Source organism: Uranotaenia lowii, chromosome 3 (assembly GCF_029784155.1).
Source record: "Uranotaenia lowii strain MFRU-FL chromosome 3, ASM2978415v1, whole genome shotgun sequence".
In the NCBI taxonomy this organism is placed as follows: Eukaryota; Metazoa; Arthropoda; class Insecta; order Diptera; family Culicidae; genus Uranotaenia; species Uranotaenia lowii.
Window position 1 is genome coordinate 355120484 of NC_073693.1, and position 60016 is coordinate 355180499.

The following is a 60016-nucleotide window of genomic DNA, read 5'->3' on the forward strand; positions in this document are numbered from 1 at the left end:
TAGGAAATAGAAGCCGACAGCTTTGTGATAGATTACTCTGAAAGCCATTAAATTAGCACATGAGTATTCAAATAAAATGTTTCAGGAGTTATGATTTGAGCTATGGATTGTAAAAAAAGTACCAAAAAAGAAAATATCTATGACCATAAGTATTATATTATCAATGCAGTTGAAATCTGATTACACTGTGATTGTGCAAATGTTCGATGAACACATAAAATGAAATCTGTTATCGAATAAATACACATATTTACTGTACTAAGGACTTATCAAAACGTGGTTGCGTGATTGGCATGTTTTAGTAAAGTTTCAGTATCAATGAGTAACTGACTGAGTTGAGTCTCATTTATGGCGATGTAAGTCACACTAGACGTGTGCTTCATCCTGAATAACTGATCTTATTTACTTTCCATTGAAAACTTGCAGACATGACATAGGCTGCGAAGCAAAGCGAATAACTTTGTTGGTTGTATTAACCTTTTGAGAAAAAGGCTCCCGAATGAAAGGGAAAATCACAAGCAATAGCATGTTAGAAAAGTTAAATTATGAAGCAGAATCATGTCATCAACCTTAGTCGTGTTAGAGCCATGGAAAAGTTCAAAAGAAAGTCACCACAACTAAATTCGCCTCCGATTTTACAGGTTTACGATTTTACAAGAAGATGGAACATTACGAATACATTGACTGATGATAAATGTTTAAAGCAGCCAAATATCTCATGCAGAATATACATATCATTCAGATCTGGTAATAATTGTACGAGCGACAGATAAGAAGAATTTAGCACAACATACAAGATAGTCTATTGAATAAGTTATATGGAATATGAATGCAGGATTGTTCATCCCCACCATAAATTGGTGAGTTGTTCCAAGGAAAGTACGTAAGCATTCTTTCTTGTAACTATTGAATATTTAAGAATGAAGGGAAATGAGCGGAACTATGGAAATGCTTGTTATCGCGATAGATCTGAAATAAATAGTAATTTGCCCCATTGACGGTTGGTTTTATTTTGGATTAAAAAGTGGTCGTATTGTGTGGTCAACTTAGAGGTTATAAGTAATTGAACCGCCTCGAACCCAACATGAATTATGATAGCGGAGGAATTTTTTTTTTTTTTCTTCGTTTTCTTTAGAGAAGAAGGAAGATGTGTGGTACACAAGTATGCTGTCAGATGCGTACTGTATGGATGCTCCCTTATGTAAAGCGCCACGCACACTAACTGGACTAGGTGCTATCCTTCACATATGCGAGCATCGTTCCTGTCATTCGTGCGTCGGCATTCGACTGACAAAGTCGTGCGAACTGGTGGTGTGCGCTCCTCATGCCAAGGGTGATTTCCTGGTAGCGAAATAGACATTGCACAGTATCAAATCGGTTTGTGCTGCTTTCACCCACGTTTCTCCCAAAACTATAACATCTAGATCCATAGAAATACGTTCAATGGCAAGTTTGATATCATCCATCTTATCTGCGTTATTTATTCCTCTTGCATTTAACTGCAACATTTTGAGATTAAAACAGTTTTCTTTTGTTTGTTTTATACTTTTATTAAATTCTTCAACACTATTGTAGAAATTATTATTATCAAAATCCATATTAAAATACATAAATCAACAGTTTGATCTTAGTTTACTTAGTTGTTTTGCTGCTCATCGAAAAAATCTTTTTCATCTGTACCGAAAACTCAAAAATCTGTACCAAAATCTTTACAGAAGAAAACAAAGTTCTGCATTCAATGTATTGATATGTGAAGATTTTTTTCCCTTTTTTTAATCTTAAAAAAAAACAGATACTTTATTGCACATAGTACAGTTTTTTTGTTCCTAATGTTCTTGATTTTTATACCTAGTTTTATTAAAACGATTTTTGAGCGTCATATTTAATACGACATTTTTCGAGCCGCCGTTTAATCTTCAATATTAAGTTTTCGTTCAAAGGATAGCGTGTCAACACTCAGACGATTACGAATTTTGGTTTTATTGTCATTTACTTATGAGAAAATGCGCTCAACCACGGCTGACGAGTGGGGGATTGTAATCAGATATTTAATTCTATCTTGAAGAATAATTGAGTTGATGCACATTTCCGTACTGTTTTCGTAGAGTGTCAGCGTTACAGTTTGATTTTGAACATCCTTTATAAGAGCGTTTACTTTCCAGTATGGATCTCCTATCGTCAGAATAATAAAAGCTAACTTTTGACATATTTTCTATAAAGTTTTCAATAAACTGGATGAATGCAAAGTGTAGACACTTTTTTCAATTTTTAAAAGTCAAAAATCTGTACAAATCTGTACCAAATTTTGAAAATCTGTCATCTATACGTACAGATTCTGTACCAAAAATGAGCTCAAAAATCTGTACCTGTCTAGATAAATCTGTACATGTGGCAACCATGGATTGATGTGTTCGGCTGCCGAACGAAAACGATTTGAATTTTGAATTCGCAGAACTGTACGTTCGCTTCGCTGATGTTTCCCCCGATTGCTGTTTACTCCTGCCGAGTTTACCCCAAGCTTACTTCCTGATGCTTTCCGAGTTGAACTGTAGATAGCATCATTGCAGTTTGAGTTTAACGAAATAAAATCGTTCTGCAAAGAAGGGCAAAGTGCGAGTATGTAGACTCGCGATTTTAACATCTCTGCTCTGAAGGCTGCACTTTTAGACAGCTTGCAGATGACGACGTAGTATCTGTAACAGGTGATACTTAGTCACATCTGTACAGGCCTTTACAAGATGCTTTAGACAGATTGTCTTCCTGGGCTTTGGGGCTTGGGATTGAGCTCTCTCCACAGAAAAAAGAGAAAGTTGTTTTCTCTAAAAAACATAGACCTGCTCAACCTAAGCTTCAATTCCTAAGCAAAGCGATCACTCAATCGAGGCGTTTTAAGTATCTTGAGGTTTGGTTTGATTCCAAGTGTACCTGGAGGGCCCATATTGAGTATCTGAAAGGAAAATGTCAGAAAAGGATAAATTTTCTTCGATCAATTACCGGCACCTGGTGGGATAGGCACACCTTGGTTGTCGGGTTTAAGGATGGCGGAGCTTCGACGAGGGCGACGCTGCTGCTGCTGACCAACTGTTCTGTCGGTCAATCACAACCGGAAACCGGGATGTTCTTTCTGGAAATCGGCTACAAGGACGGAGGAACTGGTTGGAGAGCTTGATTGGTCGATCCGAAGGTTCGTAGTTTAGAATCGATCACAATCTTCAATTAATAATCACCCGGATGGTAATGGCTATCCGTGGCGATTGGGGACAAACCAAGATCGATTCAGGACCAGGGTTCAGGGAACAGGTTGAATTCTGTCCCGCCAAATGATTGCTTTTGGCCAAAGACTAAGGAGTCCTGGTGTCTGGCTTTTATCACTTAGATGGATTTTGTGTGCTGAGCTGGGTGTCGTGCACTTCATACTCCACAGTGTCGTGGTATTATTGGAAGTGAGGCAGTACCAGGAAGCCGCATTTGACCGGCCTTGAACCGTGAGTACAGGTCGTTGCTCCCATTATGGCGGGTAAATGTCCTGTAACAAAAAGGAGCAGGACATTTGCCGTAATTTTACAGGTCCAAAACATGATTACGTGACATTTAATTTTTAGTGTACAAAACTTTTACAGGACATTTGCTGTAAAAATAAATGAATCTTCGATAACTTTCAAGGAAAACAATCTAAAACTACAGGTTTTTTTAATTACAGGTCATTTATTTTAAAGGTTGCAGTTTTCAGTGACACGTAATTACTACTAATTACTAATCGTACTTCCACAGCCAGAACTTATGTCTGAGTCCCAAAGAACAATAAAAGTGAATTATTATTCTTCTTGTCTTTGTTCATGCTTTTTATCATTTTAACATAAAAACATTAAAATGATATAAAACATAAAATGGTTGGGCCTACCATGGAGCAGAGAACGCAGAGACATCTGGAACACTGGAACAGAAGAAACGTGGACCACCAGTACCATACGTTTCAAAGGGGCAGTATCGTTGGAAGCATGCTAAGAAAAATGCTCCTTGATGGAAAACTATGCGTTATTTGAAGTAACTCCACAATTCACTAGGACTATTCTTCAGTGGTTGGAAATGATTTATTTTGTACACAGAATTCACAAAACCTAAGAATAAATGCATTTTGCAGAATGGTATGTAGTAAACATAATGATTTTAAAATTCTAAGACCTCTTTTTATTCAATTGTTTTGGATTTCGATGTACAATCATTTCTGGTCATCGACCAAGGATAAAGCGCCTTTACTCGCTCTTGAAAATAAAAAAGAGAATAAGAAAATATTAGTAAAACATAAAACCCTTCGAGGTCTGTTAATAACTCGAAAGGTTTTTGAAATGAACCCTTATAATAGAATTAAATAAATAATAATAATCTCCAAATTCAAAACTTTCAAATGGTTCAGTTTTGTCCTGGTCACCAAAACTAAAAGTTGAACTACTTAAAAGAATCGGTAAAAATGAAACGTAATAATATAACACTCTCAACTTCAACCATGAATGAACAAAATTCTTGAAATTGCTAATCCAGAAATTTCAGAAATCAATTCCCTGCAGTTGATTACCCTTAAATTAAGCCTCAATCCGAAAAATAAAGGGTGGAAACACCCAGAATCTATTTAACCCTTATTCTAAATTCATGTAAGTAAAATAATCATCATGGAACGAACTCACCAAATAAAAGTAAAACATCTGGCCTGGGTTGATTGGTGAATTTTTCTTTCCAGTCTGCTCTCCATGATTTCTAGTCCAGTTTCCACCTTTGACCACCCTTGACAATCACACTCAACTATTGATGATTCATCCTTAAAGTTCAAAACATGTTACAGTTTTATACCATTTTCAGCACTTGGATATTAAATGATTGATTAAAGTGCATTTATCGAAGGAGAGAAAAAAACGCGCCCGCTGACCTTCTACAAAAACTGCACACACAAGAATGAACGGCCAAAAGAAAAAATAATTGGTCGCAGCAAGCTGAACAAATGCATCGTGGCCAAGTCACTGATTTAGTCACCGTTATCATTAATTTTCAATTCTCATTTGTTACCGTTGAGAATATTTACAAATAATATTCACAATATTGCAATGATTCACACATTCAACACTGGAAAATTTTCTTCGGCATTTTCTCCAGCGACACCCATTATCAAACCACGCGGAAAACCAAATCGAAGGGCAAAGACGACGACACAAAAAATAACCCTTCATTTTTCGATCACCGTTGGTTTTTCCATTTTCATCCAGCGTATCCCCTCAAAATTCGATTTGTGCACTTAAAGGCATCTTCTATTAGCACTCCCAAAGCATTATATTGTGATTTCTCAACACAATTTCACAAAAAACACTATATTTTCATAAAAATTCGACGGACGAGATAAAAAACGCGTGTATTGCGATCAAGCCAAGGCCTACTCCCCGCAGTTTTCAGTGACACGTAATAGTCAAAAAAAGTTTTCTGTGTAACCTTAGCTACATTTAATTTAAGTTTCACTTTATTACATTATTTTATACATGCACGACTAATGCCGACCGTTCGCACTATTTTTTTGTCAATAGACTGCTTTCAAATATCTTTTTCTTATACGACACCGAACAGAAATTCAAATCATTCTCTCTCTTTTTCTTACTGCAAAATCACTCAGAAAGGGAGAATATTTTCATTTTCTCTTCTATTCTCTTACGTTTTCCCGCAAGGGATGCTTTCACAATATACACCGAGATAAAAACCGATTTCCTATTATCGATTGTGTATGTATAAATTTACAAATTAAATTATTTCATTTCATTATACCAATATTCTCTACAGCACGCAACGTCCATCACCTTTTCCCACCGGAACTAGTAATAACGTCCTGTCATTTTTCTCCTCCACGCTGTCTCCAACTTTTCCGGACCAAAATATCAAAACAATGCCCAGTCGGGATTCTTTTCGAAGATGGGTTAATGTTTTACTGATTTTCACTGATAGTGCGATGCACGCTAGCAAAATTTTGCTGATGGATGGGTTCTATTGAAAAAAATGTTCCCAGATCGCTAGTATCGTCTATGATTAACAGATTTATCATTACAGAAAAGTTCAATGCCATTGTTGTAGATGATGAAGTTTTGGGAATGAGTGGCCCGCAGGTCAAAGTTTAGCAGCAAATACAGTGATAACACTGAGACATAGAAGGTCCTTCTAGGAAGCCTTCGGATTTCTAAGGAAGCGATCATCGTAATGATCGAAAAATTGCGATGGATAAAAGGAGATCCCGAGCTGAGAGATCCGATAGAAAACTTCCAGGAAATTCGAAGGACTCGTGTCATTTCCTACGGAAGATAATGCGAGATACACATAAAACTCGAGCTTCCCAATATTTACCCTTTGAGAATAGCAGATGGCAATTTGGTTGGTGGATTTAGATTGTTCGAAATTAACTGGATTTGGTTATTTTAGTGCCACAAATCTGACCAAAACATTACAGGATCATCATAAAAATCAAATGAACGTTAAATCGGTTAGTTGGGACCGTAGAAAGCGAAGTAAACAAACGAGAATATTCTTTTTAGACTATCGAAGTCAGCCAAACATGAGTTTTTGTCACGAAGACTCTGGTTTTCTCACCATAGAAGCAGATTCTTGCCAAATATGATACTTATTACAAAACTACGATTATACTTATTTATATTTTTTAAACACCATCCCATTAATGTCAGCCATAATTTTCTTTTTGAGGAAAAGCAACTCCAACTACGTTATTGACCAGTTCAAAACCCGACACATCAGCAAAAAGTACCAATGACTGGCTGTCGTCGGTCGATCGTCGATCGATCGTAAGCATGACTAAATTCGATTCTTACGTTAACATTTCGCATATACAACCTAAACAACAAAAGCGGTTCACACGGACACATTCCCGAATCAGCTGATTGGCGCACTTCCGGTCCGGGTTCCTACCTGGCCTAGTACATGATGGCGCTTTTTTTCTTTTCGTTTCTGCACCTGTTTCTAGTAGAAGAGGAAACTTACCTGCACAAAATGGACTGCTTTGTTGTTTCTGTCTGAATGAGCGACGTCGGTCGGTCGATGGAGACGCCTGATAGTTTGCCGGCAATTTGTTATTTTCTTTGTTGCGGCTTGCAATTCTTTTTGCGAAAACCCGTCCAAGCACGTTCACCAATAATTGTTAACTTTTATATTCTTTCTATTAGCCGACGACAAATACGACAATCACCACTACCCGGCTCAATTTGTTTCGTTGTCCGTAATATCGATGTTAACGTCGATTGAACCCCGATGAAGGGAGTATGAAATGTGGAGGGTGTTGTGGTTTACACTATTTTTACACGACTTTACACACTGTTATACATGCTCTTTCTCCGAACGCGTTAGACCGAACACATTTCTTTGCTCTAATCGCTTGGGCCTTGGGCTTGGCTTTCCTCGCGGTTTGATATCGCAGCTCACTGCTCTTTACACTTAGTTTTAAAAAAATAAAAGGAAACACACAGCACTTACGCTTGGTGGTTACACGACGCTATTTTCACTTTCAAATACACACCACCATCGACCTTGAGATCACACGTGATGATCTCTTCTCGATCGCTGGGGCAGGATAGAAAATATTTTAATTAACTAGCTAGCCAAACAGAGCAGCGAGTTGCTCACTGCCAATCGCTTCCCCTTCTCGAGTGAAGTAACACTGACCTTTACCTGGTCTGGACAGCACTTCCGGTTTTCCCGGTACCTTTTTTGACAGGCTACAACACCGGTCGAACTTAATTAAGGGTTTGGCCGCAAAATAACCTAAAATTAGCGATCGTGTAGATCTAACGGGAATCTAACTGCACAATATGTAGGTTAACTTCCGGTGGAAACAGACACTCGCGACGCCACTGATTAACACCAAACAGAAACGACCCTACCTCAATAGCACGGACTTCAAAACAAAGCAGGCGATGCCTTGAGATCTTCTCAGTGCAAAAGCCCTTCACCAGGTATAACAACAACAAATCCTCGCTGCGAATCCTTCGAATGCCCCAACAAAACACTTGACGACAGATCTCTCTGAACACAATTCGCTACGTTCTAACCCACAGAATCTTCACACCGAATAACTCAACGCAACACAACACCTAATAAGAGCAATCAAGCAAAACGACCTGTCTACGATCGCGACGTTTTATCGACTAAGAACCCGGTGGCAGTTGGCTTTAGGCAGGAGCAGCAGTTGTTGTTGGCTTTCGTCCGTCCATTTGATTCCGACGTTGAACTAGACCGACTACTGACAACTGGCTGCTGAACCTGCTGTTAGCTACGCGAAAATAACTGAAACGAAGGCACGCCGCCGATGACAAACACGGATCACACCGATACGCGGATATCAACCGAGCAAACTTCAAACGCTTCTGTCAGAGATCCCTCAGAATGGGTTCTGTTCTGTGCAGTCCAGTTTCAATATTATTACCCTAACAACGACGTCTCCACTTCACCACCCCGACTAAATTTGCCCGCTAATGACGATGATTATTGCACACTTGATTTTCGTGCATGTGCAAAGTACAAGTACCAGCCAGCCAGCCAGCCAAGCAGACCGGGGGCATACCGGCTGATCATCGAAAATTACGATGACGCACACCTCTGCTCCCAGAGGCTCGATGGCGGCGGTTTTAATTATTTTCTATTCATCGGTTTCTACTGGAGTTCGAGTGGAGTAACTCAAAGTTAGAACTCAGTAGCACTACTAGGGCTACTACAAACGTCCAACTCCTGAGAAACACAAGGGATCTTAGTAAGCGAAATCGAACAAAACGGCGCCAATAGTTCTATAATCATCTTACCATGCAAGGGCCCGTTGGCGGGCAAGGAAAACTCGAACCGGCCACATCGGCCACATGGTTGCTTCAGTTGCTTGCTTGTTTGCTTTGATTGTTGATTGGCTTTTACGAGAGTGAGTTCCCCTTTGCCGGCATCCGCGAGAGTGTCTGCTTTCACGAGTTTTCAACCACGTTTGCACAGTGGGATCAAATTTATGTTACAGAGGTTTAAACTGAAATAGTTTTTTCAATTTTTTTTTTCCAAAAAGGAGACAAAATTTATAACAACATGCAGAATTGAAACAACAGACGAAAATGAAGTAGGTGTATGCGATTTCATCAAGCGATATTTTCGGCTTTTCAAATTATATACCTTTTTCATGAAAATAACTATTTTTTAATAGCCACTGAATTGGAAAAAACTGGAAAAGGAGTTTTGTGAAGGCAATTGTGAATTGGAATCGGTGGTTAAATTAAATGAGGCTGGGTCACTCGGCCAAAGGCCATTTGACCGATGGACGTTAGGCCGAATCCGGCCGAATAGGCCACTAGGCCGAATGATTTATTCGGCCGACGGTTATCCAGCCGAAGGCTTTTAGGCCGAAAGGACGCAAGGCCGAAAGGATGTTCGGCCGAATGGTCACTAAGCCGAATGGTCACTAAGCCGAATGGTCACTAGGTCGAATGGTCATAAGGCCGAATGTTTATTAGGCCGAATGGTCATTTGGCCGAATGGTCATTAGGCCGAATGGTAATTAGGCCGAATGGTCATAATGCTGAATGGTCGTAAGGCCGAATGGATGCTAGAAGGTCGTTAGGCCAAATGGTCGGAAGGCCGAATATCCGTAAGGCCCAATGAATGTTAGGCCGAAAGATTATTAGGCCGAATGGTCGTAAGGGTAAATGGATGCTAGGCCGAAAGGTCGTTAGGCCAAATGGTCGTTAGGCCGAATGATCATAAGGCTGAATAATCTTCATGAATGGTTGCTAGAGAAGAAACCTTTTACACTTGTCTGCATGCTAGGCCGAATGGTCATGAGGCCGAATGGTCGTTAGGCCGAATGGCTGTTAGGCCGAATGGCTGTTAGGCCGAATGGCTGTTTGGCCGAATGGCCACTATGCCGAATGGTAGCAAATCCGAATGGTCGAATCCTGCCGCGCATCCATTCGGCCTGATGACTTTTCGGCCTAAGGATCATTCGGCCTAACATGCAAAAAAGCGATAAAATATCTTATAGGCCTAGCATAAATCCGGCCCAACGACTATTCAGCCAAACAACCATTCGGCCTAGTGGCCATTCGGCCTAACGACCTTCTAGTATCCATTCAGCATTATGACCATTCGGCCTAACGACGATTCGGCCAAGCATCCATTCGCCCTTACCACCATTTGACCCGACGAACATTCGGCCTTACAACCTTTCAGTCTAATGACCATTCGGCCTAATGACCATTCGGCCAGATGACCATTCGGCCTAATGACCATTCGACCTAATGACCATTCGGCCTAGTGACCATTCGACCTAACGACCATTCGACCTAATGACCGTTCGGCCTAATGACCATTCGGCCTAATGACCATTCGGCCTGATGGCCATTCGGCCAAATGACCATTCGGCCTATCGTCCATTCGGCCTGATGACCATTCGGCCTGATGACCATTCGGCCAAATAATATTCGGCCGAATAACCTTTGGCCTAATGTCCCATTCGGAATATTGTCCTATTCGGCCGAACATCCGTCGGCCTTTTAACCCATTCGGCCTAGCGACCTTCGGCCTAACATGTTTCGGCCTATCGGCCTTCGGCCGAATGTCCGGCCCCCAAATTAAATTAATATCACCACGGAGAACCAAATTCTGAAGTTTGCTGAAGTCATCGTAAGGAAATGTCATCGTAGCTAGAAAAGGGCAAAAAGCATCAATTAAACATCATATTTGTTTCTGCGTCAAGATTCAGTTGTTTTTTTTCTGTATGAGCAAATCCACTGCCACCCATTTATTTGATTTATTGTGGATAAAGAAGTTTTTGGTGAGATCCATCCATTATTTTTGTACTTTCATAAATTTTTAAGTTATTTAGAAGGCTTTTATTCTATATCATCACAAATAGATTGAAAAAAATCCTATGAATCGTTTGGCAGTAAACTCAGCGCTTCATTCCTCCCTTTGATGCTGAATTTTTCGCGTTTTTCATCACATGGTTGGCCTGGCCGTAGTTGTATCTGCAACGCATTCAAAGTACACGACAAAACTAAAAGGAAAAAAACTAAATAATACTAGGAACAACTAAGTAAAATAAGAAACATCACTTTAAACAAATAATTCGTGTCACAACAAGACGAAACTAGCTAAAAAAATACCACTGTAGAATCTAAATGTGTAAAACAAGGTAAATTAAAGTAATAAAAGATGAGACATGATAAAGCAAGGTAAAACAAGATAACACAATACATAACAAGATGAATTATGACAATCACAACAAAAAATGATTAAAGGTTAAACAAGATTAAATAAGTTAAATTAATATAACACAAGACAAAACAAGAAACTTAACATACAACGTGTTTAAAGAAGATAAAACATGAAATTATCAAATCAATCACTGTGACACTAAGTGTCCAAAAATGACAAAATCTGTCCATGGGACATAATCCAAACATGTTACATTGTTTTACCATATGACATAATTCAACCATGCAACATAATCTTGGCATGCACCATAATCCGACCATGCGACATAATCTGATTATGCGACTTAATAGGACCATGCAACACAATCCGACTATGAAACAAAATCTTACCGTGCTCCATAATCTGACATTATTGGATCACGCAACATAATCTGTCCATGCGGCTAGCGAACGGTAGACAATGTGCAACTTGAGACCCCATACACCCAACCTTCGGGTAGTGGTCATATCACCTCTTGTCTGCAACTCCGATTCTCTACCTCCCCGTGGTGCTAGCTGGGGTGCGCGCAATCGGTCGAAGCAGCGCTGCCGGCAGAGGGCGAGCTTGACGAAGCCCCTCTCGAGGACTGTTGGGATACCATCAAGACAGCCATCAACAGTGCTGCGGAGAACGTCATCGGTTATGTGGAGCGAACTCGACGGAACGACTGGTTCGACGAGGAGTGTAGGAGGGTGATGGACGAAGAGAATGCCGCGCGGGCGGCAGTAGTGCAAAGAGGCATCCGTCGAAATATGGAAAATCACCGACAGCGGAAGAGGCAGCGAGTCCGAATTTTCCAGGAGAAGAAGCGCTGCCTGGAGGAGGAGGAGCTCGAGGAGCTGGAGCAGCTGCATCGTTCCCAAGAAACACGAAAGTTTTATCAGAAACTCAACGCATCCCGCAAAGGCTTCGTGCCGCAAGCCGAAATGTGCCAGGATAAGGACGGCGGCATCCTGACGGACAATCGTGAGGTGATCAAAAAGTGGAAGCAGCACTTCGATGAACACCTGAACGGCGCACATGCAGGAGATCAAGACGGTGGGGGAAGGTACATCGCCGGCGTAGCCAACGGCGTAGAGGAGCCACTCCCAACGATGAGTGAAATTAAGGAAGCCATTCGCCTGCTGAATAGAAACAAGTCGGCTGGGAAGGATGACATCCCAGCTGAACTCATCAAAATGGGCCCGGACAAGTTGGCCGATTGCCTACACTGGTTGATAGTCCGGATCTGGGACATAGAACAGCTACCGGAGGAGTGGAAGGAGGGGGTAATATGCCCCATCTACAAGAAGGGCGACAAATTGGACTGTGAGAACTACCAAGCGATCACTGTCCTCAATGCCGCCTACAAAGTGTTGTCCCGAATCCTACTCCGCCGCCTTACGCCACAAGCAAACAGATTCGTGGGAAGTCATCAGGCCTTCATGGAGGGACGGTCAACGACGGACCAGATATTCACATTACGGCAAATCCAAAATGCCGGGAACACCAAGTCCCTACGCATCATCTATTCATCGACTTCAAAGCCGCATACGACACGATCGACCGTAACGAGCTATGGAAAATCATGGACGAGAACGGCTTTTCCGGGAAGCTGATCAGACTGATCAAGGCGACGATGGATGGAACGCAGTGCTGTGTGCGGATCTCGGGTGAATTGTCGAGTTCATTCGAATCGCGCAGGGGGCTTCGACAAGGTCTATCCTGCATGATGTTCAACGTGGCGCTAGAAGGTGTTATTCGACGAGCGGTGGGCGAAATGCGGAGCATGATTTTCAACAGATCTAGTCAACTTATCTGCTTTGCCGATGACATTGATATAGTCGGCAGATCATCTGTGGCGGTGGAAGAGATCTACCGCAAACTGAAACGCGAAGCAGGAAGGATTGGGTTGATGATTAATACGTACAAGACGAAGTACATGCTGGCCTGCGGATCCGAGACCGACCGAACCCGCTTGTAATAACAAGGTCACGATCGACGGCGACGAGCTGGAGATAGTCGAAGACTTTGTCTATCTCGGCTCACTGGTGACCGCAGACAATGACACCAGCCGTGAGATCCGGAGGCGAATTATCAGCGGAAGTCGTGCCTACTATGGACTCCACAAGCAACTGCGGTCGAGAAGACTTAGCCATCGCAGGAAGTGTAACCTGTATATGACGCTCATTAGACCGGTTGTTCTCTACGGGCACGAGACATGGATATTGCTCGACGAGGACCTGCGTACACTCGGGGTATTCGAGCGACGAGTGTTAAGAACCATCTTTGGCGGCGTACAGGAGAACGGAGTGTGGAGGCGAAGGATGAACCACGAGCTCGCGCGACTGACTCTACGGCGAACCCAGTATCCAGAAGGTGGTGAAAGCTGGCCGGATACGCTGGGCGGGACATGTTGCGAGAATGCCGGACGACTGTCCTGCAAAACAGGTGTTCGCGACGATTCCGGTAGGAACAAGACGAGCAGGGGCCCAACGAGCGAGGTGGTTAAACCAAGTGGAGCGTGATCTGGCGAACGTGGGGTGCCCCAGGAATTAGAGAACGGTTGCCATGGACCGAGTGAATTTTAGGAATTATGTTCGTCAAGTTATGTCGTGAGACGGAATAGTATGTAAATAAAAAATAAATAAGAATCTGTCCATGCAGCATAACTAAACCATGGAACAAAATCCGTTCATACAACGTCCAAGCTACTTGCGATCACATGTTATTTGTAATAATATCGTGCCATAGAGTCTCCGCAACTGGCGCCCACCGCCACTGCAGCCTTTCGCCGCTGGTCATCTTCGCTGCTTGCTGCCTCTGGCTAGTCCATGCTGCTGCACTTGATGCTGAACAAAACTGGTAGTCGATATCGGTGTGAGATTACTACACCCAAAGAATTACTACACCCAAAGAAGAGGTTACAAAATTCAAATGCCGCTCGGTGCTAACTCTATGCCAAATATGATAGGAAAAGCACTACTGGCATAAGGGCTAGAGTTCCCAAGCAGAATGATGCATGACTACTACATTCAGGCGAAACAAGAAATAACATTTTATGGGAATTTCATCCCATTGGATAATTTATCCCAAAATAAAAAAATAAAAAAAGTGAGAATCGAACCCAACGCAACATCCTTATTTAGACTTGCAAACCCGAGAACTTAACCAGTCTACCAACTGAATCAGTTAGCAAACGAAGGTTTATTGTCATAGTCTTTCTGCCACACCCGAACTCACAGTGCGTTGGCCGTCTGCGGCTTAGCCGGTTTGTTTTTTTATCCTTCTTCGTCTTTTCCGGTGGTTGTTTGCCGGGGGTTGAATCAAAGAAATGTTTGTTTTTCCAATACCGGTTTACATACTCACACAGCGCTCGGTACTTCATTCGTCAATATCCTTGCTGGCCGATTGTTTATATTCTGCTTCGTCTGTGATGGAATATGCCCGTAGAGCTGAACAGACTTCGCTGCTCTTCGATCGGCGTTCGGAACCCACCAGTACACCCGCAAATCAGACTCTACTGCAATTATCGGCATAAGATTCTACGCCGGACTGGCATTAACAAGCTTTCTCATCGCGGGCATTGTCCTCCAAGCGCAACCGCATTGATAAGGTCTTAAAGACATGCAGTTTTGCGGTTATTTGATTTCTTTCAGACATAAATATGCAATGCGGTTGGTTGTGGGGAAAACAAAATCATCGATAATCCTTCAGATATGATTTCCTTTAATGAAGTTATTTCCGTGACGTGAGATTCGTTCGAAAATTGCAATTTTGCAGTTGGGAATTTGAGAATTAAGGGTGTCTTTGACAGTGCTTTATAAGAAATCGAGAATTTTGATTAACCATCAGAAATCATCTAAGGAACAAACCTGATCAGAGTTTTGGGACGCTACTTGTGTGGCTGTCTATATTGGCTTCGATAGATACGGTGATTTTAGCTAAAAATCTGACGAGTTAGGGTCAGTTGTTGAGTCAATTTTCGATAAAAGCAACAAGAAGAAATAAAATAGAAATGCTCATCCCATTGCGTTACCGAAATCTGGAGATTCTCCTCGAAGGAGTCAGGGTACTACTAAGGAATGGAGTTTCAAGATCTTAGAAAAGATTGGTGGTTCAGTGTGTCCATGAGATGAAACTCAAAATAGCGTAGGCGCAATTATACCCATGAAGGGTAGAGGGGTGCTGTAGGAATAGACGATGTGGAGCTACTGGGAACCAATTTTTTTTAAACGGGTACCTACATATTTTTTTACAATTCGTAGCCGGAGATTTGCAAAAAAAAAACTGTAAGGCGGAAATTGAGGAAAAAGAAACTGGACAAAGATAATGAAAGAAAAAGATGCATTGTAGTGTTTGAACCCGCAATCTCCGGTAGCAAATATCGAACATTTTGAAATGAATCCTCACAAATAAAACACCGAAAAAATTAAATAGTAATTTCATCGTTTTATTTCTTTCTGAATTTACCTTAAACGCTAAACAAATGGCTATACACTATACAATCATTCCCTAGATGCTAACAGACTAAATCTGTACGTTTTTTTTTGTGTATCCTCTCCTTTGTCGGTCGCATCAATCGCTATAAACTCACAACAAATTTGCTGCAGCAGAAATATATATATCTATTATTATATTAATTCGCGCTTTCGCATCAACAAAGATCGATCATTGCGGGTTTTCAGTATCTTTCTATACAGATTTGTTTTCAATTTTCCTTGATTTTTTGTTTGCCATAAACTTCTTTGCTTATGCTTTGCCTAAGATCACTTGAGTGGTTTCACTAATTGTATTCAATCTTGTTTGCTCATTTTGTTTTCGTGTTATCCAATACTTTTCCAACCCCATTTGCGGTTGCTAAATTTCAAAACAGGTAACGCAACATTGCCACTCAAAAAAAGAGACCTTCAAATATATATAGACCGTCGCCCTTCGTCGTCTCCTTTCTGAATACTGTATCAGCGCTGATCGAATCGAATTTGTATTCGAAAAACAATATTTTCAAAACCACACTACACAATTATGCGTTTCCATTTACCGATGCTGGATAGCAAAAAAAATTTGCATTTTAATAGGCATTTTTTACAATAAACGTTTGTAACAATGGTTGTGGAAAGGTTTCTTGCTTTCTTTGTTTTTTTTTTCTTCTTTATTAGCAAAAAATGTTAGCTCTAATTGTTGAGATGAGTTCCGTGTTCTGTCCATTTCCATCAGTGTAACAAATACGATTAACAAAAGTCTACGCGAACAATGGCTATGACAAAATTAGTTGCTAGGCTCAAAAAACCTGGCCCCGATAACACGCGTGTTTGCTTTTCTTCGCAGTTAAAACCGTACTTGAGAAAAACATTTACAATTGAGTACCTACGCGCATAGTACAATTTACGTGCTAGTTTCCATTAGTACCAATAAAAATAGAAGTCTGAGACCACTGGCGGGAGCCTCTTCTGATCCGGAATCTGATCCGGAATGACGCCCAGTCCGGACAATCAATAGCGGTACGAAATCAAGGAAAAATCTAAAGTTAATATTAGTTAGTGTTGATGGTGGTTTCCTCCCACGAAGGAAAAACTTAATCCGGCCGATAGATCGGAGTTTTCGGTATAAACTCTATCAGCAGTACGTATTCCATCATTGAGTTTGAATCGCACTGTTGCTTGCTAAGCCGCCAGTGCAGTCCGAGCTTGTGGTACAGATGACTATTTTCCCACTCCAACAGTTTGTTCATCGTGTGCTGGGTCTGAAAGTGGAAACAAAAGACGGTTATTAAAATTCGATATTACAGATGATGCTTGAACAAAATTCTGAGAATTAGAGAACTAAGAAAAACGTCTTTTGGAAATGTAAATGGTTCAGTTTAGAAAAACATTCAATAAGGCTCATTTAAATGATCTCATCACCCGATACAAATTTTTGACCTTCGAGTAGTTTGGGACAAGCTTGGAAACGACAAACCACCCAGAGTAAATTTTCAAGCGATACTTCTGTGTACAATAGACTGAGTCGATTTGGGGTCATATTTGAATTTTTCAAACCATGACATTTTAAAAGTTTCGTTTTGGTTTAAAACTCATCCATGTTTTTTGCAGATTTTTTAAGTTACTTTTACATGAGTAAATTTGGACTTCTAGGCTTGTATGGGAAAATTAAATATTTTGAACTGAAAAATAAACCATATTTTTGTTTCGCCTGTGGAACTGAGCCTGCTGATGGATTTTATGCCAATTTATAGATTCTCCCTAGGAAATTTTCCGCTGAACAACTTTGTTGAAGATCGCAACTTCGTATCTTATAACACAAAAAATGTATAAAATTTATAAATTGGCACAAAAACCATCAGCAGGCTCGGATCCACAGAAGAAACAAAATGATACTGAATTTTCAGTACAAAATATCCCATTTTTCCATACAAACATAAAAGTTCAAATTTACTCATGTAAACGTTACATGCATTTATCTGTTCATCCATATTTATTGTTTAATTAAAGATGATGGTTTCTCAAAATGATGTCCAAAAATTATCCGTACTCAACATGATTAAATTTTTGTTTCGCCACTTTTCCTCATAACCCATAACCTACTTTACTTATTAAATTCAAGGTTGATCTCAAGGTTTTTGTTTTTGTACTTTGTGTTTTTTCAACATGTTCTAGAGTTATTTATTACAAATAATGTGTTCTGGCAAATCGTTGATACAAAAAAATCTTCAGATTAACTTTTAAATGCCAACTTGTTGATAAAATGACGGTTGAAGTTACTAGTTTTTTTATTAGAGCTTGTTAATTTTGATTTAGCATTTTCAATATTCCAAAGTCCAGCATTCAGATAAACAATGTAATTCATAAATCCGAAACAAATTGGAAATCATTCACCCTTCCAATGCTATTTGGGTCATTATGACAGGTAGATAGCAAGAGAAAAAATCCCTAGTATTTCTTAGGGCAATGTTGAAAATTTCACAATCACTCCACAATTTGCAACAATTTGCCCAATTTATCTCTCTGAGCTAAGATTCTTCTCATTCTAACACGAATTTACTCATTTTCGCGAACGAATGTACACAATTAAACCAGTTAAACACAATTTAAATCACTGGCTACACAAATGCATTCATTTCTCCGCAATTTCATTGATCATTGGTGTATCTTCTCTCTTCATCACTTTCCCTCGATTATGACCCGAAGCGCACATTCATAGCATCATAATAATGTCCCGAAAAAACTGAGATTTTTTGGATATCAAACATGTTTAATGAAAATTTAAGTTTAGAAAATCGGTTAATTAAAAAATGAGATACAGCGAAGCATAGCCCAAATTGGATGTCATTTTCAAAGTAAAATTTTTTCTAGCAGAAGTTCCGATGACCACTATATCAAAACTGTTATTGGACCCCCACATATCCTTAAAAAAGATGGATTCAGTTAAATGGTCCTTGAATCGGTCCTTCTAAAATAAGGTGCCAGATTTTTCCCGCACGTATCCTGGCCGGAAAAATCCAGGCTATTTCAATAAAAAATCTGGCCAAATCCGGGCAGTTGATTTAAAAATTATCAAATCAAGAAACTGGTCAATATCCCGGCGACCGGGCTGGGTCAGGCCATTCTTTAATCTTGTACTAAATCTATCCGGGAAAACCCGGATAAACCGGGCGCAACACTAAATGGTTTCCGATTTTTTTAAAAAAGGGGTTCTAACGCTTCAGTATATGCAATAGTAGAGATTGACAACATTGATTTTTCGAAACACATTATCCTAATAATGTTTTAACACCATGGGAGTGAAGTAAATAGCAGCCGGATATGGTGTTTGCGTCCAATCTGAAAAGGGTGAACTAATAATAGGCATCAAAAGCTTTTGCCTAGTAGTACGGAGAGGATCGCCTAAACTTTGCATTTTTATTGTGCTCAGTTTTTTCGGCTTGTAAAATTTGAATTGCACATAAACGTCTTCGTTGATTATCTTTCGACTACATTAGATATAAGACAGCAAATCGTTAGTTCAAACGAAATATTAGGAAAATTCGAAAAAAATGCGATTTGTTTATGAGTCAAGGAAATATTCAAAACTTAACATGATTTTAACTTGAAACTTTCAATTTTTCATCTCTATACTGCCAATCCTGGAAAAAAGAAAACAACAACAATACTGCCGTTCCAAGCAAAATTGTGACATGTGAAAAAACGTGCAAACGATAAAAACTCGATTGAAATTTCAGCTACACTTTCACATTCTCTCAAACTAAAAATTCGCCGACAATGTTTTCGTAGTAAATAGTTCAAGTTTATCAATGTTTTCCGCAAAAATTCTACAACAAATGGAAAATAAGAGCTAAAAATTTTTTGTGTGACACTTTAGCGTAGAATCAGAACGCATACCGATGCTGTTCTATGAAAAACTGTTACACGGCTACATTTTTTCTATCATTTTAAAAGCTCGCGTAATTTTTATTTTTCCCAAACAATCAAGTTGAACCGTAATTAAGATAAAATGTTCAATTTTTTTTTTTTATAAAAAATGTATAGACGAGTATCGATCTTGTAAAAAGTGCTTACCGAAAAGTGTTGGTGAAATTTTTTCTATGTAAATCACTAAAGGATTCTCGACTAGACCCTCGCCACTCCCCCCCCCCACCCCCCCCCCCCCCTTTCCACTATATTAGTATTATTTTAGATGAATAACATTATGTATATTCAACAGTATAAATTCATTTTAAGAGAATTTTTTGTTAAAACTAGCATGTTTCATAGAATTCTCTCTAGTGTGACATTCTTGCGTAGAAACATCAACATAGAGAAAACCATCTTGACGAAAATTTCGTATAAGTTCAGAATAAAGTATACTTATTTGTGTTTTTATTCGAAAGTAAACACTAAAAAAGAGTGTTTGCAGTAAAAAATTGAAAATGACCCAAAAGTCAGATGGGAATAGTTTTGCTTGGAACGGCAGTATAGCACCCTCTAATTCAAAACCGAAAATATTTTAGACCTCTAGAGAAACTTTGAATTTGGCTGTCCGGTGATAAGACATTTTTTGTCTAATGTTTACAACCAAGCTTGCAAAAAATCAACTCAACGAGTAAAAATCGGCTCATACGAACGGGAGTGTGAGGCGGAACACAAAAAAAAATCCACCCAAGGCTAAGCGAGAGTAAAAAAAAATCAAGATTACTTTTTGAACCATACTCACCAAGCGGCGCTTACTCGCTCGAAAAAAAAATCGCTCTAGTGGTGAGTAGAGTCAAATTCGGTGGCTAGAAAATCTGCTCAAGCACAGCAGGTATGATTTTTTCTTCGGTGGTGAGTTGAGTCAAATCTCCAGGAGCTTGAGTCTGATGGGAAAAAAATCCGTAGAGTAAAAAAAAAAATCCGCTCACAGGTAGGCTGATTTTAAATCCTTGAGTCGGGAAGAGTCCTTTGGTTTTGACTCGCTTGAGTATTTTTTTTTGACTCGCTTGAGTATTTTTGTTCTGACTCCGATTTTTTTCGGGCAGCTTGATTTTTTTTAAATTTTGACTCAAGGTTTTTCTGGCTTGCTTGAGTCGTTTCATTTTGACCGGCCTGCGTCGTTATTTCTACTCGCTTGAGGCGTATGGAATTTGGATTCGAGAGAAGAATAATTCCTTTACCTGTATCATACAGGCTGTATATACTAGGGCAGGCGTTTGGGTTTGGTTTAAATTAAAATTGTTCTATTCGCGCTGTTTGCTTGCGTCGCTGATTCTAGTGCGTTATAAAAATTACAAGAGAGTCATAAATTTCTGTCTGTAAACTGTTATAGAAAATGAAGCCAATTATGTTTATGATCAAACGTTAATGCAATTATTTATTATGGTCCATATTCAAATTATCAAAACTGATAAAAACTTTGAACTTTGATTGCAAAATTGAATTTTGATATTTTGGAAACTGTAATTCAAGATTCAGAAGTCACTTTGAAAATTTCTAAATTTTACATTTTTAATACAAATTATATGATTTGCAATTATTGTAACTCAAGGTTAAAATTCAGCATTCAAAATTCAACCCACAAATTTCTTAACCTACAAATTTCAAATTACAGAATTGAAATTCAAAAATATAAATTCGTAATCCCAGATAAAAATTTCAAAATTAAATTTACAAAAAGCAAAATTTGAAATTTTAATTTCCAAACTCAAAATTTAACCTACAAAATTTATGATTATTAATGGTTTTCAATTTTTTATTCAAAACTTGAAATTTTTAATTCTTAATTAATAATACTGAATTGAAATACAGACCCCGTTCGTTTTTGGCAACATTCGATTTTGGCACATGTGGCAAAATTGAACGGTTTTTAGATGCGACATTTCCTTTTAGTTTTCTCTATAACAGGACCAAGTTAATTTAGACAAACACCAAAAATACGTTTTTACGTTCAGAAATGGTGATAAAATACAACAACAAAAACAAACGTTTTTTGAAAAAATTATAAAAAACTCAAAAATTAAAAAAAGATTAAAATTAAAAAAAAAATCGAAAACAAATACAAACAAAAGCCTAAAAACGACAAAACCAACTTTAAAATGATGAAGAATTACAAAAATAGCAAAAATACCAAAAAATAACAAAGATTATAAACAAAACAAAAAAAAAGCGCAAAATGCTTCAAAAACATGAAAAATAAACCAATAAAAATCCTAAAAATGGTCGGAAATTGGATTAAAATAACGTTAATGATAATAAAAATAGTTAGTTTGTAAAAATAAGAGAAAAAATTTGAGATAAAAAAAACCGTTCAATTTTGGCAACATTCGATTTTGGCAACACAAAATGTTCGGGCATGTTGCCAAAAACGAACGGGGTCTGTATCTTAATAAAAAAAATCTAGATTTAAACCTTTATTTCATGATTTTTTATTTTCCCTCAGTTGGAAATTATGTGTACAATAAAAAAAAATTAAAATAAAATAGGGTAACGGACCTATTTTGGACCGCTTTGGGAAGTACCTATGCTATTTTCTGAAATAAAAATGTACATGCTACAATTTTTGACTGCTGTATCCATTCATTACGAAGATCGAGACTTTTTCTATCGAAACATATCGTCGTTTGTTGCAAAATAACACGATTCAAGCCTAAAAACTCGTTTCTTCGATCATAACTCTGGTCGGTATTTTGGACCACCAGGTTTCTATTTTGGACCACCCTTTGGACCTATTTTGGACCACCCTTATACTAAATAAGTGTTTATTCTAAATTTTGCTTTATTTATGACAATGATTGAGGCGCAATTATGAGAATAATTCAGTTAATCTTTTCCTTTCTTAAACTTGTAGACAAGTTTTGGTTGTTCACATTAATCAACTCTTGGACTAACTTTCTTTATTTTCCCCCAATCTCTATTTAGGTACCTTTGTTTATTAAATATTCTCTACTTCAACCATCTGTTTTTCTACTACTTCTTGTCCTTTAAAACAGTAATTTTCGATAAGAATATAGTAAGAACAGAAAAACTCCTCCGTTTTATAATGTGATTAAAATGTTTTGAAAATTCCGACAGCACACTGCATTCTCGACGAAATTCGTTTTTTGTATCTTTAGGACCAATTTTTGGAACGCAAATTTCCTTCAGGCGATCCATTGATACGTTAGTAATGTCTGACATCAACAACTCCGCGACATCAATTGATGCATTTTGACTTCCAAAACTTTAGTGGATTTGGATTGGCTTCAGTTCTGTAGAATACACAGATTCAAAAATGATAAAAATATGCGAGAATTATGCAATCTTTTTAACTATCTTTAATCAGATTTTTGTTGTTGAAAAATTCGCAAAAGTTCAGTTATATCTTTGAAAACCTTTGGTCCAACGAAAATAAATTATTGTTGGAGTAAATTCTTCAACAGTTTTTTTTTTTTCATAGATTGCATAACCACAGGGGCTGAAAAAATAGCAATTCTCATGTTCTTAAGCTGTAGCTTTCGACAACTGCTTATCAAACAGTTGCCATTAATGTAGATTGTAAGATTAACGTGCTTTGAAGAAAAGTCACAAAAAGTAAGTAAAAACAATGATTTACTTTGTTTTATGCCAATTGAAGTGAACCCCTTCTAAAGGCGGGTTTAGGCTTTAGCGAGTTGATTAAATAAAATAATGCTCAAAAGACCAAATTTTATTTATAATAAGCGATTATAATAGTGTGCATAATTATTTTCATATCGCCGTACAACGTTTTATTACGTTCATGAACATTTAACAGCGAGTTAAATACTCAGGTTATGTTGGGTGGTCCAAAATAAGTCCCTAAGGAATTAAGTTGGACCTAATTTCGACATGGGTCAAATTGCGATACAAAACAAGTTTTTCTGGTTCTTCAAGCTTGCTAACTAGTTTTCATGTGTTTTATCATAGCTGTGAACATGTTTGTAGTTGTTAAATTCATCACAGCTAGGCAGAAAACTTCTTCAAAGTTGACTCCAATAATGGCACGTCCTCTTGAAACGGGTTTGATTTGGTCCAACTGTCAGAAATCAAAACTTTGTTTTCAATTTTCTATCACTTATCAGTTTATTTAATTGGAAACTTAGATGTGATTAGAATCATAAGAAATAGCTTTAACTATATTTGTTCAAAGTTTTCATGATAAGCATGATTTATGAGAAAAAGATTGGAAAAAAGCTACAAGGTGGTCCAAAATATGTACCCGGTCCAAAATAAGTCCGTTACCCTACGAGTTTTCACTTTTTCCATACATTAATTGTTGCAAATTTGTTACTTTATGAAACGAAGGGTTAAAATGGGGTAAAGGGTGCCTCTCTGATCCCCAAGACTCAAATAAAAAAGGTTATTTGTTCATTTTAGGGAAGAAAGTATTGAGCAAATGAGTACGGTCTTAGACAATTGATTGTTACTTGCTTGTGTTAAAATGAGTGGAAACTGGAATTATGCCGACATAGGTTTGAAATGTTTCGAAATAAATTTCCACTTGATTGTTGATTGTATTTTTTTTTTAAATTCAGAATGTTTGAAACTAAACCAAATAGAAATTTGAATTGGAAATAATATAAAAATACATAAAGGTATTAATAATTTAGTTACTAACCCCCATCAGTTTTTATCCACCGACTCAGTGGCCAGATTTCAAAAACATTCTGTACTAAATGAAAATCATCATTAATTATCATCAATCATTAATATCAATCATTATCAAGATCTCACTGTACCAAACAGTACTAAATAAGAAGATAAGCAAACAGGTTGTGTGCCAGAAATTACCGCAATGCAATAGCAGATCAAATTGGATTGCCGTACGCATTAGAAATTTTGATTGCCAAGCGATAACTGCTGAGATAGATCAGATCGTAGGATTCATGTTATTTCTTCATGATCGATGCAATTATAGGATGTGAGTTCAAACCTCTTTGACCTATTTTTTTTTTTTAAGTTTTTTTTTTTGTAAGCGAAAGATTAAAATTTATAAAAATATTTAGAATCAAAATTGAGAAAACAAAACTTTGAACAAAATATAAAAATCTAGTATCAAGCAAGGAAACTAATTCTAAATTATACATTCTTCATTAAGGAGTTATGAGTTTTTTTTTTTTTGGATTTTAAACCAAATTATGAGTTATGAGTTACTTCCAGACACTTATTTTATATTCTTCGTGATCTAGAAATGTTCATGAGACTGTAATAATTTTTAAATTTTGAATATTCAATAAAGAATTGAAATATATGAATTAAGAAAATTCTAAGTTTTTACATTTTAAATTTAAACATTCGGATTTTTAATTTAAAATTTCAAATCTCTGATTTTAAATTTTGAATTTCAAATATGCATTGAATTTCGAATTTTGAATGTTAAATTTGAAATGCAGTGTTTAAATTTGTAATTTTGATTTTTTATTCTTGATTTTGCCTTATAATTTTGAATTTCAATTCTGGAATTTGAAATTTATATTTAAGAAATTTGTAAGTTAAGAAATTTGTAGGTTGAATTTTGAATGCTGAATTTTAACCTTGAGTTACAATAATTGTAAATCATATAATTTGTATTAAAAATGTAAAATTTAGAAATTTTCAAAGTGACTTCTGAATCTTGAATTACAGTTTCCAAAATATCAAAATTCAATTTTGCAATCAAAGTTCAAAGTTTTTATCAGTTTTGATAATTTGAATATGGACCATAATAAATAATTGCATTAACGTTTGATCATAAACATAATTGGCTTCATTTTCTATAACAGTTTACAGACAGAAATTTATGACTCTCTTGTAATTTTTATAACGCACTAGAATCAGCGACGCAAGCAAACAGCGCGAATAGAACAATTTTAATTTAAACCAAACCCAAACGCCTGCCCTAGTATATACAGCCTGTATGATACAGGTAAAGGAATTAATCTTCTCTACCAGTGCACTCCGCACGAACGACGAGCCGAGCCCGAATCCAAATTCCATACGCCTCAAGCGAGTAGAAATAACGACGCAGGCCGGTCAAAATGAAACGACTCAAGCAAGCCAGAAAAACCTTGAGTCAAAATTTAAAAAAAATCAAGCTGCCCGAAAAAAATCGGAGTCAGAACAAAAATACTCAAGCGAGTCAAAAAAAAATACTCAAGCGAGTCAAAAAAAAATACTCAAGCGAGTCAAAACCAAAGGACTCTTCCCGACTCAAGGATTTTTTTTTTTTTTTTAAATATGTCTTTATTTGTACCAATTCATCATTACATTTATATTACATTATTACATTAAATTAGGTGTTCAGTTCAATGATGAACTGTCCAGAGCCCTATAGTTTATTAATCACTATAATTTATTTATTTGAATTAATTTTGCTGAGTGCAATCAAGTATTTTTATGTAGGAGAACATCCTGTAATGTCAAAAAATATTTTAAACTTACTACTAAAAACTAAAACCATCCTAAATTAAAACTAATTATAGAGAGAACGAAACTCTGCGATGGAAGACTGCATCGATTTGCCTCTGAAGTTGGAGATGATTTTGTTGGCCATCTCTTCGATCGATTCATGCCCGCAATCCGATGAAGATCTTCGGTGCTGTGCCAAGGTGGAAGCCGCAAAATCATTTTCAGAACCTTGTTCTGAATCCTCTGGATGGCTTTCTTCCTGGTCGCGCAGCAGCTAGACCAAATCGGAACTGCATACATTATCGCTGGTTGGAAAACCTGCTTATAAATAAGCATCTTATTCTTCAGGCACAGTCGGGATTTCCTGTTGATGAGAGAATAAAGAGATTTAGTGTATTTATTACATTTAGATTGAATATCTTCAATGTGATTTTTAAAAGTAAGATTCCGATCAAGTGTAAGTCCCAAGTACTTCACGTGATTAGACCATTCTAATGAAACCCCATTAAAAGTTATGGAATGATTTTCATTAGGTTTTAAAAATTGAGCTCTTGGCTTATGGGGAAATAAAATAAGTTGAGTTTTGGAAGCGTTAGGAGAAATTTTCCACATTTTCAAGTAATTCAAAAAGGAATTTAAATTTTGTTGCAATCTACTGCGTACCACCCGTAAATTTCGACCTTTGGCTGAAAGCAAAGTATCATCAGCAAACAATCTTCTACCCTTTCCTTCTGGTACATCAGGAAGATCAGAAGTAAAAATATTGTATAAAATCGGCCCAAGTATACTGCCCTGAGGGACCCCAGCTCTAATGGGAGTCCTTTCAGAGCATGAATTTTGATAGCTTACTTGTAAGGTTCGGCTAGTCAAATAATTTTGAATAATTTTGGTGAGATATACAGGAAAATCAAATCGAGCTAATTTAGCTACTAAACCTTTGTGCCAAACACTGTCAAAAGCTTTTTCAATATCTAGAAGAGCAACACCAGTTGAATAACCTTCAGATTTGCTAGCGTTAATCATATTAGTTACACTCAAGAGTTGATGTGTAGTAGAATGTCCATGACGAAAACCAAATTGTTCATCGGGGAAAATAGAATTCTGATTAATGTGAATCATCATTCTATTCAAAATAACTCTCTCAAATAGTTTACTTAAAGAAGGAAGCAAACTAATTGGTCGATAACTTGAAGGCTCTGAAGCACTTTTTCCAGGTTTCAAAATTGGAGTTACTTTGGCATTTTTCCATTTATTGGGAAAATAAGCCAAGTGAAAACATTTATTGAAGATTTTAACTAAAAAATTTAAAGTGCTTTCAGGCAACTTTTTAATAAGAATATAGAAAATCCCATCTTCCCCCGGAGCTTTCATATTTTTAAATTTTTTGAAAATCAATTTAAGTTCATCAATATTTGTCTCACAGGAACTTTCAAATACATTTTGCTTAGAAAAAATATCATCAAATTCAAGGGAAATTTGAGCATCAATTGGACTAACAACGTTTAAATTAAAATCATGAGCAGACTCAAACTGTTGGGCTAATTTTTGAGCTTTTTCTGCGTTAGTTAAAAGAAGTTTATCCCCATCTTTCAAAGTAGGAATTGGCTTCTGGGGCTTTTTCAGAATTTTAGTTAATTTCCAAAACGGCTTTGAGTAGGGTTTTATGTCCTCTACTGCTTTAGCAAAATTTTCATTACGGATGAAATTTAAACGACGTTTGATCTCTTTTTGAAGGTCGCAATAAATAAATTTCAAATAAGGATCCCTAGTACGTTGATATTGGCGTCGACGAATGTTTTTCAGTCGTATCAAAAACTGAAGATCATCATCAATTAAAGGTTGATTAAATTTATGTTTAACTTTGGGTATTGAAGCGGCTTTAGCATTGACTATTGAAGTTGTCAAATTTTCTACAGCCAAATCAATATCTTCAATTGAATTCAGTGGAACGTTTACATCTAAATTACGTTCAATAAAATTCCTATATCGCTCCCAGTCAGCTTTTTGAAAGTTAAAAGTTGATTTTAAAGGGTTTTCAACGGGACTTTGAGATAAAGAAAAAGTTACTGGAAGGTGGTCTGAATCGAGGTTCGCATGAGTAACTAATTGACTACAATGCTCGCCTAAATCCGTTAGAACCAAATCAATTGTGGAAGGATTTCTAATCGAAGAAAAACAAGTATGCCCATTAGGATATTCAACAGTATAATAACCTGCAGAGCAGTCATTAAATAAAATATTCCCATTTGAATTTGATGAAATATTATTCCAAGATCGGTGTTTTGCATTAAAGTCACCAATAATAAAAAATTTAGATTTGTTTCTGGTGAGTTTTTGTAAATCTCCCTTCAAAAAATTTTTCTGTTCACCGCTGCATTGAAAAGGCAAATATGCGGCAATAATTATAATTTTCCCCATAGACGTTTCTAATTCAATTCCAATTGTTTCTAAGACTTTGGTATTGAAAGAAGGAAGAAGTCTAAATTTGAGACGACTATTGATGACAATAGCTACACCCCCACCTTGTCGATCAAGTCGATCATTTCGCAAAACTTGTCGATCAAGTCGATCATTTCGCAAAATTTTAAAGAAAGCATTGCTTTTCAAGTTATTGTCCGGCTTTAAAAAAGTTTCAGTGATGGCAGCAATATTTATGTTTTGAGTTTTCAAAAAATAAAAAGAATTCATCTTGGTTAGCCAGCAAAGATCTAGCGTTTCCAATTCATAATATTTAAACATCTATTTGGATCCATGAGGGAATCGTAAAGTCATAATAATTTTATTAGCATAATTAAAAGAAGTTTGGAAAGCTTCAAACATTGAATTTGCTTTCAACATATAGTTGCTATCATTTCCATTAAATTTTGATGCAAAAAATTTTAATTTTTTCCTCAGTAATCTCACCCAAATCAACAAAATTGTTAGGATCAGAAAATGAAGGAGAAGAACAAGTATTTGAATTTCGGGGATTTTCCCAAGCCTTCGCATGAACGTTGAGACTTGGTTTTTTCCCATTTTTATTAGTTAAACCTGAAGAGGGAAACCCATTTTCAACCCACCTCTCTGAGAACGATAAACAACGAGTCTGTGGCGCAGAATCAGCACAGGTAACATTAAAAACACTTCGGGTATTACCCAGACCGTGATTCCAATGTAGGCCGAGGCTGACCGCGAACAGGCAGGTTGTTTGCCGGCCCGACGTGTGAAGACGAAAAAGAGGAAAGAGGAGAAGAAACTTTTCTGGAAACTTTGGGATTTTTTCCTAGAAGCAATAATTTTTTGCCCTGATGGGACAGTCTAGCGAATTCGAGGAATGATTACCTGCGCAATTTGCACACTTGAAAAATTCTGTTTGTGGCTTATCACACCACCAAAAAGGCATTTAGATTTTTCATGATCGAATGAGCCGCAAAGCATGCATCTGGCATTTCATTCTACAATTTTTAGTGCCGTGACAAAAAGCTTGACAACGACGACATTGCGTGATGTTTTGAAGGAAATTGGTTGAAGATTTTCGAAAAGGTTCGAATTTGACTCGACAATGAAACATAAGACGAGCCTTTTCAAGAATTTGCAAATTATTAACTTGATCCTTTTTAAAATGGATCAAAATAAAGCTCAGGAGCAAAACCAACACTACTGATATTATTCGTGTTGGTTCTTTTCCTCATTTGAATTACTTGAATCGGAGAAAAACCTAACAAAGAATTTAATTCAGTTTGTGATCTCATCCGGTGTCTGATCGCCGGTTAGACCACGAAGTACCAACTTTAAAAGGACGATCACTTCTTGTGTCGTAAGTAAAAAATTGATGTTTTTTTATTATTCAAATAATTTAAAATTTTTTGAAAATCATTAAAAGATTCCGCCAAAATACGAGCAGTTCCCCTTCGACCGATCTGAAAAGAAATCTTCACATCCTTGACGGAAGTGACGATTTCTTTTCGAAAAGCATTGAAGTCAGGAATCGTGACCGTAATTGGTGGAACCTTTTCGTTTTTTAAGAGTATAAGAAGAAGAAGGTTTCTTAGTACTCTTATCAGAATTAAATATGAATTATTTCCTCATCACCGATGTTATGAAGGACATCGAATGAATTGGAAAATTTCAACTTTTTTGGGCGATGGACCTGAATTAGTTTCGGCAATTTCGCTTTCTACCAGCTCTTGAGCCGGCCGATGACTTCCCCATGCTGGAAAGAAAAGAGAAAATATGAATAAAAGAAAATGAAAATAATTTTAGCACTGAAAAGTGCTGATGGAAAAACAGGTAAGGAAAAAATAAATAATGTAAAAATGTTCCTGCAGGTACACAAGCAACGATACGATGCTCCGGCGTACGTGTTGACGGGCTCAACGGTACAGATGGAAGTGACTCAAGGATTTAAAATCAGTCTACCTGTGAGCGGTTTTTACTCTACGGATTTTTTTTACCATCAGACTCAAGCTCCTCGGGAGTCTGCTAAACTCACCACTCGGATGAGTAGGTGAGTTGATCTTGAGCAAGAGACCTAAGAGTGGTGATTTTATTTGACTCGGCTCTGTGCTGGTTAGCTTGAGCGGATTCTCTACCCAACTCAGGCAGCAGATGGAGTCAAAGAAAAAATCGACTCGGGCAAAAAAAATCAAAATTCGCAAGCTTGTTTACAACACGATTGTTTCATTCTGGTTTGTTTAAAAAAGTTTTATGAAAGGCTTCACAGAAATTTTCAAAAACCTGTACTCACAAGAGCTGTGCGAGTGATTTTGAGTCATTTTGCTACGTTTTTGTACCATTGGTGACAACTTTGGTGAAGTAATTCGTTGTCAACAGCATAACATATTCAAAATTATTGCTATTTCCTGAACCAGAGCAGGACATTAACTCGGTGTCAGGAGTTCGGCCTATTGCTCCTTCGCGTCATGCTTCCGAAAAATCTTTGAGCTGTTGGTGAAGAAAAAAACTGGAGTGGTTCTCAGTAAAGTAACCTAAATTTCCCGTCGGAATATATGGTTTCCGTAAAGGGAAAGGAACCATGGATGCCCTTTTTCCCCTGATCGGAGAGTCAACAAGAGCACTATGCTACAATGAACATGTCGGGCTTTGTAGCATAGACAGAAAAAGTGCTTACGATAATGTCCAAGTGGAATTTCTCATCAATGAACACAGTGCTTTACAAGTTCCTGAGTGCACTGTTTGTAACATTTACATGCTGTTTGAGGAAAGGATTTCATCAACAGAGCTAAAACACTTCAACACAATAACGGGAGCCACGTGGAAAGGTTTACCACAGGGTTTACCACTAAGCCCCATATGTTTAAATGTTATGCTAGTCAGACTTTTAAATAGCATCCCTCAAGGTGTCATCAAAATTAACTACGCTGACGACACAACTGTAGCGATGAGAGGTCGAGATTTGAACGAATGCTGTAATGCGTTACAGGAAGCAGTGGACTCTCTAGCTCAAGGCATTACAGATCTAGAATTTGAACTATCACCTAATAAGAGCAAGTGTTTGATAATTTCCAAACAGCAGCTTGAACATACTCCTGATATTTTCTTCCATGGGCAACCTGTACAATACATTATAATGCTCAAGCTGCTGGGAATGCACCTTACGCGGAATCTCTCATGGAGTCTTCACATATCAAAAACCAAGAAGAAAATTACTCCGTTCATCAATTTTCTACGTTGCATTTCGGGACAATCCTGGGGTGCTCATCCTTAATCCTAAATAATCAAGGTTTATAAGGATGACGCTCGATAAATCATCGAATATGGTTCCGTGTTCATGGCCAAAATGAATCAACAGGACACCCTTAAGTTGGACAAAATCCAATGGGCATGTATCCGTGTATGTTTAGGATAAACAAAAACTACACATACTGGGTCACTAGAAGTCCTAGCTGGATTGAGTCCTATTAGGATATATAGACAGTTCTACACGAACACCACTTTAACAGAAGGCCTCAGCCCTAACCTCAAACCATGGGAGAACAGAATCGATTTTTGAGAAGGGCGCACTATAAACGCGATTTTCCGGTACTAAAATCGACAAATTAGCCCTGTGGAAAAGTGATACACAGATGTTCGTGTTTTGATTTTTTTTGGGTGTTCAGGGCTGCCAAGTGCATTGATATTTGGAAAACGATGATTATGCAATTAAAAGCATTGTTTTTAAAAAACCTTTTCATGAGTACTGAGAATTTGCAACTTTCCCGTAGATTTATATTCGAATGTGAAATTAAACGCATCATTTATCTGAACGAAAGAACAACTTACTGTATCGCACACTTAAGCGAAGAAGCGAATTATGTGGATTTGCTTAAAATAGTCAGAGCATGCAGGCGATTGTTTTCAAATTCAACAAAGACGGGGCTTTCACTTAAGCTTGTTTGTAACAGTGAATGATTTTGCATTCGTTTAGAAGTTAGGAACAACTCTTTTTTAATCTACCGAGCAGTATATGAAAATATATTTCAGATGTTTTTAATTCACCTTGAACATTCATTAGCAAAAGATAGCTTATCTTCATCCATTTATGGACGCCCCGTAATGAATTCAAACGTTTAGCTGTTGATAGTTAAAAAAAATTAATCAATTCAGAAATATTATAATTAGTTTAAAACAAGCAAATACTGATTTGAGTAACGCACCTAGTATCACTGGTGAGGCCGCCAGCAAATCAAAATTTGAGGTTATGGCTGAGGCCAATTTTTCGTCAATACTATCGTACGTATATACCCTTATAAAATACAGGAGAGAAATGGCGGTCATGCGGTTTATCAACAAGCGAGCTCATCTACAAACCTCGAATGAACTTTATGTTTAACCTGCTATGGAATCCGGATCAACAAATACTGGATTTCAGCAAACCATTCGTGAATTAAACGATTTTTTTCCATTACAGAATACCCTACAAACCCATTCGTGTTACCTTTTTCAGCCAAATGTGCGAAAATATGGGGTTGCAGTAGATCTATCGGTGTCTGCCTTATCTCCCAGCCCTACCAGGAAAGCGTACGGGAATAAGTGCTGAACTTGCTAGACGAAAAATATTAAGGCATGTTACTGTTGGCAACCGATGGCTCGAAGAGTTTAGCAAATGTTGGCTATGCTGTCGTTAACAATTTCAATGTTCTATTCGCAACACACAAGCTATGCCATGCAGCTTCCATCTACACTGCCGAGCTTCTAGCAATTAGAAAGGCAGTTCAAATTGCTATGGAACAACCAATAGGACAATTTGTTATAATAACGAACACTATGAGCTGCTTAACAAGCTTGCAAAATTTAAAAGCAAATGACCCATTCCAGCGTGTCGTCACAACGTTTGCAAAACAATTTTTTGGTATATTGTATGTAAGTTTTACAGGTCATATCGCACATTGACAAAAATTGAACATTATAAGGTCAAAATTTAATTCTCTACAATTTGAAACCAAAAATATTTGTATAGAATAAAAAGTTAACAAAATATAAGCAAAAGGAATCGTGACGTCACAACGCGCCTCTTTTTCCACTTTTCAGTTTTTTTTTACAACGCCACATTTTTCTGCTCTTCTATTTGATCAAATTTTATGAAAATTTCAGGAAAGTATCGATTCATTACAACCAACAAATCGCTGTTTTTGATTTTTTCAAATTTTGATTTCAATTTATTTCAGAGCGATTCAGTTTCGTGACGTCACAACGCACCATTTTTTTAAAGCAGGGTTTTTCAAAGCGTTGTGACGTCACGAAATTTTATGGTTAGCTACATGAACTAAATCAAAGTATAATCTTAAAATGAATGCTTAATTTACATAAAATGCTTAAAAAATTAATAAATAATGTGATTTGGTGATGAAATCGATCCATTTATTCCTAAAAATTAAAAGGAATTAAATCTCAAAGGCCCATATAAGCAGATAAGGTTTGCAACACTGCTCACATCAATTTTATTCGAAGTTTTTTTGTGCGATCATGTGAATATTATTTAGGACAAAACCAAAACTAGGAAATATTTATTCGTAAAAGCATTGAAATGTGTTTCTGAATCTTTTTAATCTTTAGTTGCAAAGGAAAGGAAAAATAAATGATAATTTCAAAGCCTTCGATCTTTTAAAAGATAGTTAATCGACACTAGAGTGCCTAAATCAGCCATCTAATGAAAATCTTATAAGTTGCAAGCTTAAATAGATCCTAGGCCTCACACAAAGTCCAGTGCCAAATTTGGGGATTGGCCCACAGAAATAGAGGGCGCAATGAGCCTAAAATGTGTATGGAATTATGAGAAATTGGGTTTTGAAGGACATGAAAAACCAAGTTATGCACCAATTTCTGAAGTCCCTATCGGCTGATTTGTTTTAATTATAGTCATTCACAAAACTTTCATTATGACAAATTGTTTATCTCAAGATCCCATTTCGACAATGGTTTAGTTAAAAAGGTTTTTGGGTTTCAAAAATTAGCTTCTGATGGGTCAAATACAAAAAATACCTGAATGATCGTTAATCGACGCTAATTTTGAACGTTATAGCTGTTTTATGATAACTCTAATCGAAACGCGTTCCTCAAATGAAATATTGTCATTATCAAAGCTTTAAAAAACTCAAATTAAAAGAAAAATTGGTTGATAAAGACCTAAATTATTGACGAAAAACGGTTTTTTTTTATCATGCCGAACAAAATCTACATAATTCCATACAAACTTCAGGTGCGTTGCTCAAGCCCTTTCCTTAGAATAATCTGACCCAAATTTTGCATGAGACCTTGTACATATTTGAATTTATTTAATTTTGTAATTCAGTTCAAAGTCTATTTGGTGAGGTTTTATGTGAACACGGGGTTCGATTTGGATTTTCTAGTGACATTTTTTGAGGTGGAAATTTCAATAAGGGCAGTTTTTTATTAAAATAATTTAATTAATTTTATTAATTAATTTTCTATGAAAACCTTATGAATTTTTTAATAAAACAAGTTAATCTGTTAAGTTAACCATGTTCAAAGATTTTTTGAATCTCATAACATTTATTTCATGGAACTTATTTTGTTTGAACATAATGCCAGAAAGAAATAGAAGCTACTAGCGGTGTTTTTCATTCTAACATAGATATATGAAGAACTTGATCTTTTGCAAGATTTTTATTAAAATCACAGATAACTGCCTGCTTTATGATCAAGTTTCTTGGGAACACTGTTATGTACCCAACGCGTCTTTTAAACGAGCGAAGATTTTTTGAGAATTTAAATATATTTCTAATATTTTAAGTTAAAATTTTGTGTCGAGTCGATGAGTGAAGTTTACGTTCTACTATGGATTATGAAGTTCATGGAAATAATGCTTAGTATTAGGTGTAATGTGCTGTTCAAAGTGTAGGATTGGTATTTGGTTCGAAGATGGTGGGCGAGTGCGGTGATGACAAAACGTTTTGAAAACGTTTTATGAAAGTGATCAAAATAAATGTAGATGGTGCTGAAGAAGTTGTTCGAAAGGTTTGAGTCCTGACTAGCGTTGCCGTTCTTGGAATCGGTTGTTCGGTAGAACATCGGGTGATAAAATGCAGAGCTAAGTACAATTTTGTCTTTTCCCTTTCAACTTTTTTCATGCAATTAGTTAATTATACACAACTACATATAGGTGCATATGTACCATCAAGACGCCATTCACCGCCCAGACACCATTTACCGCCCAAAATCACCCTTTTGTGTGTATTTTGAAAAAACTGGTATGTTTTCTCCAAATATAAGACCTGTGTTCTGTGTCGGCATTATTGTTCGATCATTTCACTGAAAAAACATCACTTAATTATGCTAACTATAGCCAGAAATAAAATATTTGGTTTTTCGTTTCCGGTCAAATTATTGAATTCGACGCCTGTTAGCGAACTAGGCATTACTGTACTCCTAGGCCAAAAAGGGTTTTTGTTTACTAGATAGTACCTATTAGACCTAAAATCGACTTGAAACGATAGTTTTATTTTCGTAGAATAGATTTGCATCAAAAAATTTTCGATTTTTTCAATAGTTGTTGTTTTTTGAAGCGTTTAGTGATGGGCGGTAATTGGTGTATAAAAAAAAGTGTGGGTTCCTAATGACCGGTCACGCACAATTTCTTTGTTTTTAAGGCATGTATTGTGTTAAATGTGTAAATTGTAAGAAGCATTTAGTTTGATTATGTTAGAAAATGATGTTTTATCGCTGAAAGTAACCGATTACTTGAGGTTGTTTGCCGGGAATCATCATTTTGTCAGTCAACGCACTTTGTTAAAATTTGTACTAAATTTGCGGAAAAAAAATCACAAAATGTATTCTCTAAAGAGCCAAAATATGGTTTTGACAGCTCGTTGTATGGAAAATACTAAAAAGAACAGTTTCCGTGTTGTTATGATAGTTTTTCCTTGAGAAAACATTATCGATACCCGGAAAAGTCGAGTGGGCGGTAATAGGGCCAGTTGAACACCCCAAAGTTTAGTTAATTATTTTGAAAAGCGTACATTTTTCGCATTCCACTAAATTTTTTATTTAAAGTAGAGCAGTTTTGGGATGTATTGGAGAAGAAAGCGAATAAAAATCTGCCGTCGTTTTTTATTACACATGTTTGAAGTTGAAAAACCGCTTAACTGGGCGGTGAATGGCGTCTTGATGGTACTTAAGCAATTCATATTGCATACTACAAATTCAGAAATTTGGAATTTTAAACGCTAGAATTAGGAAAATGCTATTCGAGCACATTGTTCTGATTCGTTGAATTATCTGCTCGAAAAATAATGCTTTTTACACTGCCACCTAGTGAGTAAAAAATACCCAGAGTTACCTCAAGTTGCATTCAAGTTAGTATGCTAATATTTTAATAGGGAGTGTCATAAGGAGTCAAATGTTAGTTTAAAACAAATTCACACAAATCTTATTTAAACCACCTAAGTTTTCGATTTTCTATGAAAGCAATATGTTTAAGCATAATTAGTTTACTCAACGATCTTGTATCTCTATTTTGACCTGTGTACGATGTTACATTTGAAAATTTATTTACTTTGAATCTTGATATTTTATTATTTATTTCAGATTAAAAATTAGGAATATGGCTGAAAAATGAATTTTTGACGGCTTTATGCCAAGCTGCAATGAACAAAATACATATGCATTTCACTAGAATTATTCAACGAACCATTTCACTTGATCAATGTTTGCATTCATGTTCAGATAGAAGTTTAAAACTTGTGGAGCACTGTAATTATTGAATTTATAAGATGAGTTTTCAACTTCTGAAGCATTTTCGTTGTAAAATTACCCATGTTAAACTGGTAAGGTTGAAGACACAAATATGACAGATTTTCTCTATTTATTGACTTTTTGTTTTGTTATACATACTTTAAAGCAATGATGCTTTATTATTGTTGAAATATTTTTATTACCTTATTGTAAATAGAGTTAAAAAAAAACAAATTGAATAATCATCATATTGCATAGCTATCTATAATAATTTTGGTAACATGCATATAATTTATGGGCATACAAAATTCCGGCTGATAGTGGAGTATATTTAGGATTTATCAATCCATTATTCATATTTCAGAAAGTTTAAAAACAATTGTTCGAACTCAATTTGTAGTTTCATTCAAGGAAAGTTATATACAGATAATCAATATTTAAAAATGAAATCAATCAAAAATGTACTTTTTCACACTTTTGGCTAAACCATAAGACTAGAAATGACAGACACTAAGTGCGCAATTGAAATTATTATTAGATAAATAAAACTACTTGTATAAAAAAAATAGTCATCATAGAGTTCACACACTATTCACACAACTCAATATTATATTACTTGTTTTTTATTATATTCCAAATAGTAAGTGGTTTTAATTTGAAAAAAATGGCTCAAACCGTAAATTTTATGTATTTAGTTGTTGTTGTAGTCTTTTTTAAAGGATTTTGAAAGAGTGTCTAAAATCTATTTAGTTAATTCCAAGACTTCAGCTTTCTGTTTCTGACCATGTTTGAGGGTTATATAAATTTCTCAATTTCAGTTTAAATATAACACAAAGCAGAAATATTTTTTAATTTTTTTAAATCAAAACAGCTTAAATTTCCTAGTTTTGGTTGATTAAAAAATTGAATATATTTATAGAAGCATTTCGTATAATCCTCAACCACAAAAGGAAACAGTTCATCTGATTCCTTGTAGTTTAATAACAATGCCACTCCACAAATAGAATCATATTGAGGGAAAAAGTTAGTTTCAACAAAGATCAACTGAACTGAAATATTTCTGATCATTAACTTATGCTACGGATACAAAAAAATCCTTAAATTTTGATTTTCTATGAAGGTCTCAAAGCTAGGAAAAGGAGTATTGTAATAACCTCAGTTTTTATTTTAGTTCTTTAGTTTAGGAACTTCAATCAAGATTTCGAGAATAGGATTTAAAAACTAAAAAGGCACTGGTCAAAAGTGTTTCCTGATCATTCATATCCTTCCACCAACACTCCAAAACCAAATTATTTGCTAGGATGCAAAGCTGACCTCGGTCCTAAAGCACAAATTTATTTCTGGCATTCCTCTCTCTATTTTTGATAACTATCTATTGACTACTAGGACGTGGCCGGCGCCGTTATTGACGTGTAAAGAGAGAGCATCAGTTTTGGGCATTGTGAATGTTTTGTCAATCCCAGGCACCATTCATTTGACCTCTGAACAAAATTGATGGCCTCAATCAATCACGGAGTAGCAACCATTGCACACTGGTACAGAACATCAATCTAGCGGAACTAAATTAATAGCGCCCAGGGATGAAAAGATAGACTTTTGGTGTCTTCGACAACATTGCATAGTTTTACAAGGCGCATACTTTGAAAGTGAATACAGAGTCGAGGGGTCCACCAATAGCAAGATAAAAATGCTAACTTTTTTGTTAAGCATTTTAGAGCTTTGGTTTCTTCTACAAAGTTGTTTATCTTAACAAAATACATAACTTTGCTGAACAAGTCAAAGTTCTACAATTTCATTCTAAGGAGTTACAATGAAATTAAGAAAAATACCTTGAAAAAACAGTTTTTTAAATCTGAAACGTTGTAGGTAAGACAAAACAATTTTCAGTCTTCGAAACAAAGTTGTAAAATGTTAAGTTCTACAATCGCTTAGTACATTATGATGTGTTTTGAAATTGCTGAAGCGCTGCAGAAAGCATTTAGTGTAATATATTAACGATTTTCAAAGCAAAGTGGTTCGAATTGCGCAAATTTTCGCACCATCAGCCAATGTGGATTTTATTTTTGGTATTAAGAGGAATCATTTCCATATAAAACTAGCGTGGAACTCGGTGGAGCTTGAAGCAATTTTAAGATTGAAAATCTAGTATTTTGTTCACAAATATCACTTTTTTTGACACTTTATTAGTTTCTTAGTTTCTTTGATGCAATTTACTTGCAGAATTTGAGAAAAAGAAATAATTAGATGATTTAACCGGTTTTCCGTTTCAAATTTATCAATAGAATCTGTTCTACCCAAGTAACCATAAGCATTAAGCCATACCCCTTAATCAGCACTAAGTCAACATTTCTAATGCAAGTTAGCATTAAATCAACATTTCTAATGCAAGTTAGCATTATATCAGCATTCATAATGCTTTTTAGTTTTATATAAGCATTATTAATGCATAGAAGCAATAAAAAATTAGCACTAATGATAGCACTATATGCACATATAGAGCTAGTATATAAAGTTAACAAGCATTATATCAACATTTATAATGCTTTTTAGTTTTAAATCAGCATTATTAATGCACAGAAGCAATAAACAAAAATGGTGGGACCCGAACAGTACTTGAAGTACGGGTATTTTCACCCATCTTATCAGCATCAAGAGTGGTCGAAATGGTAAAGGCGCAAGGAAAGATAAAGGCTGCTGCGGGATCCTCGGTTCGAAACTCATCAAATGTAATTCAAAATCACTCCTCATTTCATAGAATCCATCATTAAGCAGGCATAATCCTTCATTCAGCAGTTTGATTGATGCTGTAGGTAATAATTTTATTTTTTAATTTTTGTTCATTTTCATTATTCAAAGAATAATTATAAAATAATTAAAAGTTGTTCTAAGTAGGCACTGTTAATGCTTTTATACGGCTGGCGAAAAATGACGTTTTGATGGTGCTCTAATTCAGCATTTGTAGTGTTTATTAAAGGCTTTGTTTGATAGCATTTAATCAGCCCGCTATTTCGCCTTTTTAGCATTAAATCTGCATTATATACGCATATAGTGCAAAACAAGCATTCATTCATAGTTATATATGGGAATATAGTGTTGATTAAGGGCTATGTTTTAGTGCTTATGGTTACTTGGGTAGTACATCATTATATAAATGATATCTGTACCAACACGTGAAAGTGATTTAATTCCAAAAGTAAACTAGCTTTCAGCTTTCAGTAGCTGGTGGCAGGCCATCTTTGGCTCTATTTAACGATAAAAACACTTTTGAGATAATAAGTTTTCGTTGGATTACAAACTCAATTTGAGTAAAGGATTTATGACCATTTTGAAACCAGAGCTGACAACACGTTGATATACACCATTTATTCCTGACCGAAGCAAATGTTGTAAAAACAAGTGTCTGAAAAAGTGATATTTGTGAACAAAATACTAGATTTTCAATCTTAAAATTGCTTCGAGTTCCACCGAGTTCCACCGAGTTCCACGCTAGTTTTATATGGAAATGATTCCTCTTAATACCAAAAATAAAATCCACATTGGCTGATGGTGCGAAAATTTGCGCAATTCGAACCACTTTGCTTTGAAAATCGTTAATATATTACACTAAATGCTTTCTGCAGCGCTTCAGCAATTTCAAAACACATCATAATGTACTAAGCGATTGTAGAACTTAACATTTTACAACTTTGTTTCGAAGACTGAAAATTGTTTTGTCTTACCTACAACGTTTCAGATTTAAAAAACTGTTTTTTCAAGGTATTTTTCTTAATTTCATTGTAACTCCTTAGAATGAAATTGTAGAACTTTGACTTGTTCAGCAAAGTTATGTATTTTGTTAAGATAAACAACTTTGTAGAAGAAACCAAAGCTCTAAAATGCTTAACAAAAAAGTTAGCATTTTTATCTTGCTATTGGTGGACCCCTCGACTCTGTATTTACTTTCAAAGTATGCGCCTTGTAAAACTATGCAATGTTGTCGAAGACACCAAAAGTCTATCTTTTCATCCCTGGGCGCTATTAATTTAGTTCCGCTAGATTGATGTTCTGTACCAGTGTGCATTGGCGATGTGGACTTTTTTCTACTGAGCCACGCCTGTGCTCATGGTTCTCGAAATGCATTTGTTGTAGAAAAATGAAAAATGATGATAATGTTATAATTAATTGAAAATTAAAAGAAACACTTAATTTTTTAAAGAAAATGATTTTGTAAATATTGATTATATAGCATTTCGGATTCAATGAACTAGGTGGATGTGAGTAGTCAATCAAGCTAAGCTAAGCTAAGCTAACACTTATTGAACACCTTTTAAGATCAAGTATTTTTCTTTTACTACGTTGAAAATTTTACTTGGACAAAATCTCCATGGGGGGGGGGGGGGGGGTTAAACCCCTAAACCCCCCCCCCTCCGTTCGCACGGCCTTGTTCAGGAAATAAAATACGTTAAATAATGAGTTGAAAAATCATAAAAAAATAATGTGTATAATTTTAGTTTCCTAGTGTTCAACGCATTCAAATTATAAGTCAATAGTTTACTAGCATTTTTTTGTTTTTTTGAATAGAGGGATGATGATTTGTAATATTATAAAAATTGTTTGTTTTAGATCGGACGGAAAGTGAACAGGTTATGAAATTAAACAAGGTGGGTTCCAGCTACAGGTAAGCTGAGAGTGTCTAGAGGTAAGACAGGTAAAAAGGTAAGATTATTTTACCATACAAATATTTCATTGATTGAATATATTATATAAGAACGTGCAAAAAGTTGCCAGCTGGGCAGGTATCTACACGGATGCGGAATACCTGTCGTAGATTCTTAACTCTAAATATGTTATGAATTTTATACGGCTGCGAAACAGTTTGCTCATTCAACAAGTAAGACATACACCTACACGAAACATTTTCATTTCATGTCAGTTCACACGAAGCCATGGTGTCGGGTATGCGATGATTTGCATTGAAGATTGGCCGAACTAAAAATCTAAAGGATGCAAATTAACGCATACGTTGGCGAAACTGCGGTGAATCCGTGCACCCATGGTGGATTATCTACATACATACTACATACATACAGATAACTGCCTGCTTTATGATTCACAAATATTTATTAGAAATGTTTAAAAACAACTGAGCTAATGCAAAAAAAAATTATTTTCTTCAAAAGCTTGATAATAGAATTCGTTTATTGAAGCACATTGTTGTGTTGAACTTGTATTGAAGAAATACTATCATAGTGTTGAAGTAAAAAGTCTTGAACGTTTTCGAAACAAAGTAAATGAATTTTCGTGACGTCACAACGCATTCTTTACCCGGGTGCAACTCACAACCTGCTGAACCGATTTTCAATCTAAAAATTGCATTAAATTCCACTCAAAAAGTTTGAAGAGACCTCCAATTTTCGACAATATGTGAAATTTCAGTAAATCATAAATTTAAAAACAGTAGAATTCTCGTGACGTCACAACGCTTAAAAAAAGATACCTTTATTTACGATTCTAGAGCGTAATCCTGCAGTGACTGTTATTTATCTTATATCATGCTTAAAAGATGGCTTTCCTACCATCATTTTGCAATAATTTTTTTGACATAGCTAGATTTTTGACAAAGTTATGTTATAAATGAAGAATATTTGCAAAAATCAATTTAATTTCATACTAAAGTTTTTAAATTTAAACGTTAACATACTCAATTCTAAAAAAAGGTAGCTGAAAATCTTTTAATGGAAAATGACACTCAAGAAATAACCTTTCTAACGCTATGTTATTTATTTTGGGATAATGAAAAATTAAAATCGGTTCTCCAGTTGAGGGGTGCTTGGAATGGGTCAAATACTTCATATCCGATAGCTTGGTATGAAATTAAAGAGATGGTGAAAACTACTCAATTCAGAGGATCCGAAATCACTTTTCAATGGGTTCCATCATACCGTGGAATACCTTCAAACAAGCTGGCCGACCAAGAACCAAAAACTGCGTCCAGACAAGGTACTTCTGATAACTATATCATGACCACACATGACACATCGTTTCCAAACAATCTGAGATGTAAACAGCGATGGCAGAGAAGCTGAAATACCCGGTCTAAGAGGCGCTTTTGCCACAGTATCATCGGAAATGTTTCATTATAGCCATGGTTTAGTCAGTTTGATTATAGCAGAAGGCAGATTTTAATACTATCTAAGATCATAAGTAATCATTCACGTTTACCAGCACCTTTGTACTGCAATCGAATAATCCCGAATAACAGATGTGAATGCGGCTCGGCTCATGCTGATCCAGATCATTTTATTTTTATCAAACCTTTCAAAGCCGTTCGCAAAATATCCGTTTCGGGGAAATTTGAGTTGTAGTTTGATTTCGTTCTCCTGGCTGTAAATGTTAACCGATTTTGATGTAAATGTTAACCAGATTTTCCGGTAGAAAAACATCTTACTTAAAAAAAAGACATCCAGTTTTGTTTGGCTTTGCTGTATTTCATTTACCAATGAACCGGTTTTCAAAGCTCAAATTACATATAATTATTTATCGTTAATTTGATCATTATTTTCATAGAACATACTTGGTCTGTCAAAATTCCCAGTTCTTCAGTATATTGGAATGATGATAAAGAGGTTTGAAATGTGCGCTTCGGGTCATATTGACACGAACAGCTTTGGAGGGTTAATTATGAAGAAAGGAGATGGACGATATGTAAAATCCTGATGGAGAAAGGTGTTGCACCAACAATGCTAAAGACACTCAACGCCGACATTCTCCAGGCAGTGGCAAATGTATTTTATAGATTCTCAAATAGATTTATTATATTATACATTATATATTATAGATTTATTATAATATACAAATTATATTCTTCTCACCAATTATCCCATTATGTGAAATAAGTTAAGCCAAAAATGTATCAATAAAAAAAACAGTATAACCACGTACGCCAATTGATAATGCTTTCAGTAGAATATGAATATCTTGCAGAAATGATTCTCACAATTATTTTGTGCTACTGCGGATACAAAAGATTCAATGAATGAAAAATCCAAAAGAGGCCAATCATTCAACGAATTAAGAATCTGATTTGGATCCTGGATTTTAATTTTGTATCCGGGTCCTAATTTTGATAATAAATTGTCAGTGTTACGGACAAGCGGTCATGATAAAAATCAGAATAAAGTACTAAAATAAAACCAGAATTTTAAATAAGAATCAACGATGAGTTGAAATTCATTTTTAATATCCATCATCCGTCAGCTTTGAAACGATTTGAACTAAGATTCAAAAAACTGAACTAGAGTTCATATGTGTAATTAGCTTATCGACTATCTTAGGAACGCATACTCACCCTCTTACTTAAACATATCACAGGCCATAGGGAACATCCGAGGGTGCAGCAGCAGCAGACGCAGCCGCAGAACAGCCACTTCACGTTGACCGGAAGCGTCTTCTTGAGGACCGCATTTATCCGCAGGATGGTGGCTTTGAACTCCTCGGGCGCAACGCGGGACACCAGACCGGCTGGGAACTGTGCGTTGAACCGATTGCTCAAACCGAAACTAAAATGTAAAATGGGGAAAAGTTAGTTTGACCGTGTTTATTTTTCTATGGCTTAAAAATAGGAAATCAAAAAAAAATGTTGAAATCTTCATTTACGCAAGCCGATATCGGATTTTTCCATCACACGTGATGGCGACCTTCAAAAGAATGTTAAATTTCACGCCCCAATTTCGACAACATACATAGCAATAAAATCGAGCGCTGTTAGATACGAACACAGTCAGTAAGGCAAGCCGGAAATGTTCTCTGTCAGTTTTAATAGTTTGTATAAACTGAAAAACACGCTTTGTTTATTCGATTTCGAAAAAAAACTCGACCGACAACGAGACGTTAGGAACGCTAACCCGGTTGCATCTTAGCGTTGTTACTCAAGAACACTTTGAACGGTGATGACAAACGATTTGAGAGATGTAAAGGGTTTGAACTCAAGGTTTGTTCAGTTGGATTCCATGTAGCATGTTTAAAAAAAAATGCGTCTTCAATTTTTGTGGGTTTTTTTTTTCATTCCTTCCCGGATCATGTTTTTTCAAAAGTTGTTAAAAAATGTATTCGAATTGCGCGTAGATTGCGCCTGAACTAACAAATCCAGATGCAATTTTTTGAGATTAGATTTTCTCTGTTAGTTTCAAGGGAAAAAATAGCAGAAATTTGCATATGCATAAAACTATCGAAGTTTGGCACAAATTATGGGTAGAATTTTCTGTTAAAAAAAACAGTTTTGTCTAATTAAAGTATTTTGCCGTTTTGTCAAGCCTTGGAATGGTAAGAAACGAACACAGTCCAGGTGCTTTCCAGGAACATATGTAAATCCCGTCGAGCGCCTTCTACCGTTTTTATTTACAAATATTGCCTATCATCTAGAACAGTGATTTTCAAAGCAATCCCTACTGCCTTCTGGGGGAGGGGGGCGTGAAAGAGCTCAGAACTATCAATATGTGTTGTGTTTCTATACAAACTTGTTCGAAGAACAAATGGTGTCAAATTTCCATACGAACTTGAGCCTCGTTGAGCGACCCCTAAGAATTAACAAATTTAGTTGGCCTGGGGCCTTCTGGCGAGCCCTATCGATTTCAGGCCCCAAGATTTTGATTCCGGGACATTCCGTTATTTTTTTCAAATTCAGCTATCCCCAAGCTTGCGAAAAAAATCTGTGTTTAGACTGAAAAAAAACTGATTTTCTGTGATTTTACCCAAAAATTGTGTGAAGGTTTTTTGTGACACTTTTTCCATTAATTTCATTCAAAGGTCATGTCAAATTGAGTTTTTTTATATTTTACTTAACTATCATGTAAAAGTTGATTGTTGCCTAATATTGACATCACTGAGCTCTCAAAACAGTCTAAAAAAGAGGGGGTCTCATCATAAGCAAAATTTGGAATCACTTTGCACATGCTTGCTCTCATTTTCACATTGAGCCCCTCTGTGTCAAGCTTAATGATCGCAAATTTGACTCTCAGAGCGTGATAGCAAAAATTCGCAAAAAAACGGCTTCTATGTCGAACTCTTACTTTAAAAAGTTCGTACATAAGGTTGTCAGATTTTTTCAACAAGTATCCGGGCCGGACAAATCCGGCCAATTTTATATAAAAAGCTGGCAAAATCCGAGCATTTGATTTCAATAAAAAATTCGGGCAAATTTTGTCAAAACCCCGAAATCATCCAACAAACATCAAGAATTAAAAAATTTTTTGCGTCAAACCTCATCGACAAATTTTAAATTGTAATTTAGGCTTCCAAAAAAAAACTTTCATGATATTTTTTTAAAATTTGCTAAAAAAAAACGTTTTGGAGGCATAAATAAAAAAAATTACAACACAATTCGATTTTGTTTGATTTGCCAAATAAAGAGAATAAATCCGGGCAAAATCCGGGCATTTTTCAATAAAATTGGAGCAACCGAGCTGGGCCGGACTGTTCCCAAATTTTGTATTAAATAACCCGGCAAACCCGGATAAAACCGGGCAATCTGGCAACAACATTTCTTATTTCTCATTTATATTTTTCTTATTTTCATACAACATTTCTTATTTGCCAATGTGTTGTGTTAATGCCAATGTCATGGGATGGTATGCCATGAAAACAGTCCAAGTGCTGCTTAAGGAAATAAGTCCTCTCAACAAAAAGATGGAAAAGTGGAAAATTTCAGAAGACAGTAGTCAGAAAAATTGTTGTTCTGCTGCCAGAATGTATGAAATCCGTCGCATTTGCTTAGAAGAAAGCACCTCATAATTGATGTTGGAACATTTGTTATTTTACAAGGAAATTGAGCTCCTCAGGAGACATTCGTGCCTATATTTTCAACATGTGGAATTCAATGGTAAAGCAATGTGTTTTTTCAGAATACAAACCTAAACTTGCACTGGGTTTTTTTTTTTTTTTTTGAATTTTACAACCTAGCAACCTCAGTAAATTTCTCATAAAAACAACCAAATTTATCGTACTGGATATTTATCCTATAAGGCCGATGGTCTTTGAAAACCATCTCTGTTGACACATTCTGACTATCTAGTCAAGTACAGATTGGTGAAATCCGTCTGATCAAGTCTAGTAGATTAACCCGATTCACTGGGCGCTCGCTAATCCTGTATCATCGTAGCGATTTTATTCTCTGATTTCATCACATTGCTCGGCGGTGTTCCGAAAGTGCGCATCACTGATAAAACTTTGCACATTTGACTGAGTCGATTTGGGATCAATTTTTGAATTTGTCAAACCCTGTGGTCGAAAAAGCATCGTTTTTGTTCAAAACTCATCCATGATTTTTTGTAGGATTTTCAAGTGAAATTTACATTAGTAAATTTCAACTTTTATGTTTGCATGGGAAAATTGAATATTTTGTACTGAAAAATCAACATCATTTTTGTTTCTTGGGTGGAACCTTCTTACGGTTTTTGTGAAAATTTAGGAATACTCTAGAAGAAATTTTTCGGTGAACAACTTTGTCCAAGAACGTTACTCCGTATTTTATAAGGAAAAAAAGTTATAAGCTATTTAACAGGGGTATGTCTCCTAGCATTGAAAAACAATAAATTCAATTAACATCACTGCTGGTGCATCGCGAAATATTATATAAGTAGTAGTCATACAATATCTCGCTAGGCATCCGGCAGTGATGTCAATTTAATTTATTGTTTTTCAATGTCAAAAGACATACTCCCATTGAACACCTAATAACCTAGTGAATGGGCACAAAAATCATAAGAAGGCTCGGTTCCACCCAAGAAACAAAAATGATGTGGATTTTTCAGTATAAGATCATCAATTTTTCCATACAAACATTAAAGTTCAAATTTACTAATGTGAAATTTACTTAAAAATTCTGCAAAAAAAAAATCATGGATGAGATTTGAAACATGCTGTTTAGACCCCAGGGTTTGGTATTTTTTTTATCTAGTTTTATTGTTTTTTTCTAATATCAACAACTCGTTTTATGGAATCAAAGAGTTATAAAACATTTGGAAAATTTTAATTTTGGCTCTTTAGTTGTAGGAAGAATTACTCTGGCAGTTAAATTCAATCAAAAAAAGAAAGATGTTGACCTATTTTCTCTAAACAAAAATCAGTCTCTGTTTCTTTGAGCGGTGAAAATTTACTGACAAGGCTTAGAACAATTTGAGCACAAAGAAACGCGCTAAGCAAGACCTAGTTTGACCCCTAACAATCTATTATAATTAGGTAGGGGCTTGTTTGTTTGTCTGTTCGCTGATTCGTAACGGAATTAATCTGCTTCTAAGTTCATATCAACGGTTATCACTGCTTCCATTTGAATACGTATGACTCATATTCTTGGAATTCATTTAATCCACCAGACAATAACGCTAGAGGAGTCATGCTTTTCATCGTGAGTGTTGATTGTCACGCAAATATTGCGGGAATTTTGTTTTTTTTTTATTTTTAAGGCTAAATTGATCTTTTTTTTATTTCCTACATCTATTTGGCTTGTGGGTATTGTAAGCAATTAAAATTATAGATCTATTTACAGTGATTCTACGAAAAATTACATCACATTTTTTGTGTATAAGGAACAACACCTTTGTTCACAAGAATCCTCCATAAAGCATTTCGTTTCGTACTGAAGTTCGAACAAAAAAAAAACAGGAAATGATCAGGGTCTGCGTAATTGACATGGTTTGCAGGATGACTACATTTTTACAGTGCATGATGTCTCCTTCCCAAGTGTTCAAAACGCTAAACAACGCTGGCAAAGTGCATGGAAAGCTGGAGTCAAAAAGGCCATTTTTGCCATAGTATCCTTACCAGCGTTAGAAGTCATTCATAGTTTCATCAACCGCAACTCGATAGTAGAAAAATTCTTATTTTGTCAAAGCTCATCCTGCACATTTGTATAGAAATAGGATAATCCACAGTGATGTTTGCAACTGTGGCGCCAAATTGATCTTTATTTTGGTAGGTAGTTTACAAAAATACGAAAGCGTATGATTTCCTTCAGTGAAACGCAATTCACTGACCTTACCCACCACAAAGCTGCCATTCGACGCTTTGTCTCCCGAAACAAACAAGAAGCCTGAGAGAGATTGTTGATGGAATAAACTACAGTGCACTGATTGTAGTCTGTGAAAGTAAATGTCTAACTGTTCAAAAAATAATGTTCTCCTGGCGAAGTACTTACACTGTCATATTTCCTGCTCCTCGTATCACAATTGGATCTGTCACCAGCTGAACGTGGGCCTCGTTGTCCAGCTCTTCCGGTTCCGCCAGTTCCTGCTCCTCGTAGATGGCATCGAAGTCTGCCATCTCTCTAGATAATTTGTTCCTAAACCCACTCGTTCAACTCGCGTTGTTGATGCTGCTGATTATAGCGGCAATGCCACTTCGCTGCCGTACGGAAGCCGTTCTGGTGGTCTGCTCCGCACGAAGGCCACCACCAGCACCTGGTTCTCGTCGTACTGACGACGATGTTTGTAGCCCTTCTGGTAACGATATCGATATCGTTCTTCGTCGTTGCTGCTGCTCAATCGGTACTGGTCGAGTAGACAACAAATGCTTCTGAGACATTTACGACGACGACTCAGACCAACAACGAGGTAATGAAGACGATGACAACAGCAAGGGACGGAGAATGGGAAACATTCTTCCTCGAACTTTGCCTCCTGCTGAGTCGCAATCGGAAATTGTGTTCCAATAAGACACGACGCGGAGCACTTTCGGGTTAGAAGGTATCTTTTCGATTCTACCACCCCCACTCTCTGTTGAACCAAAAAAAAACAAACGCACTAGATCGGAAGCAGCTGAGCGCTTTGTGATGACAGAACTGGTGCTAGATCTATCCTTGAACCCGACAGCTTCGCACAGGAGGGTACAATAATCCGTTTCGTTCTTTGCTCCTCGCAATGGGTGGTTTTTTTGTTCTTTCTCTGATGTGTTTATGCAACTCTGACTGACTGAGGACTCTCTGCTGCTGCTGCTAGCTGAGGTACGGTCGCTTTCTTTCTTTCCCTTTGGTTCAATACCTGCACACAAATCAGAATGAAACTCATACACCACAGAAAAACTCGCGCTCTTGTAAATGCTTATTATTTTTTCTCACTTGCATTCGTATATGGGCGCAACTGTCCGTATAGAAATGTGCATACTCTCGCTTTAGTCCACCTTAGTAGTTGTTGTTGCTCTGCAGTTGCAAAAACCATCATCTACCGCAACGGGGCGGCCGGATAGTGTTCCAGTACCGAGCTCTGCCCACCCCCTAGTAGCTGCTCACTGCGTAATTTACACATCACACTCTCTATTAACAGCAACAGCAGCAGCACAAAAATTTAAGAGCCGATTAGAGCGCTATTATATTGACGTAATCATCCTCCCGCACAGTCGAGCGAACGAACGACGAACAACAACAAACATGGACACGCTCCAAGATGTTTGGTTTCGGTCCGCTCAGGCCTGAAGATCCGAATGTCCAATTTATGCACCAGCATCGGCAGCGCCTGTTGAATAAAGATGAGAAAAATTGAACGTCATTAGATTATCGCTATGCAAGGAGATGTAAATTTGCATTTGCCTATATTTGTATACTTGTATTATACAGAACTAACAATTTCGCCCTATACACCTTCAAATAGCTGCTCTCGAAACGAAACACGCTGGATGAAAGTCCATGCTGATCGACTACTCAACCTACTAGGTACCTACTAACTAGGTACTGGACTGACTCCGATAGAATCATATGCCAACTTTGGCATGGACTACATCATACACCCATCTGTACATATGTCGATTGGGCAGTTTCGCGAACCAATCGCGGTTACCATTTTATATGAACTCGAAAGAAAATACTATTAGCACCATTTATCGCAACAATTTGTTGTCGTCATCGTCAGTATGGTTAGTTATTATCATCAGTCGCGGCGTCATCGTCGCAATCGCCATCATCATCATCAACGATCTATGATTACAAGTTGTCTTACTCACTCAAAAAGTTTATCGAGCTGTTTATTCCAGCTGGAACCTTCCTTTTCTGAAAGTGCAGAAAAAAAATCCGTCTTCATTGCCTTGTACAAGTTTGACCGTGTATGGGCAACATTATACGGTATTTGTCACATCGCAAAGTGGTGTCTGGTCGGTCTGGTTTTGTCCGTCTGACTGGTTAATATTGGTCTCTCGGTGGTCTCTGACTATTCTCACCCTTCACAGTCAAAGACCGGGCCGCGGCAATAAGCATTTGTTTAACATCGAACTTAGTTCCGTATAGTTCTTCTGGGATGTGAACATGGACAATGTTTTTGAACGCATGATCTTGAAAGGTGTTTTTAAGGTAACATAAGTTGAGGAAAATATTCGAAAATATATCTTTAAAAAGCTTTAGAATCACCTTGTAAATATTTTTAAAATGCTTTAGAGACCAAGCTGGCGTACGGTAAACAATGTGCAACTCGAGAACGATGGCCTTTCGCAAGCTGTATGAGAGGGAGCATTTTGAAGATACCGACGACATGGATATTGAAGACGGCCCTGGTTACGACACCAACCTTCGGGTAATGGTCATATCACCTCTTGTCTCACAACTCGGACTGAACACAACTCCGACACCTCTTTCCTCACCAACCTGATTTCAGCACAATCAGGAACGATTGCAGCTGGACCGTGCGCAATCGAATCCAAGCGTGCGATCAAGTACCTGGGGGTGATGATCGACGACCGGCTGAGCTTTACGGCCCACGTCGACTACGCCTGTAAAAGAGCGTCAGCAGCCCTCTCACGGGCCATGTCGAATAACTCGGCGATCCGCTGTAGCAGAAGGAGGGTCCTGGCGAGTGTGACCTCGTCCATTTTGCGGTACGGAGCGGCAGCCTTGACCAGGCAGTGTAACCTGCAAAAGCTCTGCAGTGTGCAGCGGCTGCGCTGATGACGCTACGAGTAATCAGCGCATACCGAACGGTGTCCTCGGTAGCTGCTGATGTTGTGGCGGAGGTCATGCTCATCTCGGTCTTGCTAGAGGAAGATATCTTCTGCTATGAGCACAGGCACATGCCCGGTGTGCGGAAACATGCCAGAGAGACCTCGACGTCCGACTGGCAGCACCAGTGGGACAGCTCGGAAGGTGGCCGGTGGACCCATCGCTTGATCCATAACGTCGGATCCTGGATGGACCGGAGACATGTAGAGGTGGATTTCTGCATGACGTAGTTCTTAACTAGTCACGGATGCTTCATGCAGTACTACCATCGGTCTGAACACGTGGCCTCGCTATTCTGCCCAACCTGCGGTGACACAGTAGAGACACCAGAGCACGTAGTGTTCAACTGTCCGAGGTTCGAAGGAGTACGCACTAACATGCTTGCCGCCTGCGGACCAGACACGACAGCCGACAACATCGTGCGGAGGATGTGTGAGGATGCCAATACTTGGCGCGTGTTCAGCGATGGGTTCACCCGGATCATGACTGCCCTGCAAAGGAGTTGGAACCAGCACCAGTTAGCGACCGGTGAAGGGTGATTCCTTCGTCGGGGAGCATCTGAGTAGTGTGCGTCTGATCCTGGCAGTAAAGATTACAAAGATAAGACTCTACCTTCTGCGTACTTATGCCGAGCAGTCTGGTACGTTGCGCGTCTGTGTGTAGGATACCTCCAACGTTACCGTCGCGGAGTATCTGGGTCGAACGCGCCCTCTGCGAAGGAGGCTGTGGGGATAAGACATGACCTTCTCCGCAGTCGAACTCGCAGGGGCAAGAGTATTCACGTCGCGGAATACTCTCGGGTAGAGTGGTCTCACGTAGCCGTCGGATGAGCCACTCGAGTCGGGTAGGATGACATCACCGTCGGGATTCATCTGAGTCGCAAGCGTTAAAGACCCGTACGTGTGCTGTGACAGGCGCGAGTCCAGGATAAGCTGCTCTCGATTCGGCACACAGCGGGCAAAAAGCCTAGGGTTGCCAGCCCAAAGGGAGGAGGAAGACCGGACCACGGTCGGAGTTGAATGCCTTTTCGGCAGGGGGCATATTCGAGTAGTGTGCGTTCGATGCTAGCAGTAAAGCATACAAAGATAAGACTCTACCTTCTGCGTATGCCGAGCTGTTAGGTACGTCGCGAACGTTGTGTAGGATACCTCCACCGCCGCGGAGTATCTGAGTCGAATGCGCCCTCTGCGAAGAAGGCTGTGGGGATAAGACTTGACCTTCTTCGCTGTCGAACTCGTAGGGGGAAGAGTAATTAAGGCGCGAAATACTCTCGGGTAGGGTGACTTTACGTCGTCGGCGGGTGAGTCACTTGAGTCGGTGTAACGACTTCGTCGGAAATCATTCGCGAAGTTTCGTAAAGCCTGTGCTATGACAGGCGCGGGTCTCAGAATAAGCTGCTCTCCATTCGGCACACGGACGGGTAAAGAGGAGAGGGCCTCGAGGCAAACCAAGCGGAGCCAAGATCTAGAGTCGTTAGTTTCGAACAGAGACGGAGTGCATGATAGTCGTGTGAACCAAGCAAGCCTCGAGTAACGAGTAAAGGCCGGACCTCGACTCATGAGAGGAGAGGTCCTTAGTCTTGAATCGTAACAAGAGGCAGGGTATATATGCTGGATTTTGGACTTGAAACTGAGTAAGCCGATGAGCGCTTATGCACGGACTTGGTCTCCCATCTCGGGTACAGCCTTCGATGCAGGTCCGGATGAGAATTATGACCAGAGGCCCCAGGTGGACTTTATGGCGTAGGGGTACTTAGTTTTATGAGTCGTCCAATTACACCCATGGACCTAGAGTAGAATACTGGGGGACGCGGTGCCTTGGAATGCAACCCGTAAAAAGGATTTACCATCTGGGTGATCAACTAATTAAAAAAACGAACTCACCAAGATGGTCATGCCATCTACCCGAGCTGCGGCAACACACACGAGCTTGGAACAGCTTTAATAGTGATGGGAAAGATGAGAAAGCGCGTGATCGGGTGGTGGCCGATCGACCCACGAATATGCCGATTGAAAATCAAGGGCCGGTGCTTCAACATGAGCATTATCAACGTGCACAGCCCCAACCTCGGAAATACCGGTAACGACAAAGACAAATTCTATGCGCAGCTGGAACGTGAAAACGACCGCTGCCCAAAACATGATATCAAGATCGTCATCGGGGGTTTTAACGCTCAGGTCGGCCAGGAGGAGGAAATCAAACCGACAATTGGAAGGTTCAGTGCGCACCAGCTGACCAACGAAAACGTCAACCAACCAACGTCAGATCCTGTCGAGGCGCCAACATCGAAACAGACCATTATCTGGTGATGGTGAAGATGCACCCAAAACTCTCCGTAGTGAACAACATAAGAAACCGACGCCTGCCTCGGTTAAATATCGCACGACTGAAGCAACCTGAGGTCGCGACAGACTATGCGCAATCACTCGAAGCAGCGCTGCCAGCAGAGAGCGAGCTTGACGAAGCCTCTCTCGAGGACTGTTGGAATACTATCAAGACAGCCATAAACAGCGTTGCGGAGAACATCATCAGGAATGTTAAACGAAGTCGACGGAACGACTGGTTCAACGAGGAATGTAGAAGAGTGATGGACGGAGAGAACACCGCACGGGCGCCGGTAGTGCACCCGTCGAGATGTGGAAAATCACTGGCAGCGAGTTCATTTTCCAGGAGAAAAAGTGCCGCATTGAGCAGAAGGAGGAGTTCGAGGAGGTAGAGCCAAGAAACACAACAGTTTTATTTAGGGTGGTCGGATTTACCGGTTTTTTTCAAATCCGGTATTTCGGTTTTTGTAATTTATAGAACCGATAAAACCGGTAAAACCGGTAATTTATCGGTTCTATAGCATATCGAATTCATGAAAAAGTTTCGTCTAATTGCAGTAGTAATGGCATAAAATGCAGAATTTATAACGCAATAGCTAAGCAACATTTTCGATTGAAACATATGCACCCTTATTCTTGTTTACGGCGTATCTGTCGTTCGTTCGAACGGATACTTTCGATCGAATTCGAAAAAGCTATTCTTGTTTTAGTTCGAATGCGATACGTTCGATGTTGGTGTTACCAGATGAATTTCGAAATTTCTAAGCAGCCCTGCTGTATCAAAATGACATTTCTCGTGTGCCAACAAAAGTGAACAACCTGCCTGATTGTGATATTGTTAAATTTTTATTATTGGACCGGGAAACAGAGATCGAGCTCGCATAGAAAAAATCGACAAAAATTTAAATAAAAATGAGTTTGTATTCCAGAAAATTTTGTTATTTTTGAATTACAGATGTCATTATGTAACATTGATCTCGACAAAATTGAAATTTTTAAACACCTTTCGACTCTACAACCGGTCTTCACCCTTATTCTGGTTTTCGATCGAATCGAATTCGTTCGAAAGTTTCCCCAATTAGTATTCTTGTTTTCGTTCGAACGTTTAAAAACAGTTCGATCTTTCGTTCGAACGAATGGATGCATTCTCGTTTTCGATCGAACGTATTTCTTCTACCGCCTGACAAACGCAAGTCAAACGTTGCGAACCGCTTGCGTTTGATTGAAAAACTCACACGATGCAAACATACTTTGTGAAAAATTAAAAAGAAAAAGGAGAACAAACTGAACATAGAAAATTTCGATTTAAAACGAACTAGCCAACAGTTGGTGGGAATTTTTGCCATTTAATAAGACCGATTGTGGAGTGCCAAGGATGTATAATTTATTCTAGTTTCGCGGGGTAAAAAAAGTTGTTTACTTCTAAAAATTAATTTTAATATGTCAGCTTTTTAATTAGAATTATTTATACCATTTGTATATCGAAACCGAGTTCCGAAACTTATGTAAATACATCTTTCTCCTAGAGGAACAACAGCAACGCAAACGCGAGTCTGATGCCGCGAATCGGAAGCGTTTGTGAAGTTGAGAAAGTTTTGGTTCAAAATAACAGAAATGCTGGGGGGTAAAACTTCTTTTTATTCTTCAAAAAACCATAGAAATGGATAGAAATGAAAACAAAATTTAATATTCAAAATGTACTATATTTTTCATAATTAAACACTTCGGCGGGGGCGCTATTTCACAGCACTAATAGCACCAATCACTTTCGTTATCACCTGCTGGCTTTCGGGGTTTTTTTTTACCGTCGACCATCAGGGGTACATGTTTACATCCTTTTATATCGAACTGTGTTGTTGCTGCTGGCCACGGTATAGTTGCTAAATTTGTTGCCGAGATCATTCTGGCCCAGCCACTTCTGTTCCTTCCTAGGTATCTTCGACAGCATTTCCGAAATTCACCGGATGAACACAACCTAGAATCACTCATCAGCACCCTCAGCCAGCGTTGCCGGATTGAAAACCACTCAAGTCCGTAGATTTTAGGAAAATCGAAAAATGTACTGATTTCGGCGAAATAAAACTTCATGACCTTTTTTTTTGTCGTCAGTTAGAATATTCAGTTATCCACAGAATCCCTTGAATTTTTTCGATAGTCCGTAGAAAATCCGTAGAAAATCCGTAGGAACTGCTAAAAATCCGTAGATTTCGAGCATCGATCCGTAGATCCGTAGAAATGCTGAAAATCCGTAGATCTACGGAGAAATCCGTAGATCTGGCAAGGCTGCCCTCAGCACACCGAAACTTCTTATTTTTAATCGTGTTATCGGATACATCGAATACGTATTCCGCGTCGCGGGCCGACGAAATTTATTTTTCACAACAGTTCAAATGCATTTGTTTACACCAAGAGCTGTCATTTGAAGCAGCGAGGTCAAAAAATTTTTTTATCCTCAGTTATCGCATTCTTGTCCATAAGAATCCCAATGGAACAGAAAGAGTTACACTAATGGATGCAGATTTTTGTGGCAACATTGCTTAGATATTTCGAAGTTCATCTGGTAACACCATCATCGAACGTATCGCATTCGAACGAAAACAAGAATAGCTTTTTCGAATTCGATCGAAAGTATCCGTTCGAACGAACGACAGATACGCCGTAAACAAGAATAAGGGTGATGGTATTGTGCCTTTAAATTATCAGTTTGTCATAAATCTATCAGTCATCCTCATGATAATTATAATATTTATCATCGTCATTTCATTATTATAATTTTGCTGTGAGGTTGCAGAAAATATAGAAGTTTCATAAAATTTTCAACGAATTTTTGTCCTGTACTCTGTAATACAATATTCAGATTTAAGAACAGATTTTACAGATTTAGTAAAAGTTTTTAAATGTATTGATTTTGAAACGTTTTTAAACGTATTTCATGAAAATGGTATATAATATATATACATATTGATATACAAAAAGATTTTTCAGTTAAAAAAATTACTTAATTTGATTTGGCAAAACACAAAACTATGTGACAAAGTTTCTGGTTGACACACAGAATTTCAGATTTTCTTTGTCGAAAATACGAATATTTTCCCCGCAACATAGGTATCTTGATCGCATTCAGATTGCCTTTCTAACATAAAAACGAACAAATAGGAATAACAATTTATTCAAAATCCAGTCAAAATGCAGCAATAAATATAATTGTTTGGACCTGATCCATACGTATTTTATTAAAATTCTGTTGCAAATTTATAAAAACTTTGTTACTGCTTTGTCTGAAAAAAAAATACTTCAACAGCGTTTAAAATAAAAACAACAGAGTTCCATCAACTACCTTGATGAAATATTGATAGATAAACATGTGTTTAACTGCTGACAGTTTTCATTTTTTTTGTTGGTTTTAAATTTAAAATTTGTGAAAGCCCGGCACCGCTGATTTTGATAAACTTGGCCTGTTTATATATAAATAATTATTGCATCTTTTGACAAAATTCCAGTTTTGTATATATGTATGTTGGTTATCCACCATGGGTGCACAAATTCACCGCAGTTTCTGCCCAAGTATGTTTCTTTTGACAAAATTCCAGTTTTTCAATAAAAAATACAGTGATAATTGTGAAGCAATCTTAAATTTCTTGTAGCTATATCCTTTCTTCAGTCATTGTACACTTGAACAGTTTTTTAATGTGGTGAAGAGTTACATCGATAGCTGAACTGAAATGTGTAAAGTTTCATAAAAATATATATTTTCTAAGAGAGAGATGGCAGCTTGCCAATGCTCTTTTGAATGCCACTATAGCTTTAACCCAAAAATCTACATCGACAAGTTTTAATAATAATCAAATCTCGCATAAACCTTGCAGTAATGTTTATTGAGCTTAGATTTTGAAGCTGATTAAACAAAATTTGAATATTTGCACTCATACATATTTGATAAAAAAAAACATTCAGCTGTGTCAATTTTATTTCCATGCAAAAGAATAATGAAAAATTTACCGGAAACACCGGTTTTTTACCGTCTCAATAGCCGGTATTTCCGGTATTGGAAAATAGACGGTTTTACTTGTTTTACCGGTTTCGGTAAAACCGGTTAGACCACCCTAGTTTTATTAGAAACAGAGGTACTGTTAGAAATCAGCAATCTAGATTCTAACAAATCTCCTGGTGCAGACAATATTACCGTGGACACACTAAAAATACATCACTTGGCGCTCTCCAATATCCTGGCAGACATTTTCAATGAAATAGTCGGAATCGGAGATTATCCCAGGGCATTGAAACTCGCCCAACTAAATCCTATTTTCAGGTCAACTCAGACGTTTCGAACTATCGTCCAATCTCAACGCTCTCAGTATGCTTATGCTTATGCTTATGCTTGCTTATGATACATACACAGCCAGAACTTGTCAGCATCCCGGTGAGTAGTAAAAGTACATTTACTACCCATCTTTACTCGGCCGGGCCCACTGTGCAGTATTAGACGCAGAGACAACTGGAACACAGGGAGGAAGAAACGTGGACAACAGTACCATACGTTCCTGTGATTATGAATATACAATTAAAAATACCAACGTTGGGAGCACATATGCTAAAATTTATGGTACTCCTTTGCGATGGTCCCTGGAATTTCCTTCTTCTGTGGCTGGGAATGAGGTATTTCAGCATAAAACTTCAAAACTATAACAAATGGATTGATTGAATTTGAATGAAATGTTTTATGGTTTAAATTCACTTCTAAATTTTCTGCAAGTTTTGAATTTCTATGCGCCATCATTACTGGTCAAAGACCTTGGTTATAGCGCCGTTACTCGCTCTTGAAAATAAAAATTAAAGAAAAGAGAATCCTTATTAGTAATAACAGCCACAAAACCTTTCAAGATTTATTTTAGAAAGATTTTGGGGTGAAAATTTTATATTTCAATTCATTATTACCAACTTACACGTTTTCAACCATTCACCCTGCCGATTAAATAGTTTACATATATGAATGGTTATCATAAATAAATAAATAAAATATCTATTATATAAAATTCTCTTGTAACGGTGTTTGTAGTACTACTCCTCCGGAATGACCCAACCGATTCAAATGAAATTATTTTTAGAATATTCTGTAGGCATGCGAATCGGTTTATATCGAATAAAAACAACAAAAAGTCCTCTCAATTGTCCGTAATCATTAAATTTGTAATAAATTGAATCAAATTTAAGTCATGGCCTTCAATTTTGTCGACATTTTCTTTCTTTTGGGCGCCGGGCGGTTTGTTTTTCGTCTCCATGGTCGAGGCGTCGCGAGCCAACGTCGCAAGAGGATAGTAACCATGGCATAGCATACTGATTGTGATTGGAAATATTTGGGCGCGCATTTTTCAACCAAGCATAATTTCAATGCATGTGGTGGCCATATGAAGCCTAGATGCGTTTTTTTTTCTTCTTGATTTCTAGATCATTTGTACAGCACAGAGTAATGAATGACACCTAGATGTGACCCAGATTGA

General features: G+C 37.3%; 2 protein-coding genes across 8 annotated transcripts in view; both read right to left on the minus strand.

Annotated features, from left to right (window-relative positions):
* The window catches only part of LOC129758333 (G protein-activated inward rectifier potassium channel 3-like), a 425862-nt gene extending 417466 nt beyond the window's left edge, over positions 1–8396 (minus strand). Inside the window, exons 1-2 of one of the 7 annotated variants that reach the window (XM_055755822.1) lie at positions 8122–8390; positions 7021–7953 (exon numbers count right to left, since the gene is read on the minus strand). The gene's annotated coding sequence lies outside the window, so the exon portion shown is untranslated. Of the gene's footprint in view, positions 1–7020 lie in introns of all 7 variants that reach the window. The other 6 variants (XM_055755825.1, XM_055755824.1, XM_055755823.1 and 3 more) reach the window with 6 other exon arrangements.
* Positions 8397–16704: 8308 nt separating this feature from the next.
* Positions 16705–50953, minus strand: LOC129756515 (cysteine-rich hydrophobic domain-containing protein 2). The gene is made up of 4 exons (XM_055753424.1): positions 50834–50953; positions 49414–50725; positions 44572–44782; positions 16705–16981 (listed from the first exon to the last, which is right to left on the minus strand). Exons 2-4 carry the CDS (start codon positions 49536–49538, stop codon positions 16814–16816), a joined length of 504 nt encoding a protein of 167 aa, XP_055609399.1. The 5' UTR covers positions 49539–50725; positions 50834–50953; the 3' UTR covers positions 16705–16813.
* Positions 50954–60016: the final 9063 nt, after the last annotated feature.

Bases quoted from the DNA above. Each gene is read 5' to 3' on its own strand.
- LOC129756515 (XM_055753424.1), bottom strand. From the start codon at position 49,538: ATGGCAGACTTCGATGCCATCTACGAGGAGCAGGAACTGGCGGAACCG. The intron at 44,783-49,413 runs GTAAGTACTTCG...TTTACATTTTAG, and splicing joins GGAGCAGGAAATATGACAGT to TTTCGGTTTGAGCAATCGGT. The intron at 16,982-44,571 runs GTGAGTATGCGT...TTCCACTTTCAG, and splicing joins TGATATGTTTAAGTAAGAGG to ACCCAGCACACGATGAACAA.